The 72,089-nt window shown below is 39.3% G+C and overlaps 2 protein-coding genes across 5 annotated transcripts; both read right to left on the reverse strand.

Moving 5' to 3' along the window:
- Window positions 1-9,647: 9,647 nt before the first annotated feature.
- LOC110788366 (ATPase 8, plasma membrane-type) lies at window positions 9,648-16,982 on the reverse strand. Of its 4 annotated transcripts, none has more exons than XR_008930631.1 (4): window positions 15,698-16,775; window positions 14,856-15,016; window positions 14,581-14,754; window positions 9,648-9,873 (listed from the first exon to the last, which is right to left on the reverse strand). XR_008930631.1 is itself a non-coding variant. In XM_056840485.1 (4 exons), the coding sequence occupies exons 1-4, from the start codon at window positions 16,938-16,940 to the stop codon at window positions 9,730-9,732; spliced, it is 591 nt and encodes a 196-aa protein (XP_056696463.1). In that variant the 5' UTR covers window positions 16,941-16,982; the 3' UTR covers window positions 9,648-9,729. The 4 variants fall into 4 exon arrangements, 2 of the variants coding, with proteins under 2 accessions (XP_056696463.1, XP_056696464.1); XR_008930632.1 differs by having other exon boundaries at window positions 16,628-16,717; XM_056840485.1 differs by lacking the exon at window positions 15,698-16,775 and adding an exon at window positions 16,829-16,982.
- An 18,803-nt stretch (window positions 16,983-35,785) lies between these two features.
- Window positions 35,786-38,341, reverse strand: LOC110788361 (G2/mitotic-specific cyclin-2). Its single transcript, XM_021992991.2, has 9 exons — window positions 38,016-38,341; window positions 37,811-37,922; window positions 37,649-37,705; window positions 37,366-37,540; window positions 37,158-37,283; window positions 36,985-37,074; window positions 36,666-36,887; window positions 36,295-36,572; window positions 35,786-36,178 (listed from the first exon to the last, which is right to left on the reverse strand). The coding sequence occupies exons 1-9, from the start codon at window positions 38,053-38,055 to the stop codon at window positions 36,040-36,042; spliced, it is 1,239 nt and encodes a 412-aa protein (XP_021848683.1). The 5' UTR covers window positions 38,056-38,341; the 3' UTR covers window positions 35,786-36,039.
- Between the last annotated feature and the right edge of the window lie 33,748 nt (window positions 38,342-72,089).

Here is a 72,089-nt window from a genome sequence, read left to right on the forward strand (position 1 = left end):
TCGTAGATCCAACACATGCCCCGGTCGAGGTAGTGCATTCAACAGACGAATTTCGTCCCAAGAGGCCAATCACGATGTAAGCCAAGGGGGCATGCACCAATTAGAGGGACCTTAGTGGGCGAGCGATTGGGTTTGGGACGGGTGTACTACTAGCGAAAAGTGTCGAGTGGACAACATTCGAAGCGTATGCACCCCCCGGTTGGCGATGGGTATCCTTAGTCCCAACTCCCGAGATGAAACATGCCAAGGGAGCCGAGATTCGTTATGCAGTTCTGTCCGTTCACATTAATATGCTGATTTTCAGGTCGTCCCAACTTGATAAGGAAATAAACGCGGAGTAGGATCGTTTCACCCTTCGGCTATTTTGATTACCTACGAGCACGAGTATTTCATTAACGTTCCCCAGTGGATTCGCCACTGTGAGGGGGTCGAAAAAGCACGAGGCTAATGCATGACCTCGTCCCTCGTGGGCGTGACGTCGTCATATCAAGTGTAGTTAGATTTCCTGTGAGTTTACACCCAATCGACTAGTAATATAGGAGTCGCCATTCAGTTTTTAACGACAATGAGAAAAACTGACAAAACCCGGTTATCGTGACATAAAGGGAGTGCAATTATGTTCGACCACGACGACCATAGGTTCCCTTATGATCCCTGGTGTGGGGATCGCTCAACGTACATCCGCAGGGCAGAGATTGAGAGTTCGGGGGACTGTAACAACCGAGAGGAGTGCTCATCGATAACTCCAGAGGCATGTTATCCTTACTAGCTCAGCATAAATTATTGAAGGGACATGCGTTTAAACTATTAAACTACTCTGAATTGATTTTAGCAATATGCAACACATAATACTGAATCGATCGTGATTATCTTATTTAGGTTGATTTAAGGTACCTAGCATGATAATTCAATTGTCCAAGGTATTATCTTATTAGGCGTGAGAGATCAATCAAGTTAATAGTTTGACAATTTTATAAAAGGGTGATGAAAGCGATTAAATCATATGAGGGACACATTACAACACACCCTTGAGAGGTGCGTCACGGTTCTCAGAAAACTAACCACTTGGCTTTGCTATTTCTCCTTTTATTTAACAAATCTCGGGTTTCTAAGCAGTGTTCCAGTATTTAGGCTTAATTCATCAGCTACAAGGGACAGGATGCGTTCTGTTCGACTTTTGGGTCGATTGCGACAGAACGCCGGATCAATTTCGCAGCGTGAGGCTAGGCTTAAGGCTAGAGTCAATACTCAGGTTATGGAATTGTGTGTTCCGTTCACGTCGGTTTTTAGGCTGTATTTATAGGGAAAGAGTTTGTGGAAAGATAGATCTTTAGAAAACGAATCCAAAACGAATTCGGAGACGGCACGGCCCCAGGTATTTTCAGCGCCCAGGGCTGGGCGCCGAAGATTTCGGCGCCAAGGGCTGGGCGCCGAAGATTTCGGCGCCCAGACCCAGGCGTTGAAAATAGGATCTGGCCGAGCCTTTTGTCAGATTTGGACTCTTAAACACGGAGCTTTTGAGACTTATCCGAGTTTCTTAGTGCGTATTAACTTATGACGGAATGCGTCTGGGCCCGTTACGAACTCTAGGTTCGTTAGGAATTTAATTAAAACGTAACTCTTATTTACGAATTATAACAGGAATAGAATTCCTTTTGCCAATTCTATCTCTTTTAGGACTTATGTTGGAGTGCAACACCTAATTCTGACAGATTTCTATCTTTTATGACTTTGCCACTTTTAACAACTACTTCTCACGGCAGTTACTATTCTTAGCAGGTTTCTATAAATAGCAGTTTTGGTTGAAATGAAAGGTGATTGAGATTCGTTATTTTACAGGAGATGCGTTGCCAAGTGGAGATTTATGTTCTCATCATTAAACCTTCCCTTTTGGGAATGGGGACAAAAGCAGGTGTCTACAGTTAGCCCCCACTTTGACTGAGTCTTGGAGTAAGACGATGGTCAAAGTATTTGTCGAAGCCAAGGATTTACTCAAGGCTAAAGGGAGACCCTTCAAGAAAGGTGGAAAGTGCAAAGGCAATGCTGAGTCAGTTCTCAAAAGGAAGACAAAGCAGGACAAGTCCACATCAAGCTGTCTTTATTGTGATGGAATTGGCCATTACAAGAGAGAATGTCCAAAGCTTAAGGAAGATCAGAAGAACGGAAGAGTCGTTCCATCTTCAGGTATTTTCGTTATAGACTGTATACTTGCTAATTCAACTTCTTGGGAATTAGATACAGGTTGTGGCTCACACTTATGTTCCAATTCGTAGGGACTAAGAAGAAGTAGAAGGTTAAGCAAGGGTGAAGTCGACCTACGAGTGGGAAATGGAGCACGGATTGCTGCATTAGCTGTAGGAACTTATTATTTGTCGTTGCCCTCTGGGCTAGTTTTGGAACTGGAAGAATGTTTCTATGTTCCAAGTCTTACTAAAAACATCATTTCTGTTTCTTGCTTAGATGCTAAGGGATTTTCCTTTTTAATAAAAGACAATAGTTGCTCGTTTTATTTTAAAGAGATGTTTTATGGATCTTCTAGATTAGTCAATGGACTTTATTTATTAGATCACGACAAACAAGTTTATAACATAAATACCAAAAAAGGAAAAAAAGAATGATTCAGATCTCACCTATCCGTGGCATTGTCGATTAGGCCATATAAACATAAAGCGCATAGAAAGACTTCAAAAGGAATGAATTCTAGAACCATTTGGCTTAGAGGATTATGGTAAGTGCGAATCATGTTTACTTGGAAAAATGACAAAGCAACCTTTTTCTAAAGTTGGAGAAAGAGCAACTGGACTATTGGGTTTAATCCATACAGATGTATGTGGACCAATGAGTACAAATGCTAGAGGTGGTTTAAGCTACTTTATCACTTTCACTGATGACTTCAGTAGATATGGTTATGTCTACCTAATGAAGCATAAGTCTGAATCCTTGGACAAATTCAAGGAATTTCAGAGTGAAGTAGAGAATCAATTAGGCAAGAAGATTAAAGCAATGTGGTCTGATAGAGGCGGTGAATATCTGAGCTATGAATTTCATGACCAACTGAAAGAATGTGGAATTCTATCAGAATTGACTCCTCCAGGAACACCTCAATGGAACGGTGTGTCAGAACAAAGGAATAGAACCTTGCTAGACATGGTTAGATCAATGATGGGTCAGGCCGGACTTCCAATAGAATTTTGGGGACATGCACTTAACACAGCTGCACTCACTATAAATAGAGCTCCGTCTAAAGCTGTTGAAAACACTCCATATGAGTTATGGTTTGGAAAGCCTCCAAATATGTCTTTTCTTAAGATTTGGGGTTGTGGAGTATACGTTAAACGATTAATTTCAGACAAACTTCAACCAAAATCTGACAAATGTATCCTTGTGGGCTATCCAAAGGGAAACAAAGGGGTATTAATTCTACAATACATCTGAGAACAAGGTGTTTGTTGCTCGAGATGGTATCTTTTTGGAAAGAGATCACATTTCCAAAATGACAAGTGGGAGAAAAGTAGACCTCGAAGAAATTCGAGTCGAACAACAAACTCTAGAGAATGTTCAAGATGACTTTCAGGATGAAACTCAGAGATCTTTAGAAGTATCTGGTGAGAATCAAGGACCATCTAGTAATGTAGCCCCGCGTAGATCGTAGAGATATAGATCTCAACCGGAAAGGTACTTAGGTATTTTGACGAACGAGAGCTATGAAGTTCTATTACTTGAAAGTGATGAACCTGCGACTTACAAACAAGCTATGACGAGCCCTAGCTCCAAGCAATGGCAAGAAGCTATGCAATCTGAATTAGACTCCATGTCTGAAAACCAAGTTTGGGATTTGGTCGATTTGCCAGATGGCTTCCAAGCCATAGGAAGAAAATGGGGTTTCAAACTGAAAAAGGACAAGGATGGGAAACTAGGAGTTTTCAAAGCTAGATTGGTTGCAAAAGGTTACAGGCAAGTCCACGGTGTGGATTACGATGAAACCTTTTCACCAGTTGCAATGCTTAAGTCTATTCGGATAATGTTAGCAATCGCTGCATATTACGATTACGAAATATGGCAGATGGATGTCAAAACCGCTATCTTAAACGGCGTTTTAACAAAAACTTTGTTTATGATACAACTTGAGGGTTTTGAGGATCCAAAGAATGCTAAAAAGGTATGAAAGCTTAAGAAATCAATCTACGGATTGAAGCAAGCATCAAGGAGCTGGAATATACGTTTTGATGAAGCAGTCAGTGACTTTGGTTTCATCAAGAATGCAGACGAATCTTGTGTATACAAGAAGGTCAGTGGGAGAAAAATTGCTTTTCTAGTATTATATGTCGACGACATATTACTTATCGGAAATGACATTCCTATGTTGAACTCTGTCAAGATTTGGCTTGGGAAATGTTTTTCGATGAAGGATCTAGGAGAAGCACAATACATACTAGGCATCAAGATTTACACAGATAGATCTAAAAAGGTGATTGGACTTAGTCAAAGCACTTATATCAATAAGGTGCTTGAAAGGTTCAATGTGGCAGACTCCAAGAGAGGCTACCTACCCATGTCTCATGGAATGACTCTAAGCAAGACTCGGTGCCTAAAAACACTAGATGAGCGTAGACGAATGAGTGGGATTCCATATGCATCATTGATTGGCTCAATAATGTATGATATGATATGTACACGCCCGGATGTTGCGTACGCACTCAGTGCTACGAGCAGATACCAGTCAGACACAGGAGAGACACATTGGACTGCTGCCAAGAATATTCTGAAGTACCTGAAAAGGCACAAATATGATTTCCTGGTCTATGGTGGAGATGATGAATTAATTGTTAAAGGCTATACGGACGCAAGTTTCCAACCGACAAAGATGATTTCAGATCAAAGTCTGGGTTTGTCTTCTGCCTCAACGGAGGTGCAGTAAGCTGGAAAAGTGCTAAGCAAAGCACCATTGCGGATTCTACAACTGAAGCGGAGTACATTGCTGCACATGAATCAGCAAAGGAAGCTATTTGGCTAAGGAAGTTCATAGGTGAACTTGGTGTAGTTCCCTCCCTTCAAGGACCAATAGCTCTATATTGTGATAATAACAGAGCTATTGCACAGGAAAAGGAGCCTAGACACCACCAGAGAGTCAAGCATGTACTTCGTAGATTTCACCTTCTACGAGAGTTCGTTGAAAGAAAAGAAGTCGAGATAAGCTAGATTGGAACTGACGACAACATCTCAGATCCATTAACTAAACCTCTACCGCAGGCGAAGCACAACTCGCACACTATAGCTATGGGAATCAAGCATGTTGGAGAATGGCTTTGATGTCCTTATTTAATGTTTTAAAGTTTTAGAGTTTAATACTTTGTAAAACGTTATTGGTTAAGCATTCATATAAATGAATAGAATTTATTTTTCCATTTAATTTGTGGTTTATTAAATGATGAGTCCCTTCAATTTGACGATATATTCAAGATTGACTGTCAGGACCAGTCCTGTGACTAAGAAATGTCTATCAAGTGAACTTGAATGTCAAAAGTTTAAAATGGTCCCTGGTCGGAGTTTTCTATCAAGATGGACACATAGAAAACACTAGACGACTAGAATGCAAGATGACTAGTACTTCTGTTTCTTGAACTATGTGGACATGGCAATGTCACAATCATTTTCATAGATACTTACTTTGGGAAGACTAGTATCGGACAGACCTATGAAACTTTACTGTAAGAGATGAAAATCTGTCATAAGTAAATTTCATTAAAATTATTAGACACTAATCCTCAATACCTGAGTGATTTGAGATTACTTGTTTGAGAACTGGTTACTTTGACGTTGTCAACCGTCGCACCGTAAAAGGAGGCTATAACGGCAACGCTCGGGTAATCACCTATCAAACGAAGTCTAATCTCAAGATCGCAAGATTGGGATTGTCCTCCCATAAATCGGGATGAGATGTTGAAAGTTGTACATGGCCACTCGGAGAGCTAGAAACTATAAAATGCATGGCCGTGCTCAGATGAATCATAGGCTATGATTATCTGTTTATTTGATCAGTTGAACTCTGAAACCGAGAAACACCTCTGGACATAATAAGGATGACAACTCTTACCTTTTGTTCATGAGCAAGCATCAAGCGACAAAGGAATTAGGAAATGCCCGCTTGTCCCTAAGGACAAGTGGGAGACTGAAGGAAATAATGCCCTTGGTCCAAGTATGCATTCAATGCTAAGTCTAATAAATGCGGTTCAGTATTAATTAATTATACAAGTTAATAATTCAGTGAGATCAAGTGAACTGTATGCCTAGCTAGAGGTCGCTTCAGTTCAAGTGGAATTACTAAATATTAATCCACACCTTACTCTTGACTGAACCCGTAGAGTCACACAAATAGTACGGATCAAGTATTTAAGTGAATCAAATACTCCATTTATGGATATTCGGAATCGACGGATCTCGGTTCCAGTGGGAGCTGAAATCGTCAAAAGGCAAATTATGAATACTCCGGAAACAATGATATTGGCGGAAACGGAAATATGGATCGTATCGGAAATATAAATATTATCCAAGTCGTAGATGTTGCTAGAAACGGAAACATGGTACGTATCGGAAAATATTATCGGATATGGAAACATTGCCGGAATCGGAAATATTGTCGGAAACGGAAATATTGTCGGAATCGGAAATATTATTGGAATCGGAAAATATTTCCGGAATCGGAAAATCTTTCCGGAATATTTGTTCGAAACGGAAATTAATTCCGGAATCGAAAATATTAAATATTGTTCGAATCGGAAATGAATTCCGGAATCGGAATATTAATCGGAAGTGCGTCGTACGAAATAAACATCGAACGAGCTTGCTAGACGCAAGCCCCAACACGAAGCCCGCCTAGCAAGCCCATGCGCGCAAGGGCAGCAAGCAGCCCGCCAGCAATCGCAAGGCCCGGCCAAGCAAAGCGCAAGCTCAGGCCCAAGCGAAGCCTAGTAGATTTCTAATTCCATTATTCCAACCCTAGGTGATGGCATTCACAATTTCTAATCACCCAATTCAAGTATTCATATAGTTTTAAGATTAAAACTAAGATAATAATTTGCCACAATTATATTCGAATAACTTAAAACCTTAGGTTGAATTCTAGTTAATTAAATCTAAGGCGGATCTGAACGTGCTGTGGACTATCTACGGAGGGACTACACTTGGAGTCCTAAACTTGTTCTTGTTCGGTTCGGGAGCAGCTAGGGAGGGCACACTAAAAATGTATGCATCTTAAATTATGCTAATTGTTATGTGGCAATGAATTTGGATTCCTGGCTTTATAGTTTTTCCGCATGAAGTATATATGCTTTATATGTATCATAACCTAACATTTTCAATTTGAAAAAGGACACGGTATGTAAGATTAATAAATCCATTTACGGATTAAAGCAATCATCAAGGAGCTGGAATATACGTTTTGATGAAGCAGTCAGTGACTTTGGCTTCGTCAAGAACGCAGACGAATCTTGTGTATACAAGAAGGTCAGTGGGAGCAAAATTTATTTTCTAGTATTATATGTCGACGACATATTACTTATCGGAAATGACATTCCTATGTTGAACTCTGTCAAGATTTGGCTTGGGAAATGTTTTTCGATGAAGGATCTAGGAGAAGCACAGTACATACTGGGCATCAAGATTTACAGAGATAGATCTAAAAGGATGATCGGACTTAGTCAAAGCACTTATATCAATAAGGTGCTTGAAAGGTTTAATATGGCAGACTCCAAGAGAGGCTACCTACCCATGTCTCATGGAATGACTCTAAGCAAGACTCAGTGCCCAAAAACACTGGATGAGCGTAGACGAATGAGTCAGATTCCATATGCATCATTGATTGGTTCAATAATGTATGATATGATATGTACACGCCCGGATGGTGCGTATGCACTCTGTGCTACGAGCAGATACCAGTCAGACCCAGGAGAGGCACATTGGACTGCTGCCAAGAATATTCTGAAGTACCTGAAAAGGCATAAAGATGATTTCCTGGTCTATGGTGGAGATGATGAATTAATTGTTAAAGGCTATACGGACGCAAGTTTCCAAACCGACAAGGATGATTTCAGAAAACATTCTGGGTTTGTCTTCTGCCTCAACGGAGGTGTAGTAAGCTGGAAAAGTGCTAAGCAAAGCGCCATTGCGGATTCTACAACTGAAGCGGAGTACATTGCTGCACATGAAGCAGCAAAGGAAGCTATTTGGCTAAGGAAGTTCATAGGTGAACTTGGTGTAGTCCCCTCCATTAAAGGACCAATAGGTCTATATTGTGATAATAACGGAGTTATTGCACAGGCAAAGGAGCCTAGTCACCACCAGAGAGTCAAGCATGTACTTCGTAGATTTCACCTTCTACGAGAGTTCGTTGAAAAAAAAGAAGTCGAGATAAGCAAGATTGGAACTAATGACAACATCTCAGATTCATTATCTAAACTTCAGCCGCAAGCGAAGCACAACTCGCACACTGTAGCTATGGGAATCAAGCATGTTGGAGAATGGCTTTGATGTACTTATTTAATGTTTTAAAGTTTTAGAGCTTAATACTTTGTAAAACTTTATTGGTTAACCATTCATATAAATGAATAGAATTCATTTTTCCATTTAATTTGTGGTTTATTAAATGATGAGTCCATTCAATTTGACGATATATTCAAGATAGACTGTCTGGACCAGTCCTGTGACTAAGAAATGTCTATCAAGTGAACTTGAATGTCAAAAGTTGAAAATGGTCCCTGGTCGGAGTTTTCTATAAAGATGGACGCATAGAAAACGCTAGACAACTAGAATGCAAGATGACTAGTAGTTATGTTTCTTGTACTATGTGGGCATGGCAATGTCGCAATCATTTGCATAGATACTTACTTTGAGAAGACTAGTATCGGACAGACCTATGAAACTTTACTGTAAGAGATGAAAATCTTTCATAAGTAAATTCCATTAAAATTATTAGACACTAATCCTCAATACCTGAGTGATTTGAGATTACTTGTTTGAGAACTGGTTACTTTGACGTTGTCAACCGTCGCACCGTAAAAGGAGGCTATAACGGCAACGCTCGGGTAATCACCTATCAAACGAAGTCTAATATCAAGACACTAGAAGAAAAAACCTCAAGTGCGGGCTCATTTTAAGGGGTTTAGTGCGGGCTTTTACATGTGCAGCACATGGCCTGCCCGCACTTGATGTTTCTCAAGTGCTGCCAAAATATTGGAAGCACTTGATGTTTCAAGTGCTGCCAATTTGGAAAATGAGCCCGCACTTGAGATATTTTGTGCTGCTAATTTTAGAATATGAGCCCGCACTTGATATATTTGGTGCTGCCAATTTTGAAAATGAGCCCGCACTTGACATATTTGGTGCTGCCAATATTAAAAATGAGCCCGCACTTGACATATTTGGTGCTGCCAAATTTGAAAATGAGCCCGCACTTGACATAGAAATGGGCAGCACAAGCATAAAAATGAGCCACACTTGATATATAAATGAGCCGCACTTGGCCTATAAATGAGCCGCACTTGGCCTATAAATGAGCCGCACTTGATCTAGATTTGTTGTATAACCGATTTCCCTGCTACATATTACAAATTTACAATTGGACCACGCCAATGATTCACCTCCATACGTCATATAAGAAGTATTGAATTATATAGATAATTAAATTAAATAGTATTAGTTGTAAATATAAAAGTCGATTACATTACAATCATATTAAAAAATAGCTAGCATCCGTAATTTAAGATTCAGTACAAGAAAATATCCAAGACAATCACTGGTAATGAGGTTTGCCAACTTTTCTCGAACTTCATCTATCTCCTCAAAGGTGAAAGGCCACTCCATCGGATTATTGAATACCTTAAAAAGATCGACCATCAAAAAATATATATACACTTTAGTTATATTATAAATATTGAATCGTACAATAAATTAAGACTTAATTTGTTCATAACAAAGAAAATATGAACCGTACAATAATAAAATTGGTTAATTTCGGTCCCAACCTTCATCTAATGAACTTAAATAAATATTTTAAAGTCCTTCCATGTTTAATAAACTTAGTTTGATGTTTCAAACACTCATTCTCACCCATTTTGGTGATGTTATGCACATTTAAGCCTCGTTAGATCATTATCGGTCACATTTTGACTACAATGGCTAATTTCGGTCCCAACTTTCAACTAATGAACTTATATGAGTATTTTAAAGTCTTTCCATGTTTAATACACTTAGGTTTATGTTTCAAAGACTCATTCTCACCCATTTTGGTGAATTTATGCACATTTAAGCCTCGTTAGTTCATTATCGGTCACATTTAACTTAAATGAGTATTTTAAAGTCTTTACATGTTTGATCCACTTAGTTTTATATTTCAAATATTAATTCTCACCTATTTTGGTGAAGTTATGCACATTTAAGATCTCGGTTGATTATTATCGGCCACATTTTGACTAAAATGGCTAATTTCGGTCCCAACTTTCAACTAATGAACTTATATCAGTATTTTAAAGTATTCCATGTTTGATACACTTAGTTTTATGTTTCAAAGACTCATTCTCACCCATTTTGGTGAAGTTATGCATATTTAAGCCTCGTTAGTTCATTATCGGTCACATTTTGACTAAAATGGCTAATTTCGGTCCCAACTTTCATCTAATGAAATTAAATGAGTATTTTAAAGTCTTTCCATGTTTAATACACTTAGTTTTATGTTTCAAATACTCATTTTCACCCATTTGGTGAAGTTATGCACATTTAAGCCTCGTTTGTTCATTATCGGTCACATTTTGACTACAATGGCTAATTTCGGTCCCAACTTTAACCTAATGAACTTATATGAGTATTTTAAAGTCTTTCCATGTTTAATACACTTAGTCTTATATTTCAAATACTCATTCTCACCCATTTGGTGAAGTTATGCACATTTAAGCCTCGTTAGTTCATTATCGGTCACATTTTAACTAAAATGGCTAATTTCGGTCCCAACTTTCAACTAATGAACTTAAATTAGTATTTTAAAGTCTTTCCATTTTTAATACACTTAGTTTGATGTTTCAAATACTCATTCTCACCCATTTTGGAGAAGTTATGCACATTTAAGCCGCGTTAGTTCATTATCGGTCACATTTTGACTAAAATGGCTAATTTCGGTCCCAACTTTCAACTAATGAACTTAAATAAGTATTCTGAAGTCTTTCCATGTTTAATACACTTAGGTTTATGTTTCAAAGACTCATTCTTACCCATTTTGGTGAATTTATGCCCATTTAAGCCTCGTTAGTTCATTATCGGTCACATTTAACTTAAATGAGTATTTTAAAGTCTTTACATGTTTGATACACTTAGTTTTATATTTCAAATATTAATTCTCACCTATTTTGGTGAAGTTATGCACATTTAAGATCTCGGTTGATTATTATCGGCCACATTTTGACTAAAATGGCTAATTTCGGTCCCAACTTTCAACTAATGAACTTATATCAGTATTTTAAAGTATTCCATGTTTGATACACTTAGTTTTATGTTTCAAAGACTCATTCTCACCCATTTTGGTGAAGTTATGCACATTTAAGCCTCGTTAGTTCATTATCGGTCACATTTTGACTAAAATGGCTAATTTCGGTCCCAACTTTCATCTAAAGAAATTAAATGAGTATTTTAAAGTCTTTCCATGTTTAATAAACTTAGTTTTATGTTTCAAATACTCATTTTCACCCATTTGGTGAAGTTATGCACATTTAAGCCTCGTTAGTTCATTATCGGTCACATTTTGACTACAATGGCTAATTTCGGTCCCAACTTTAACCTAATGAACTTATATGAGTATTTTAAAGTCTTTCCATGTTTAATACACTTAGTTTTATATTTCAAATACTCATTCTCACCCATTTGGTGAAGTTATGCACATTTAAGCCTCGTTAGTTCATTATCGGTCACATTTTGACTAAAATGGCTAATTTCGGTCCCAACTTTCAACTAATGAACTTAAATGAGTACTTTAAAGTCTTTCCATGTTTAAGACACTTAGTTTTATGTTTCAAAGACTCATTCTCACCCATTTTGGTGAATTTATGCACATTTAAGCCTCGTAGTTCATTATCGGTCACATTTTTACTAAAATGGCTAATTTCGGTCCCAACTTTCAACTAATGAACTTAAATAAGTATTCTAAAGTCTTTCCATGTTTAAGACACTTATTTTTATGTTTTAAAGACTCATTCTTACCCATTTTGGTGAAGTTATGCACATTTAAGACTCGTCTGATCATTATCGGTCACATTTTGACTAAAATGACTTATTTCGGTCCCAACTTTCATCTAATGAACTTAAATGAGCATTTTAAAGTCCTTCCATGGTTAATACACTTGGTTTAATGTTTCAAAGACTCATTCGCACCCATTTTGGTGAATTTATGCACATTTAAGCCTCGTTAGTACATTATCGGTCACATTTTTTACTAAAATGGCTAATTTCGGTCTCAACTTTCAACTAATAAACTTAAAAGAGTATTTTAAAGTCTTTCCATGTTTGATACACTTATTTTTATGTTTCAAAGACTCATTCTCACCCATTTTGGTGATGTTATGCACTTAAGCTTCGTTAGTTCATTATCGGTCACATTTTGACTAAAATGGCTAATTTTGGCCCCAACTTTCAACTAATGAATTTAAATGAGTATTTTGAAGTCTTTCCATTTTTAATACACTTAGCTTTATGTGAAGTTATTCACATTTAAGGCTCGTTTGATCATTATAGGTCACATTTTGACTAAAATGGTTTATTTCGGTCCTAACTTTCAGCTAATGAACTTAAATAAGTATTTTAAATCTTTTACATGTCAAATGTACTTAGTTTTACGGCTCCAAATACTTATTATCACCTACTTTGGTCAATTTATGCACATTTAAGGCTCGTTTGATCATTATAGGCCACATTTTTTTACTAAGAAATGGCTTATTTCGGTCTCAACTCTATATTAATGAACCTTAAAAAGTAATAAAAACCCATTACATGTTTATTAGACTTATTTTAATGTTTCTAAGATTAAATATCACCTGCTTTGGGCAACTTATGCACATTTAAGGCTAGTTCGTTTACTATAGGTCATATTTTGACTAAAATAGCTTATTTCGCTCTCAATCTTCAACTAATAAATCTAAATTAGTGTTTTAAACCCTTTACTTGTTTATAAGACTTATTTTTAATGTTTCTAACATTCATTCTCACCTAATTTGGTCAACTTTTGCACATTTAAGGCTCGTATGATCATTATAGGTCATATTTTGACTAAAATGGCCTATTTCGGTCCCAACGTTATACTAATGAACCTTAAAAGGTAATAAAAACGTATTAAATGTTTATTAGACTTATTTCAATGTTTCTAAGACTAAATCTCACCTACTTTGGGTAACTTATGCACATTTAAGGCTAGTTCGTTTATTATAGGTCATATTTTGCCTAAAATAGCTTATTTTTCTCTCAATTTTCAACTAATGAATCTAAATAAGTGTTTTAAACCCTTTACTTGTTTATAAGACTTATTTTAATGTTTCTAAGATTCATTCTCACCTACTTTTATCAACTTATACACATTTAAGGCTCGTTTGATCATTATAGGTCACATTTTGACTAAAATGGCTTATTTCAATCATAACTTTCAACTAATGAATAAGTAATTTAAATCTTTAACATGTCAAATATACTTAGGTTAAAGTTACAAATACTCATTCTCACCTAATTTGGTCAAGTTATGCACATTTAAGGCTCGTTTGATCATTATAGGTCATATTTTGACTAAAATGCCTTATTTCGGTCCCAACTTTCAACTAATGAACCTAAATAAGTATTTGAAACACCTACATGTTTAATATAATGGGTTTTATGTTTCAATGACTCATTCTAACCTACTTTGGTTAAGTTATACACAGTTATAGTATAATATTGATTATGACCTTTATTTCAATTATAAGATTCCAAGCATCTTCGCTTAGGGCGTAATGAACTACGAACTTGATAATATCAAGAGGGAAATAGAAAACCAGACTATATAATCATATAATTAACTCCAGCCCATCCCCATCTAATCCCATTGATTGAAGCAAAATTAATGACTGTTATAAAGGAGGCGACGTACAAACGTGAGGAGCAAAATCAATTTATCTAGTCAGTTTATGAAAATTGTGATTTTGCAACAGCCTGCAGTAAAAAAGTAGAACTTCTATCAAGGAAGTAACCTACAGGCTACAACCATGAGGAGAGAATGTTCGAGTCTCTTGTTGTAAGAGCTCTAAGCAGCAACATTTTAACTATCAGCAATAGCTTTAGTTGATGCCATGAGAGTAATGTCATTATTTATAGCAGTTTTAAAGGAAATTTTAATCAAATGATAGATATCACTCTGGAACATGTCACACATACAGAAAACAGACATGTCTAACACCTAGTACTCTGTAATGAGTTTAAGGAGGAACTAGAACACACCTGAAACTAATTAAGATTAAGAAATACGTTCAAGGAAAAGAAAAACTGAAACTCGTAAAAGAGAATATTTGAAGTTTTTCTTACCAATTGCGCCACCACAAATGCAGACATGAGAAGAGCTCCAGGTCTCTCCAGAAATGACCAGCTCAGAGTGCGAGTAATAAAGATGAGGGTCCGGCTAATGTTGGTAACTTGCATATATATTGCAGATGAAGTTTTCTCTGTGTTTCCAGATAGAGAGCTCACACCCAAATTATCCTGTTACAGTTGATTTACATATATTAATATATGCATGAGGAAAAGAAAGTGTCCATATATAATATCTAATAATTGCAGTACTTTATAATCCTTTTTATTACCTCGAAGAAATCTGTGTCATTTACGACCCAGTAAAATAACACAGTGACTAAGGCGAGATATGCCCCGATGACACAACCAGTAACAAAAATCTCATTCAGTTTCCAACAGTCAGGACTTGGAGATGGCCTGACACGATCTTTAGAGATTGCTATGATTATTCCTGCATTTTAGTTAAACATACAAGAATTAGAGCTTTACTGAAGGCATTTCCCCCATAGGAAAGGACCGAAAAGTCCAGTTTTTCCTCTTCAATTTTATCAGAAAACAATAGTGCTAACAGTGAAACAAAATAGTTCCCAAGGCTTGTAATGTGAGAGGGAGTCTACAAGTGATAAGTTCAACAGACAAGTACATCAATAATGCAGTATGATTCCAGAAGGTATTACCATTATTTAATATAGCTATAATCAGAAGTTCTGAAACATAAATGTGGCAAGTCATACTCCTAGATTAAGGCTTCATTCCAGAAGGTTAAGCCATCTTGGGGGGATGGAGATCCAACATATATCTGAAACTGCATATATTTTAAAAGCTTAACGTTCGATGCTCTTAATCAGAATCTAAGAGTGCCACCACTCCTAGATTAAAGCTTAACTTTCTGGAATGGTGGCACTCTTATAATCAGAAGTTCAGAACCATAAATGGTGGCACTCTTAGATTCAGATTGAAATTTAAGCTATTAAAAGGTGTAAAACATGTTGGGGGATGGAGATCCAACATATCACAATACGGAAGGTTATGGAAACTGCATACATATGAAAATGTCAAATTCAAATTAACGGTGAGACATAATCCATAAATACTTGATAAAACATAAGAAGTCTTTGAAACAATACTTAACTGTGTAGTTTTACATGCTCTAGAATATGGCCCTGCTAGTCAGGACAACACTGATAATCACACTTAAGCGGGGTTCTGTTAGTATAATATCAGCTGCACTCCTTGCAGCATCAGTAGCATCTTCCACTGCTATTCCAATATCTGCTTTCTTTAAAGCTGGTGCATCATTTATACCATCTCCAGTCATTCCCAAAACATGCTTCTTTTCTTGCAGATTTTGCTCTTCACCAACGAATTCCAAAAAAAAAAAAAAATTCCAACATTGTTCAAGGATTATATATAATGGAGAAACCAACTCCATCTTGCTGACTTTCATCACCACGTTACATAATACATATGACTTATGCGTCATCAACAAGACTAACCTGGGAAAACACCGGCAAAGCCATCTGCTTTTTCAACTACTCCCCCGTAATTCACCCACAAAAATAAATAACAGCTCAAACAGTATTCAGTAGCCACCAAACTTATTTGAAATTTCCATGACTTATTCATTCATATTAGTACAAAAATTAATAATAGAATTGTGGAGATTGTACTGATAACTAATTCCTCAAACTACAGATCCGTTACTGATAAATCCCAATCCAATGAATGCGCATTTCCAAGGGCAAAAAAAGTGTAGAAATTGTGCAAACAAGCTAGAATTAACATATTTCTGAAATGCAAACAGAATAAAAAAAATAAAAAAGTAGATTTCTGGCCATTTGCATGAATAAACCATCAATTGTAGAACAATAACCACCAAAATTATGAACTCAAACGACAGTAACTTTGAAAAGCTTGTATAAGCCAGTAGTATGCTTGCTTGTGTGGGCAGAACATCAACACACAGATATATGAATGAAAACTCTAGTTAATAATAGAGGTTCCAGTTCACAAAAATATAGCAATAATACGCAGTTTAGCAAATGAGAGAATGAAAACACACCATCAACACATACTACCCTATCATAACAAGACCTGATGCTTTATAGAATGTATTCAGAAACCAATTAAAAGAATTAACAAATAATGAAATGTATTCATAAACCAATTAAACAAAGTAACGAAGAAATAGCAACAATATTATTCAAACAAAACATTTAAAATAATAAAATTAACAAATTTAGGGAAATGCTTCAATTCAAACCTGAAATGAGCAGCGGAAGTGGCGGCCAATTTAGTAAATGACCCGCACTTGAAGGGAAGCACATGACGATTTTTCTACTATCTAGATCACAAGATTGGGATTGTCCTCCCATAAATCAGGACGAGATGCTGAAAGTTGTACAAGGCCACTCTGAGAGCTAGAAACTGTAAAATGCATGGCCGTGCTCAGATGAATCATAGGTTATGATTATCTGTTTATTTGATCAGTTGAACTCTGAAATCGAGAAATACCTCTGGACATAATAAGGATGAAAACTCTTACCTTATGTTCATGAGCAAGCATCAAGCGACAAAAGAATTAGGCAATGCACACTTGTCCCTAAGGACAAGTGGGAGACTGATGGAAATAATGCCCTTGGTCTAAGTATGCATTCAATGCTAAGTCTAATAAATGCGGTTCAATATTAATTAATTATGCAAGTTAATAATTCAGTGAGATTAAGTGAACTGTATGCCTAGCTAGAGGCCGTTTTAGTTCAAGTGAAATTAATAATATTAATCCACAACTTACTCTTGACTGAACCCGTAGGGTCACAAAAATAGTACGGGAACGGATCAAGTATTTAAGTGAATTAAATACTCTAATTATGGATATTCGAAATCGACGGATCTCGGTTCCAGTGGGAGCTGAAATCGTCAAAAGGCAAATTATGAATACTCCGAAAACGATGATATTGCCAGAAACGGAAATATGGATAGTATCGGAAATGTAAATATTATCCAAGTCGTAGATGTTGCCGGAAACGGAAACATGGTACGTATCGGAAAATATTATCGGAAATGGAAATATTGCCGGAATCGGAAATATTGCCGGAAACGGAAATATTGCCGAAATCGGAAATATTGCCGGAATCGGAAATATTATCGGAATCGGAAATATTAAATACGGTTTTTTCATGAAATGCCCCCGAGGTTTGCAAAAACGCACCAAATACCCTCGCGTCTTTTGAATCACATACTATACCCCTATTTTTCCGTACTGTTCATGAAATGCACCTTCAGTTAACAGACGTTAGTCTGCCGTTAGTAACATTTTACTATTTTGCCCTTAATACATGTTTTTCGACATAAATTCCAAAAAAAAAAAAATTCTCAACTTTTTTCTCTTTCTCTCTCCTCTCAGATGTTCTTCCTCCTGCTCTCTGGTCGCCGGCGGTGTCCGATCTCCGCTGCCCTCTTGTCGCCGGCGGCGTCCGATCTCCGCTGCTCTCTGGTCGCCGGCGAGTAAGGTTTAGAAACCTCACGCAAACCCCTATCAACTCTTCAAATCTTTGCTCTTAAATTAACGTCGATCGCCGCCGCCCACCTCCAACCGTTGTCGCCTTGTCGGAGACCCACCACCGGTCGTCGGCTCGTGAATTGTGGCCCTCACTTCTCCGCCACCGGCCTACCGCGCTACTGGTTGTATCTCGCCCTGACACCGTTGCTCCGTGCTAGTCGTTGTTGTGTTGGTTTTGCTATTTGGCTTGGATTTTGTTGTGTTTTTTCTTTGTTGATCGATTGGTGTTGGCTCCAATGATTTCTAGAGAAAAAAAGAAATGAGGTGGGAGAGAAAAATAGGGGTATTCTACTATTCTGTGATTCAAAAATAGGATTTATATTGGGGGGGGGGGGGGGGGTAGGAGAAGAGAGCCTCCTTTTCCTTTTTTCGGGGTTGTGATGGTGGGAGGCTGAAGGGGTTATGTGATTAGCCAGGTGGTGCAGTATCAGAGAAGCATCAAATACATTCAATTTGGGAATTTAGCTTTGAATTCTGCACTTGCTATTCGTCGCTAATGGCCAGGTATAAGCATCAAATACAGTTAGGCATTTAGCTTTGTATTTGGGAATTCTTGACAAATTCATGGGCTGATTTTAGTTTTAGCTTTTTATTTATTTTTGATAGTTAATCTTCTCATTTATTACTTGGGAATGAGATTACAATTGCACTTCCCCTAGCTAAACCAAAACCATCCAGTTATTGGCAGCATAGGAGGTTGAGGATGGGAAATCAATTACAACCAGGCTATAAACTCTGAATTACGATGGATGCCTTGTTTTGCTAAAGAGTCCCCCACTGTATTTGACGATCTTCCTTTGTGTATGATTAATTGTTAGTTTTAGTTTGTTATGCTTAGCGCTAAAATACATTTACTACTAAGATAGTATGAAGCTCTTAGTTAAGGAATTCCCTGTAAGTGTTGTTGCAAGTGTTGTTGATCTGAATATCTTTGATAAAGTGGCTCAATTTTTGCAGTCTTTGTGCTTTAAGTAGCTCAATCTCGTGTGTTCTTCTCTGAGTCCGCCCTTCTTGTTTCTCCAATCTTAGTCCAATTTGTGGGCGATTATTGTGAATGGAAGTAATTGATTTTTCGAATTTGATTGTTTGCACCGGAGAAGATGGATCAGGAAAAGAGAAGGAAGGGGTGGAGAGAAAAGAAAAAAAAAAGGCAGTTTGGATATTGTGCAACTTAATTTACAAATAGGTGTATATTGTGCAATAAGTTTTAAAATAGGGGCATTCTGTGAATTATAAACATGACTTAACGGAGGACTAACGGAAGGTCGGATTAGGGGTATTTGGTGCAAACTTAGGAAAAAATAGGGGTATATTATGTGATTCGAAAGACGCGAGGGTATTTGGTGCGTTTTTGCAAACCTCGGGGGCATTTCATGAAAAAACCGTATTAAATATTTGTTCAAAACGGAAATTAATTCCGGAATCAGAAATATTAAATATTGTTCGAATCGGAACTGAATTCCGGAACCGGAAAATAAATCGGAAGCGCGACGTAGGTAATAAACATCGGACGAGCTTGCTAGACGCAAGGCCCAGCACGAAGCTAGGCCCGCGCCTAGCGAAGCCCGCGCGAAGGCAACACAGCATCAGCAGCTCGCCTAGCAAGGCAGGCCTAGCCAAGCGCAAGGCAAGGCCAGGCCCAGCCGAGCAAACCAAGGCCAGCAACAGCAGCGCCCACGTGTGAGGGGGTCGAAAAAGCACGAGGCTAATGCGTGACCTTGTCCCTCGTGGGTGTGGCGTTTCTTTTTGTCAAATCAAGTGTAATTGGATTTCCTGTGAGTTTACACCCAATTGACTAGTAATATAGGAGTCGCCATTCAGTTTTTAACGACAATGAGAAAAACTGACAAAACCCGGTTATCGTGAGATAAAGGGAGTGCAATTATGTTTGACCACGACGGTCGTAGGTTCCCTTGTGATCCCTGGTGTGGGGATCTCTCAACATACACCCGCAAGGTAGAGATTGAGGGTTCGGGGGACTGTAACTACCGAGAGGAGTACTCGCTCTTCGATAACTCCAGAGGCAGGATATCCTTACTAGCTCAGCATAAATAATTGAAGGGACATGTGTTAACTATTAAACTAATCTGAGTTGATTTTAACAATATGCAACATATAGTACTAGATCGAGCGCGATTATCTGATTTAGATTGTTTTAAGGGACCTAGCATGATAATCCAATTTCCCAAAAATATCATATTTATTAGGCGTGATCGAACAATCAGATTTAGTTAGTTTAACAGTTCATAAAAGGGCAAGGAAAGCAATTAAATCATAGAAAAGGGACACATTACGACGCACCCTTGAGAGGTGCGTCACGGTTCTCAGAAAACTAACCACTTTGACTTTGCTATTTCTCCTTTTATTTAACGAATCTCAAATTATGGGACAGGATACGTTCTGTTCGATTTATGGATCGATTGCGACAGAACGCGTGATCAGTTTTGCAGCGTGAGGCTTAGGCTTAAGGGTTTAGAGTCAATACTCAGAATAATAATTGTGTGTGTGTGTCACGTCGACCTTAGGGCCCTATTTATAGAAAAGAGTTCGTGGAAAGATAGAATTGTAGAACTCTAATCCACGAGGAATTAGGAAAGAACACGTCCCAGGTATTTTCAGCGCCCAGAGCCAGGCGTTGAAAATAGGATCTGAGCTGTTTTCTTAGTCAGATTCGGATTCCTAGAATCCGGAGTGTTTGAGACTTAATCGAGTCTTTTAGTGCGTATTAACCTTGTGACGGAATGCGTCTGGGCCCGTTACGAACTCTAGGCTCGTTAGGATTTTAATTAATACGTGACTCTTATTTTCGAATCATATTAGGAACAGGATTCTCTCGTAATCTCTATCTCATTTAGGATTTATGTTGGAGTGCAACACCTAATTCTGACAGGTTTCTATCTTTTATGACTTGCCACTTTTAACAACTACACATTACGACAGTTACTATTTTTAGCAGGTTTCCATAAATAGCAGGTTTCTATAAATAGCAGGTTTCGGGTGAAATGAAAAGGGGAATTGAGATTCGTTATTTTATAGGAGATGCGTTGTCAAGTGGAGATTTATGTTTTCATCATCGAACCTTCCTTTTCGGAAATGGGGACAAAAGTAGGTGTCTACAGTTAGCCCCCACTTTGACTGAGTCTTGGAGTAAGACGATGGTCAAAGTATTAGACGGAGTGCGTTACACAAGCCATGGTGACCTGTTTTTTTGCGAGGGTCTCACGAGCCCCCGAGTGATAACATTTGACTTAAGGGTCATCACTTGAAGTGTCGACATATCCCTCACGTGTCATTGGGATTTGTCAACGGATAGTATAGAAACTCCCTCACTTTGTCATTGGAAGTATCTAAAGAGGCGTAGAAAACTCACTCACTTTGTCATTGGGAGTAGCTACTTGATGTTTTCGAAATCAAAGCTATAAAGTGTAATTGGGCCTGGCCAAGCCCAATCACGAGGTAAAAATGTTTTTAAAGATTCTCATTTTCAGGGTTAGCTAAACGAGAAAACCCCCTTGTTTTTATAGGACGTAAAACGAAGAAAAATCCAACACATCGTTCTTTTTTGGAAAAAACGGAAAACCATTCTTTTAAATTTTGGAAAAAGGGAAAGCTACTCACATCGTTCTTTTTTGGAAAAAATGGAAAACCAATCTTTGGAAAAAGGGAAAGCTACTCACATCGTTCTTTTTTGGAAAAACGGAAAACCAATTTTTGGAAAAAAGGGAAAGCTACTCACATCGTTCTTTTTTGGAAAAACGGAAAACCAAAAGCTACTCACATCGTTCTTTTTTGGAAAAAATAGAAAACCAAAAAAATTTATCGCTGCAGCGACTAAGGACCTGCACGGTTAGTGACGCAGACCCCGCCGGCTAAAGATGGCGAGCCTGTCCTCTAAGGGTGGACACCCCGTCCGATAGAAGTGGACGAATCTATTTTAAAATTTGTTTGTGTTTTTTCTTGAAAATAAGGACCTATGTGGTTTGCGCCGTAGACCCCGCCGGCTGAAGATGGCGAGCCTGTTTCATTTTGAAGATTCTATTTTTCGAAAACCGAGGACCTGCGCGTCTAGTGACGCAGACCCCGCCCGCTGAAGGTGGGCGAGCCTGTTTTTGTTTTTTTTGAAGAATTTATTTTCTTTCGAGGGATGCTCGGATTTAGTTGCAACCTGAATGTGGGTTGACAACGTGCTTAGACGGACCATTGTCTCGTGGTCATCATCTTTCATGGTTTTGAGCTAGTCTTTACGGCTCAATTTTGCCACTACTTGGGTCCTTGATTAGGGGACTATGTATAAGTATCAACAGCGACCTTTGTCTTGAGGTCGTAATCTGGTTTTATCTTTTGAGGATATCCAAACACGGGACTTCGTACAACGTAGTCTGGGAATATTGTTTTAACTTTGCATACTCTCTTTTGAAATATATATTTTCTTTCGAGCCCCCAAGCATTCGTGCTTGACGGTCATTTCTTGTTGAAGAGGTTCCTTAGGGACACGCATTTTGTAATGTCCTTGACCGTGTTTGGGATTGTGCTCGTAAGTGCGAGTGATCTTTGTAGTGGTGTGCTACTCTTGACAAAGTCGGGAGGTGCAACTTTCAGTAAGGAAATCGGCAATTTTCGAGTCGAATGGATGCGGCAGGGCCCAATAGAAGTTAGGGCCTTTTTTTGAGCCTGGGTTCATTTTCGGCGCCCAGGCCTGGGCGTTGAAATAATTCACGCCCAGGTGGGGCGTTCAAAATGTTGTTTGGGCTGGTCTTTTGATGACACAGTTGGCCTCTTGTTCATTCGTTTATTTCACTTGGAAGTTTTATGTATTCTCTTCTCTTTTGTTTTTTCTTTATTTTTAGAACGTGATGATTTTCTTGAGAAGCCGTAGCCTATTGGTTGACTACGGTGCTTGTCGCTTTGGGGCGATTATTTTAAGGAACTGTTGCTCTTAAGGCGTACAGTTATTGCAATAGTTGGGCGAGTCTATTTGGCCCGAGGAACATACCTTGAGGCCTAAGATTTTGATCGCTCTTGTATATATATTTTTTTTCTTTTGAATGCGTTCGTGAATGTTCGATAAATAGAATGATGATATGTATGTGCGAACAAGCGTTCATAGAATGGCCGTCGTGTGCGGTCCATTAATCAGTTTGCTTGAATCATTTTTTTTGAACAATGACTGATTTTGAATAGTTTGCTTAGAAGCTTGATAGGGTTCAGGCCCATTCACGAGGTGGGTTCAAACATCGCGCCCTTTCGATTGTTCAAACATTTGCTTCGAGATTTTTTTTATTTTGCTATGGTTGTTTCGTAGCTTGGAGCCCCCAAGTATGCATGTTGGGATGACTCCTTTTGGCGTACGTTTTTTGTAGGTTCTTTCGAGAAAGATGCCTTGGGGTTCCGCTCGTGTAGGTGCGAGCTATCCCTTCCGTGGTAGGTAATGTTTTGCTACCTTTAATCCTTAATGTAGAAGTAGTGTGGCTTGCATTTTGAATTTGGGCGATAAGTAATCTTTGCCTCTTTTACACATGCTCTTGGTCGTGCCCGCATTAGTGCAATATGCCTTACTCTTTTTTTTGGTGACTTGTACCGTGGGACGGTTGAACTTATGGTGCGACGTAGGCTTGTGTGGCCTAACGGTGTGTCTTAGAACATTCCTCCAGGTGTTGGAATATCATTATTATTTTTTGCATTGGAGTACTTCATCATGCCTCGTTCAGGTGTTCGAACAAGTGTAGCACCTTCTGCGTGGGTTCGTTCGATGCGAGGATTCATAGATGTTTCTTTCTTTTTATTTTTTTATATATCCTTAATTTTTCTTTCGCTTTTGCTTTGGAACGATTTAGACTGTGTAACGGGCGTTTGTAGGGCGAGCGTTATGTGCAGTTGTTTGATCGGAGTTTTGGTGACTCGCGATTTTCAGTTACCCTTGTTAGTGGGGTGACTTTATGTACTCTAAATAGTGCTTAGAATTTGAGAGGGGTTGTAGCCATTCTAAGGTTCGTTTTACACGATTAAAGTTTAGGATTGTGCCCCTATGACGTGTGTATAGCATTAGCGTCGAGAATTTGCGATAAAATCATCATTTCGAGCATTTTTAGAGTGTTTTTCTCAGGCCTCCAACTGTAGCTACGGGATTGGCTTTGTGCTATAATGCCTTGCATACGTTTTTATGCATTCATGGTGACATGGATCCTGAATAGTCTAAACCAGACTCGTTTAGTGCGAGGTACGTTCGAGTAGTGATTTGCTACTTCTCTTGTAAATGTCGTATTGTGCAACATTGCCATGGTCAAGGTAGTCACATGTTGAAGTGTGCCTTGACCAAAAGCTAGGTGCCTTTCTTTACCCATAATCATATTTAGAAATCTTTTTGACTCACTTGCAACATCGAGATAAACACATACTTAGATTAAACCAACGACACTTTATTATGTTCGAAGAAGTCTTTGAAAATTATTTGAAATCCGAGTCCTACTGTGTACAATCCGAGGTGTCCTAAGTAGGTTGACTTATAGGAGGGTTCGTACAGGATTGCATGAGTGAATCAAAATACTATTACGATCTTTGGAATGCTGTCTAAGGATTTGCTGGGAGCCAGGGTGCAGGCGTCAAGATATACTTGTGCCCGTTTGGCATATGCTTTAGGCTTTTAGGGCCATCTTTTCCAGAATTGCGGGAATATAAACCGTTATCAAATTGACTTAGATTTACTTGGTGTATGTCCGTACAAAAGGTCAAGGTATACTTAGTTCTTTCCCTAATTCTTTCATTTCAATCTTTTAGCCCCCAGTTGCTATTATGTCCTCCCATTAATGATGCTTTCAGATTTTCGATTTTAGATGCCCGTGTCATATGTCCGAGTAGGGTGAGCATTGGTTAAGTGCCAAGTCCTATTGACAATGTCTGATTTTTTTTCAAAGGGGATTAGCAAGCATTTGAATTACCATGAACGGGTGCCCTGAGTTCGAAGGAATGATGGGGCGATGCCGTAGAACAATCCTCTTTATTTCAAGCTTACTGCCTTTACTACTTGTTGGCGATCATGACTGTGTCTAGTGGTGAAAGAAGGTCTTTAAGCGAACGGCCATGTCTAGTGGTGAAAGAAGGTCTTTAAGTGAGTTAGTTCGCTTTAGGGAGGGTCAAGTCGAGTACTTTAGAGGTCATGGACGCTTGCGCTAGCCCCCATTCAATTGAGGTAAAGCGATCTTTTGAGTCTTGGCTAAGTGCCTAGGAGTGTGAGTGCTCCTTCTGGCAAGGGTACGTGCCTTTATTATTTTTCGATGTGTGCTCATTAGTTTTGGCATCTTGATGACTTGGATTCTTCCTTTGACTTAAATTTTTCTTTCGACTTGGGTTGCAAGTAATTAAATTTCAATAAAGGACTCTATTTCTTATTCTTGTTATTCTATAGGCTCTTAACATTTTTGCAAATTGGTTGGACCGAATCATGGATTGCCTACGTATCTGCCTTAAATAGATTTAATTTAGAATCAGGTCTTGCGTAGTTCTTAGCCTAGAAAATGGTTTCTTAGAATGCTGATTTTAAACAAGTACGTTCGAGTGGAATCGTAATGTTTGAAATAGGGTGAAATGGTGTATATATATAGATTTGGTTATTGCCACCTATTTTATATTTTAAAAGAATTTGGAAAAAAAAATAATGTTGTTGAAGGGGGCTTTTAATGTACGCCTCGACAACATATGAATTTATGGCGCCAATGTACAGGTATTGGCGCAAAAATACAGGTCTGTTGAGGGGGGCATTTAAGAAGTGAGCCTCAACAGAGGTGTCTGTTGAGGCGGGCTTTTGTAAAGCCCCCCACAACAGGTCCTTATTTTTCGCTTTGGTTTTGGCCTGTTGAGGCGGGCTTTTGAAAGCCCCCCACAACAGACTACCTGTTGAGGCGAACAAAGCCCGCCTCAACAGCTATGTGAGCTGTTGAAGCCACGTCTGTCGAAGCGGGCCTTGTTCGCCTCAATAAGCCCAAAATGCCCCCCTCAACAGGTATTTTTTCCACTAGTGAAGTGAAGTTTATTATTATTTTAATCTTCCGCTTTGCCGTAAGCCAAAAATTTGTTTTATATTTTTTTCGAGTACATGTATTTTTTGGTGGTACGTATATCTGAATACGTGTTGTACCCCTCCAAGTGTTCGTTATTTTTTTCCGTGCATGTGCGGATAAAATGACGAGCACTTCTGGACAAAATTTTGCGAGCAGAGAGATTCGGCGCCCAGGCTGGGGCGTTTAAAGATTTCGGCGCCCAGCTGTGGGCGCTGAAAATTATTTCTGGGCGGATCTTTTTTGGTGCGCTAAATGCTTCTTTTTCTTTTTAGACTAACTTTAGAGGCGCTTTGCAAAGTTTCTTTTTTATTATTCACATTTTTTATTTTTATTTTTATTTTTACGTTGAGCGTAGAATGTACTTTTCATTTGTCTCCTTTTTTTACTCGTGACTCAAGACGGTTTGAAAGATGGGTTGAATGAGATAGGATAATTTGTATAGGTATTGGTCAAGCATGAGGATTATATATGCTAGGACTCACAATTCGCAGCCTCAAGCTAGTGTCACGAGTTTACATCAATCAAGGCCAATGAGTAGCATGGGGACGAACAAGTTATATGGTCATTATGCTAATGGTGATGTAAGAGCAGGTTTTGGAAATAATGGGTATGACGCACGTGTCAATGTCCGTAGGTGGTTTGCAGTTGATAACAAGTTCAAGAACAAGGGTCGAGGTAATGGTTTCTTGGGTTATGGCAATGAGAACATGGATGGGTTAGGTGGGCTGAACAGGGGCCCCAGAGCGAAAGCGTCTAAGAGCATAAGGATTGGAAAGGGTAGACATCGCAGAATTTTATGATTTGGATTGGTTGACTCAATTCTTTTCCTTCGTTTACTTGGGTAAATGTTGCACTTTGGGAGGTACGGGATAAGTATTCCATGGCTCGCTTTTTTCACTCTCCCTTTTCTCTTTCTCTTTTTTCTTTCTTTGCACTTTGGGAGGTACGGGCTAAGTATTTCCTGGCTCGCTTTTTTCGCTCTCCCTTTTCTTTCTCTCTTTTTTCTTTTTCGCTCGGGATTTTCCCCCCTTTTTTTTATTTAGGCTAAAAGGTAGATGGTTGTGGTCTTTGAGTCACGAGGCGAGACTGAATGAGCCTCGTTTGGTAGGCCTATAGTGGACCTTTAATTTTAGTAGGTCTAGGGTGGACCTTTTAATTTTTGTTGGCCTAGGGTGGACCTTTAAATTGTCTTACTTTGCAAGCGTATTTAGTCGTTTCTTAAAATGTGCAAATAACGTAGATTCAAAATGTTGTGTTTACTTTATTGAAATTTAACGAAAGAATTACATCGAAAATAATTTTTTTTGCTTCTTTTCAGATTCCAGTTTCTGGGATTTAATTGGAAGTTGTGATTTAGACTCAAACTTTCATTAATTTTTCTGATTATAACCCGTGTATGAATACAAGGAGGTGGCCTAGACTCAAAATAATGATGTGGCGTAAGCCTATAACACTTGACCAAGCGACTCTCAGACTTAGGGTAATTGGACCATAACTTTCGTTGGTTGTCACTTTAGATTTTAACCCTTGGGTGTTCATTTGTCACGCGCCATTTCGCTCAATGTTGGCAAGGTAGTTAGTTGGGGAGATCGAATTTTTATTTTTGCAAGACTAGAATCATTAGTGCGGCTTCCGTCTTAGTGTGTATTGCTTTACCCCGATGGTAGCCTTATGGCATGCCGATTTGGGTATTTTCATGGTTGGTCATGTTGCATTCATGGAAAATCTTTTAGTCCGTACTTAATAGTATTTCAAGGAGCGAGTGGCTCGAGAGGACTTATGATAGTCGTGACCCAATGTGATCATAAGCCTTGAGGCCATTAATTTTTTGCTAATGGTATTGACACCTTAGGTTCACTTTGGGGGTTGTGCGACTATGGAGGAATGATTTCCAGAATGTGACTGTTTCCATTTTGCAAATACTATAATATATTCTTTTTATTGGTGAGAGAGAGTATTGAGGCCGTGGAATCTTAGCAAGGGATGACAATTACATATGGGTGCTCATTGATTTAAATGTTAGGAAGGGAGACTCAATATGGTTTAACCTTTTATCTTGCAGAACGACACCAAGTATTAGGACCGATTCTATGGATAAGACAACTAAGACTTAGGATTTAGATTGTACTTCGGCATAACCTAGTCTAGACTCGGATTTAATTTTTTTATTCGAACATTATTTTTCCTTGAAGACTCCATTTGAACATTATTTTTTGAATACTTTGCCCATGTGACATTCAAGGTTATTTCAATTAGCGTGCTCGGTTTCGGAGCCGAACATTGTCGTCATAGGAGGCCTAACAACGACACAAAGAGTTATTTATCATTATTTTTTTTAGTCGCTTTTAGAATCGAGTGCCCTTTCATACGCCCTCGCAGCACTTTTTTCATATTGCTACGTATATTTTATGCGCGGGCACCGAGGCTGCTGTGCCTGACCAAAAGGCCAGGCAGCAACTTCAGCGCCCAGCAGTGGGCGTGAGAAATTTTGGCGCCCAGCCAGGGGCGTTGAAAATGCGTCCCTGGCTGGTTCTCGTTTTCTGTTTGCGTCTACTTTTTGTTTATGCGACTTCGATTTTGCGTGCTTGCCTAATAACGTCCTTTACGCGTTGTGCAGCGTTTGTGGGATTCGTTACAGGCCATCCCGAGCGTCGCTTATTTTTGTGGCGATCGTTCGGGTTTGTGGAACACGTATTTTGGTATAACTCTTTGGCCAAATGGTTTATGAATGTTCGGGCAATTTTTAAGGTCGTTGGTTTTCTAGGATTGATTTGTCGCACACAATCACACAATTCGCTACACATAACTAACAGTACATCATGAGGAAAAATAATAATATATCATGTAGTTTATGATAGGCTTCTATGGTAGTATTTGCGCCTGGCTTGGTACCACTTCTATCGCAGATCCAACACATGCCCCGGTCGAGGTAGTGCCTTCAACAGACGAATTTCGCCCAAGAGGCCAATCACGATGTAAGCCAAGGGGGCATGCACCAATGAGAGGGACCTAATGGGCGAGCGATTGGGTTTGGGACGGGTGTACTACTAGCGAAAGTGCCGAGTGGACAACATTCGAAGCGTATGCACCCCCCGGTTGGCGATGGGTATCCTTAGTCCCAACTCCCGAGATGAAACATCAAGGGAGTCAAGATTCGTTATGCGGTTCTGTCCGTTCACATTAATATGCTGATTTTCAGGTCGTCCCAACTTGATGGAGAAATAAATGCGGGGTAGGATCGTTTCACCCTTCGGCTATTTTGATTACCTACGAGCACGAGTATTTCCTTCACTATCCCCAGTGGAGTCGCCACTGTGAGGGGGTCGAAAAAGCACGAGGCTAATGCGTGACCTTGTCCCTCTTGGGTGTGGCGTTTCTTTTTGTCAAATCAAGTGTAATTGGATTTCCTGTGAGTTTACACCCAATTGACTATTAATATAGGAGTCGTCATTCAGTTTTTAACGACAATGAGAAAAACTGACAAAACCCGGTTATCGTGAGATAAAGGGAGTGCAATTATGTTTGACCACGACGGCCTAGGTTCCCTTGTGATCCCTGGTGTGGGGATCTCTCAACATACACCCGCAAGGTAGAGATTGAGGGTTCGGGGGACTGTAACTACCGAGAGGAGTACTCGCTCTTCGATAACTCCAGAGGCAGGATATCCTTACTAGCTCAGCATAAATAATTGAAGGGACATGTGTTAACTATTAAACTAATCTGGGTTGATTTTAACAATATGCAACATATAGTACTAGATCGAGCGCGATTATCTGATTTAGATTGTTTTAAGGGACCTAGCATGATAATCCAATTTACCAAAAATATCATATTTATTAGGCGCGATCGAACAATCAGATTTAGTTAGTTTAACAATTCATAAAAGGGCACGGTTCTCAGAAAACTAACCACTTTGACTTTGCTATTTCTCCTTTTATTTAACGAATCTCAAATTATGGGACAGGGTACGCTCTGTTCGATTTATGGATCGATTGCGACAGAACGCGTGATCAGTTTTGCAGCGTGAGGCTTAGGCTTAGGGGTTTAGAGTCAATACTCAGAATAATAATTGTGTGTGTGTGTCACGTCGACCTTAGGGCCCTATTTATAGAAAAGAGTTCGTGAAAAGATAGAATTGTAGAACTCTAATCCACGAGGAATTAGGAAAGAACACGTCCCAGGTATTTTAAGCGCCCAGGCCTGGGCGCCGAAGATTTCGGCGCCCAGAGCCAGGCGTTGAAAATAGGATCTAGGTTGTTTTCTTAGTCAGCTTCGGATTCCTATAATCCGGAGTGTTTGAGACTTAATCGAGTCTTTTAGTGTGTATTAACCTTGTGACGGAATGCGTCTGGGCCCGTTACGAACTCTAGGCTCGTTGGGATTTTAATTAATACGTGACTCTTATTTTCGAATCATATTAGGAACAGGATTCTCTCGTAATCTCTATCTCATTTAGGATTTATGTTGGAGTGCAACACCTAATTCTGACAGGTTTCTATCTTTTATGACTTGCCACTTTTAACAACTACCCATTACGGCAGTTTCCATAAATAGCAGGTTTCTATAAATAGCAGGTTTCGGGTGAAATGAAAAGGGGAATTGAGATTCGTTATTTTATAGGAGATGCGTTGTCAAGTGGAGATTTATGTTTTCATCATCGAACATTCCCTTTCGGGAATGGGGACAAAAGTAGGTGTCTACACCACGCTGTAGGCCGCATGGCTGCTTGCTGGGCCGAGCTCCGCGCGCGCACAGCAGCGCCCCTCGTGGGTTGCTCGTGTGTGGTTCGTGCAAGCCTCGAATCCTTGGTTGCTTAGGATTTGTCCGGTTAGATTATTTTCCTAGAACTACTAGACTTAGTTGTTAAGCTAAACACTAAAATTAAAAGATTTAATTTAAGTCTAATTCTAATTGAATTAGATAAATTGAATCCTAGTAGGCTTCTAGTTCCGATAATCCTACCCTATAAATAGGTGATGGAAATCACAATTTATATACATAATATTCTCAATTATTCATATAGTTTTAAGGTTAAACTAAGCTTAATAATTTGCCAAATAATTAAGTACGAATAACATAATACCTTAGGCTAAATTCTAGTTAATTGAATCTAAGGCGGATCCGAACGTGCTGTGGACTATCTACGGAGGGACTACACTTGGAGTCCTAAACTTGTTCTTGTTCGGTTCGGGAGCAGCTAGGGAAGGCACGCTTCGAATGTATGCATCCTAAATTATGCTAATTGACTATGTGGCAATTAATTTGGATTCCTTGCTTTATGGTTTTTCCGCATGAAATATATTTTTTATATTTGTCATAACCTAACACAACCATGCAGGTACCTAACCCATGTCCACTCCTAATTTTGAAGATTTGGGCGGTAGATTGGATTACTGGTGCTTTTGCCGATTATCATCGATTTATCATGAGGTTGAAGGTTTAACAAGTCAAAATTTCACAAAAACCCAAAAGTTATACAATATATGAAACCAATTACCACTGATTTCCAAGAGGTTAAAATTTTAACAAGTCCAGAATATGGTAGGTTTGGATATGAGCCAAAGCAAACTCTAAAATGTCACGGCTTGGTATGGTTTAAATTAACGAGTTTATGCTCAATCTCAATCTCAATCTCCATGATCGATTAATGACAAATGCCAATAGATTTATTCGTAAGCTTACTGATGATCCGAGGTGCCTAGTGTGTGGAGAGGTTGAAGAGAATGTGGAGCACATTCTTCGAAAATGCCCAATTGCTACAATGGTGTGGCGCAAGTTTCCTGGAATCAATGATCATGAAATCTTTGGTAAGCCATTAACGGAATGGATAGCTCAAAACACGGGGCCATACCAGACTCGTGATGAACATTGGCCTACTGTCTTTTGTACCACTTTGTGGTGGTTATGGAAGTGGCGTAACAACCGAGTGTTTGATCGAGAAGCTGAGGTGCCAGTTGATCAGTTGGGTTATATAATGATAAAGGTGAAACAAATCATCACAGCGATGGAAAGAAATGAGAGAGTGGAGGGACGGGCTGTGGTTCGCAGGACATCTACATTCAGTGGAGGTACCCAAGTGAGGGTTGGGTAAAGCTGAACACGGATGGTGCCTCAAAGGGAAATCCGGGACAAGCGGGAGCAGGTGGAATAATACGAGATGCAGGAGGAGAAGTGCTTGGGATGTTTGCAGCCAACTGTGGCATTGCATCAAGCACCAAGGCGGAGTTATTGGCAGTCATGAAGGGGCTAGCATTAGCCTGGAATAAGGGACATAAGCGGGTGATATTGGAAGTGGACTCGATGGTGGTCACCCGATCTCTGCTAGGGGAGATTAATCCTAGCTCTCCTTACTACCATGTGATACGAAGATGTAGAGAATTGCTGGAAAAACAGGAATGGGAAGTAGTGGTGCAACACTGTTATCGCGAGGCTAATCGCTCGGCGGATTGGTTGGCGAATTACGGTGTAGGGCTCTCCCCCAAGCTTGTGATAATGGAGGCGGCTCCGACGAGCCTTCGTGCGGTTTTATTGGAGGATATCAGTGCGGTTGCCCTGCTCCGACGGGTTCCTGCTGTTGCTGCTTGAAGGATTCGGGGCTGGACTGTTATGTTTTTGCTTTCTTTGTTTTCCTGCGCTTAGTAGTTTAGCTTTTCCTTGTTTTGTGTGGTTTGTTCTTTCGTTTTGGTGTGTGGTTTGTTCTTTCGTTTTGGTGTGTGGTTTTCTTCTTTGTTTGAGGTTAAAAGCCTGTCGTTATTTACCAAAAAAATCAAGCTTTCCTTTATAAAAAAAAATCCTTATCAAGGTAGGTTTAATAGAAATTTTCCGAGCTCGAGCTTTTAGCACAATAAGGTAGTACTACGTGTGTAATGATTTTCTTAATCAATGCTATATTCATATTATGCTTGGACAAATTATATAAAACTTACCCTATGTTATACGTCCTTGTAATTAAAAAATGTTTACACGATAATACTTAATAGTTTAACTATTTCTTTCCCTTTTTACTGATACTTTTTGTAGTTTTGATAAATATCTTTAAATTGATTTTCCATTATGTTGCGATTCTGTTTAATTTTATTCTTAATATTTTAATTTAAGTAAAGGAAAAAATAGACTTTCAGGCGTTCCCTTATACTTCAACTAGTATTTTAAAAGGTGTGTGGTTTTTAGGATGCATGTAAGCTTACATTTTTTTTAAAAAAAAATCAATAATTCTTATCGTAAAATAACTACATTTTTTTTTTGTTTCGATCATACCACCCTAACCAACAGTGAAATACCCCTTTCAAGATTTATAAATTAGTTAGCTAATCACGATTTTTTTTTTTTATTATCAATTACATTTTTTTATAAAGTCAATATACTTCTATGAGTAATTTTGTTTATCGGTTAACAAATAACTTCACATAAATTATTAAATAGTTATTCAATATCAGTTTATGGTTAGAAAAATTTTAAAAAAATGTTTTTTAATTTAAAAAATTAAATCAAGGGAAGGTAATAATGGGTAGTTCACATTTTTGATGCCGCATCAGGCGTTCATTTATACTTTGTATAATAGAGATAAATTAGTGAGTTGTCCGAGCGATACGTCGGATTGTTACTTTGAATAATATATGTATGTACGACTCAGGCCCGGCCCTGAACATGTCCAAGGTGGGACACAGAACAGGGCCTCACATTAAAAGGGGCCCAAATTCGTGATAAAACTTGCTGAAAGCCATAAAAAAAAATGCGAATTAGCCCATGACTTTATGGGGCCCTTCACTACTTTCTTCTGTTTGCGTTTGTCTTTCCCAATTCCTTGGCACTGTTGGTAGTCAGTCAGTTTTTTTTAGTCAGAGACTCAGAAAAACTTGCAGAGTAGTGCTCCTTTTTGTATTTATTTTCTTTATTACTGTCTACTTTTACTGTTTTTTTTAAATTTACCACAATTTTCAGAAACAATTGTGCTTTAAATTTTCTAACAGTTGATGTTGGAAAAAAAGAATTAAGGGCCTATTTTTACACTAGCACAGGGCCTCCATTTAGTTTGGGCCGGGGCTGGTACGACTTTAACAAAAAAAAAGCGTGTAAAAGAAAATTGTTTTTTATGTGTCGCAAATGGAAAAATATCCAAACCACAAAATTAAAGTTGCTAGTTATTCCTTTAACAAAATTTGAAGTATGTTTTATAATTATTGCATCGTGATAACAGGAGTAGAATTAATCACTCGTCTTTAAAGTTATGCATATTTATATAGAGTAATAAAACACAACAAATACTTGACTAAATTGGCAAGACTTATTATTTATATACTTGTTGGTCACATGTTCGAATTTTTGTGTTAACATATTTTTGTTGTAATGATAATTGCTAAATATGTGACGTGACACAGTTCTAGTGCTAAAACAAGGTGACACGTGGCACATATACTTTGTTGTAAGCATCTTTTAATATATTAGTATAGATATTATTTTTCTCAAATTAACGAGCTTACAAGCTTTTGAACCGGACATCATTGAGTTTGAGTTTGGTTCGTCAGTATATAATGATAAAGTTTGGTCCATTAGAGCATCTCTAATGGTAAGCTAATTTCTAAATTAGCTTATCATGCCACATAATATTTCAAGCTATTTTCCTTTCTAGCTAGTTAGTACCCTAGTGGTTAGCTACTAGCTTGATATTTAATGTAGTCATATTTGTCAATTAATATTTAAATTTAATTTGATTTAAAATTATTTTATTGGACAAGTTTTTTCAAGCAAATTAGCTTAAATAAGCTAATTTGATTGGCCAAGCTAATTTATTATTCCAACTCCAATGGTCAAGCTAGTAGCTTAAAATTTCTAAAAATTGCAAGCAAGTCCCTAGCTACAACCATTGGAGATGCTCTTAACAAACGACTCGAGTTCATGTTGATCTTTAATTAAGCAGATTCTTTATTGTTTGGTCCGTGTACAACCCATAAAAAAAATGTATGTAAAGAGTAATATTCAATTCAAATGATTCTTATTGAAATCAATTTTAACTTTATTTTAAAACTTTACCAATTGATCCCATTAATTTTTCATTTGCACTGTAAATAATTTTATGTGTGGCACTGGCAAACAATCTGTAAAAAGAAAACCGGTACTGTGCCTTTTGATCGATTTATTAAATGACATAAACTACCTGTCAAACTGCTTTTCAGCTTAAAGCATTCTTGATCAATTATATTTAATGGGACATTCTTCGCCAAATTCTTCAAGTTACATTGTTAGAAAATATATAAACTTGTCAGAATATGAATTTGGAGTTTAACGAGTTTGCATTTTGGGTTCAAGCCATTTTGAATTTTGAATGCAAACAAATCCAAAACAACAAAAATTTGTTTATGAACATCGGAGGTCAATAGCGTACATTTTGGGAGTATTTGTGTCGTATTTCATAGTTGATGAGTATTTGTGTCGTATTTCATAGTTGATGGTATAACTTTGAACAATATTATGTCATTCATATCTGAGCCCAGAGAGTACTCCGTACTACGTTTCTTATTGAGAAAGCGAAACAATAAAAAAAAATGACAAGTATAATTTATATAAATAATGAAGTTTAAAGTAGAGATGAGACAAGAGAGAGATATATTAGCAATTGAGATGTATTTATTCAAGAAATTGAATATGGAATACATGTGGGGATGTTTTCATGAAACTCTAATCAAGATTATGGGTGGTAAATATGTCAATCTTCCTAAAAGCCAATCAAGATTATTAGCCATTACCACACCTGACACCCCTCCCTTCAAATATAGAAGAAATTAAAAATGAGTAAATTTCTCTTGTATAGTAAGTTAACTATACAGTAATCCTCTCTCAATTAATTAAATTAGACTCAAATCAATTAGTGAGGAGAAAGGTTGCTGGGTTAAATTTAGCTGCATAACCAAACTTGGATGTTGAGTATTTCCTATGTACCCCACTTAGCTTCCCTGTTCCTGCCTTTTGATGGAAGGTTACCATAAGCCTTGAGCATTCCCTGCAAATCCCATTGTTTAAACAAAAAAAATCAATGAGAAAAGTGTTGAAATCAATGAGAAAAGTGTTGAATCAGAGTTGGGGCAATGAAATTTTGAGAAAAAGAAAGGGACTCACAAGAGTTGATCTTCAGAGTAGTTGGTGTAAAATTCACAAGTCTTATTCCATTGTTTAAACCCATAAAGACTGCAAAGTGCTGTGTATACTGCAGCAGCTGCCAACAATGAGGGTGAGAATTTGATCATCTCATATTCCACCAAAGATAGCTCAATCAGGTATGAGCACAACAACTCAAGCTTCTTGTCAGATTCTGCAGCCTTCATGTATCTTCTTAGAAATACATATGGAGTTGGCAATGAAATGTTGAATTGCAATGTGTTGAGCATTATTTTCTCCTGCAAAGTGCAAACAACAGAAAATTAATCAACCAAATTAGCATTATTTTTCTAATCACTCAAACAATTCATACTTTAAATTGATTTACCAACCATATCAAGAAGATCTTCTCTGGTGTAAGCTTTGTCAGAGATGAAAATCAAGTCTTCCACAACTGGGACTGAAACTTCTTCATATTTGCAAGCCAAAAGCATTGCAATTAAACCAACCAATTGAAGCTTCTTTCTCACCATAGTATATTTAGCTAGGAATCTGTCTATTAGATGTACTGTGAGAAACAGGGTCTCTTCTCTCAGTTCAAATTTGTAATGTACCTGTGTTGTTATTGATTCAAGATCCTGATCAGTTATTTGTCAAAGAAATTGCAAATTTTCATGGATAATTTCCTAAGAAATGAATCTTAGTTTTCACCTCAACAAGCCAGTCAATCAGTATAGCCCTCATCTTCTCATTAATGTCAAATTGTTGTGACATGTAATCGGGTGACACACAGCTGCATGCCTACAAGGGGTTATCAACAACATTGATTAGCTATTTATTTATTTCTATTTTATATGTGTTCTATTTTATATGAAATAGCTTACCTCCATCCTTTTATAATAAAGGTAGAGATCATCAATGTAGTCAGTGACAGCAAGAGGGTTTTTTGCATCACGGCCATCAATGTCTAAGATTGGGTCTTCAAAGATGTCTTCCATCTCAACCTCTTCCTGTAATGTGTAATTAATTAATCTTCAATGTGATAAACTTAAGCACAATTATCACCAAATTAATACAGTAATTAAAACTTACCATCTCATTGGTCTGCTTTGGTGCTGATTCAGGCTTTTCCAATGACATTGGCACAGCCACATCTGTAATTGCCTTACACTCCACATCTATGATATTAACATCATCATCTTCGTCTTCAACTTCAATTGGATTCTCAACTCTTAATTCTGCTTTTTTGCTTTCAGCAGCAAACTTTCTGTAATTTATTCAAATAAACACACAATTAATTAATTATCCACCATAATCACTAATCAGACAACTCAAGATTTTGCCAAGTTTTCTTATCAAAAAATTAAATATAAACCTTGTGTTTGGCTTTTGTACAGGATTAGGGATGTTATCGTCAAAAATCACACATTTTCTGCAAACAAAACAAGATTAACACACATCAACACAAGATTTCAACTAATAATTCAAAATTTTAAATTTTTGCAGTTTGAATGAGGAGAGAGAAAAATAGAATTACTGGGAATTATGTCTTTTGTTGACAATACAAGGATGAGATCCGACCAAGTTCTGGTTAATCACACCCAATGCTCTTCTTGTTCTTTTTGCCTCATGCCCGAATTTTCTGACCCCTTCAAAATTCATCACAAATTTCAAAAACCCACCTCAAAAAACAACTAATCTGTGCTATTAATCAAGAAAAAGAAAGAATTTAACAAATTTACCTTGTATATTGGGAATACTTTGATTTTCATCGTTAATCATCTTTGCTAATTTTATTAACAAGATCTAATTAATTTCAATCAAATAATAAAGAATAAATCAAATCCCAAAAAATCCCCAGAAAAAATTTATTTGTTATGAACAACCTGAAATATAATCAGTTCATTTATATTATACTCTCTCTCCTCTCTACTCTATCATTCAAAACTGAAGGGGGAAGAAGAGAAGTATTAAGGAAGAAGAAGCAGAAAAAAGGAAAGAAATAAAATTGTTGCCTTAAAACGGAAACAACGGGAGCACTGTCTGGAAAATACACGAACCCGCAGCCCCTTAAATTTTCAAATACAACGGCTAGTGAAATATATGGCCGTTGGGTGGACTAAACCACGCCGAGCTAGCCAACGGTCACATTATTGGCTGGCAATCTGGCATGTGATTCACACCGCATGTGACCCGACCCGGTAAATGGTTAAACTTCAATTAGAAACAAAATAATTGAGATTTTTTTTAATGATTTTGTATTTTGTTTTTAATATTATTCCTTTTTGGTAACATACGCTCTCCTCCTAAGTGCAAGTCAATTGGTGGCACTTGCAAAGTTGTAGGCTCCTATGCACTTTTTTTTGTGCCCTTGGAGAATCCTAAAGATTTTGGAAATTAAAGTAAGAAAGTTAATATATCCATATCAATGATATTATTGGATTTATTTTATTTTTATTTTTATTTTAGAGTTTTCGTTTTGAATCATTTATTTTGTCTAATGCATGTGAGGTTTAGTTTTATTAATGTTGTGTGTCGTTGTTTTTATGAAAATAGATTAGTTGGTAATTTATTAAATTATCTTTTACTTCGTACTATGGAAAACAATAAAGTTGACAACCACATTCATGCTATGGAAATGGAATAAAGATGGTAACGACATTCATACCATGGAGAACAATAAAAATGGCACCGACTGAATGTTTTGATAATGAACTTTTATAAGGACTCATTTATTAAATGTTTTTACATTGATTCAGTCATTCTAAATATATTATTAATTATTAATAGTTCATTCATGTGTTATATTTTTTTTTCCCACAAAGTATGCTTTAAAGTTTGTTCTTTAAATGTCATGTGAAATGGGATGGCAAGTGAAAGCGAGGATAATTATTGTACTAAATATATGACTGATTACAAATGCGGATTTTTTTTAAATTATTAAACATAATATTAAATTTCTATGTCGATAATCTATTTATCTATTATCTATTATCTATTACTTCTATTACTATATATTAAAAGAGACACCAGGAATGACACATGTCAATTCCTGTGTGATTTTTTCCGCCAAAAATTACTTTCCCAAAAAGTGTATCTAATTTATTTTATTTTTATTCTCTACTTTTTTTATAAACTATTTATGTATGGAAATAAAATTTAGTTAATAAACTATGGCAATAATAGATACGACATAATAATAATTATTCTATGTTGGTAATATTTTAGTCAAATCTTTATATTAATAGCGGAATATATATCAATCAATATTTATGTCTAATTACCATATTAGCAATTTAAATATGAATATTAGATGAATAAATTTAAATGAATATGTTGAAAATGTTATAACTATGCAGTAATTTGGAGGATATCCATTTAAATATTTTGTGAAAAAATGAACAAAATCCGTGCGTGCACGGGATCTAATCTAGTAATACACTAAAAGAGAGGAAATCAATGTGGTGATGACAAGTGTCATTCATTGATTCGTCACTCTTATAGATATAGAAAACATTAAAAGTTAAAATACTTGATTGATTATTTTGTTAACTTTAACCTCATAAAGTATTTGATTATATTTTCCTAAAAAAAAAAGATGTCATTCTATACATGGATGATATTTTGTAAATTATCTTTTCTATAGTCTGGTAACAAATATAACCAATATATGATTATCTTTTAATAAAAAAATTAATACATTATATGAAGTACATAGTAGGAATTTTATAAAAAAAGTTAATGTAATCGACCGATTTGTACTTCAATAATTAGAATACAAATAAATTAGAAAATAAATCAAGTATGAATAAGAGTGTAAAAAAAAAGTTAATATAGTAATCTATAATATTTTAACAACTAAATTCGATAATTGTAGCAGACAATGATTGTACTATTTGTTATTTTTTACATATTTTAGCAGCTAAATTCGATAATTATCACCGCCATTGATAGTAATATTTTTCTACTTTAAAAAAAGGTATGAACTTCCATAAACATGAGCGAAAATTGCGTAATCTAATCTATCTACTACTCTACTACGTAATTCCTCGATTTTTTAGATGCAACTCTTTGATTTTTACGCTAGCTATTATATTCACACATCACCCTACTTTTTCTGTTTCTTTGGTGGTTATTAATATTGTATGAACACAGTCATGCATTCTGTAGCATTTTGTTGGATTTGTCTAAATACTTTTATAATATTACCATTTTTTTCTATTAACTAAATAATATACTAAAAGAGAGGAAATCAATGTGGTGATGACAAAATATCACTCCATGATTGATTCGCCTTTCTTCTAAATTTAAAAAGTAATTAAAATTATTAATCTGAATTTAAGCCGTCTTATTCAAAGGAATACAATATGCATTAGAGAATATATTATTGTTTTTCAATGTAAATCTTAAAAATTCTGTTGATAATAAACATCCTAAAAATACTATATAAATAGAAAATGTAAAAAATATGCATAAGTATGTAAATATTCTATTCCCATTATGTGAATGTTATGTAAATATGATGCACTAACTAAATTACCATTTATAATGAGTATTCTGCAAAATATATATCACATATATAGGAGTTCTACTTAAGTTGTCAGACACTACCTGTAAAGTTGACACGTGTCATGTCAAATCACTTTGTTTTTGGGTAATCTGAATATTCATATCATTAACTTTGGAAATATTCTACAGAGTACAAGACGTACACTATGATGTATCTATCTATCTATATACGAAGTACTGTACTAATAGAAATGGTACTTCAATGTGGTGCTAACACGTGTCATTTTTAATTTTACTTTTCATTTTTATTGCCAAAATTTAAATCATTTGCATTAGTATATAATTATACAATCTATATTATTGAATATACGGTATAAATATAATATCTATTTACTAAATTAAAGAAACTATTTAATTTAAAGATATTATTGACTTTTGTTGTCTATCACAAAGTTCGATATGATAGATAATATTACAGATAGTAACAAAATAATATATTCATTATTTGACATCTTTTATGTGGTAACTAACAAGATATTTAACAAAAACTTATAATCAAATTAATTTATGAAATATATATACTCCGTACTAGAATATATGTTTATTAGGTTGCTCAAAACTATACTTTTCTTAATTTTTCTTAACATAAAGTTATGACCAAAACGTATATTTTTTTCTTTAACATTCTTACCATATAAATGTACTAAAATGTATGTTTGTTCCAAATGGATATATATGCATGCATTCTATATATATTGTGTATTATAATATTGGTGAAATTATAATATGATTATTATTCAATTATACGTACTCCGACTCCGTAGTACTTATAATATGACTATCACAAATTTATACCAGACTACGTCGTACTTATAATATAAGAATCTCAACTACTTTTTTTTTAAAAATGTATAAAATAGTATTTTCTCTGTTTTTTTTATTTGCAACACTTCCCTAGCTAAAACAGAAAAATTGCAACACTTCCCTAAAACAGAAAATTGCAACACAAAAACTATTTTGCACTCATTAATAACTATAAACTCTCAAACACCAAATAAAATAATAGAACCCCTTTTCACTTTTACCCTTATACGGAGTATTAAAGAAGTTTGATTCTTTAGTCTTAAAGTGTGAAAAGGTGTGTGTTCAAACTATATAGAAACAGAGGGAGTTATCTCAAAAAGATCACTTCTCTACTCTTTCATAAATCATTTTTTATAAATCATTTTTTCTATAATCTTTCGGTCCCTTTATTTTGTTATGTTGTTGTTGTTGTTGTTGTTGTTGTTGTTGTTGTTGTTGTTGTTTAGTTTGTGTATCAGACTTCCAACGACTATTTCAGCCTCCTTATCGAACAATGCCATTGGGATACATGCAGTTCCGTCGTCTATTTCAACCGTTAATAGATACCTGGAAATTACCTGGTTATAAATTATGTAGCTTTACATTGTCCAGTATGTGCTATAGAGTGAGAATGTTATTTACCTTATTTTTGGGTATTTGACCACAACATCGCAATTGGTACAGTAGAATGTTTCATCTATCTTTTTCTTACTGCCACTTTTTATCAAGGTAAATGCTCATGATTGTGGCACTACAGGCGAACATCTCATGTAGAGTATTCATAGATGTTAGTATGCTGAGTTATTTTTGTGTTAGATGTATGGGTGAAGTTACGATCTTACCTTTTTTTGTGGATCCATTTCTAGAATGTCTTGAATCTTTTTTCTATTCTTGAACATGGCTTGTTCTAATCGCTCGTGTAGTTTAGCCTCTAGTTATTTAATAGGTGTTCTTGATTCAGGGATGTTGGTAGAATGTGTTAGTTTGTGATTATGTTTTAGTTATAAATTTGGGTTAAGAATATGACTTGATATGAATTTGTTACCCTTGTTTGAAACCTTCTATTTCTGGAATCGGCAAGTTGATGTATATCTGTGTAGCATTTGTTGAGTTCAACTGATAGTTTCCTGCAAGTTGCAATGTTTGGAATAATGTTAGCACCTCATAGAGTAAAGTGACACACCGGCATCTTAATTATATAGGGCACAATAACGTGGCCCAACGTTTGTTTATTTTCATGAAGTTATTTGTTTGGTGTTGGTCTTACCTTGATACATATTGAATTTTGTAGAGGTGATGAGGAGTACTTTGAAGTTGTCTTCATCCTGTGTTATCTGAGTGTCTATCAAGTCAGGTTTTGCTCCCCCCAAAGTAACTACAGCCTTGAAGTTGCTGCACAAAAAATATTCGTAAAAAGAATTGCTACGAGGGCGTAAGAAAAGCACTCGATTTCAAAAGCGACTCGTAAAAAATTAATAACTCTTTGCGTCGTTGTTAGGCCTCCTACGACGACAATGCTCGGCACTAAAAACCGAACATGCTAACAATTATGAATGTCACACGGGCAAGTGTTTCGAAAATCCAAAGAATGACCAAAAGAAAAAAACTAAAAAGTGTACCAACAAAGAAAGAGTGAAAAACCAATAGAGAGAGTCGATGTCTAGACTAAGTAATGCTTGAAACTTTGGGAACCTAAACTTTAGCTTATCTTATGCCTAGGACTGGTCCTGCCACTTGGTGCCGATCAGGAAATCAACGATTAGTGCGCCTCGAAGATACATCGCCAACACCAGGTTTGGTGACTCCAAGCTCCGTCCGTCATCCCTCATTTCAAGGATATCCGCTTCCCCAACCTCGATTCGCACCCTCAAACATGTCCATCGAAGAATTACAAGAGCAGATGGCTCAAATGACCCGACTCATGGGCCAACTGAAAATGGAAAACGAAGCCTTAGCGGCTGCACAAGCCAAACATGACCTCGATAACGAGAAGAAGATTGAAAAAATGGTCCTACAGCAAACCATGGGGAGCAAGTACTTCTCCCTCGATCCTGAACCTTTTCCTGGCAAACTACCAGAAAAGTTTAGTTCATCTGACTTACCAAAGTTTAAGGCCACGGACAATCCCCGTGATCATCTATTGAGCTTTGTGAATGCCATGAACTTGAAAGGCGTGGACAAGTCCATATATTTGCCTGCCTTTCCTTTGTCCTTGGAACCTGTGCCGCTCAAATGGTACTATCACCAGGACCCTAAGCTCTTCCCCACTTGGGAAGACTTTGTCAATGTCCTCATCAAGCAATACTCGTCGAACATGGATTTTCAAGTCACCATGCGCGAGCTGGAAGTCCTCTTCCAAAAGAAAAATGAGGGTTTCACAACCTACTTTGCTAGATGGAGGGATCAGGCGGCCCAGCTAATCAATAGGCCTCCTGAAACAGAATTGGTCCAAAAATTCATTGACAACCTGGACCCGGCCTACAGCCAACACCTTAGGTACCTGGGACTTGACACTTTCAAAAGAGTTTATGACGTGGGAATAAAAATCGAGGATGACCTCGCAAAAACAATACAAAGTAAACCCGCATACAAAAGCAACACCTACAACAGGGGCAACACGTCCCAAGCCCAAGAAGTCCATGCCGTAGAGGAGACTCCCGCCCGAAGAAGCCCTGAAAGGTGGGTCCGAGACCGAAAGTTTGCCCCACTCGGGTCAACTTTGGTACAAGCCTTTGAAAGACTAACCACTCAAGGAAAGTTGAGACCTAAAGGCCCCACCCGTGACCCTCCTTTCAAGGGCAAATATTGGGTCGAAGGTACTTACTGCAAATTCCATCAAGGAAATGGGCATGACACTGAAAACTGCTGGAATCTAAAACATACGATCCAGGACATGATAGAGGATGAAGTGATACCTCTCCCTAACGTTGGCAAACCCAACAACAACAAGAGCCCACTCGGCTCTTGTCACATCTCTCTCGACCAACCAGAGAACTTCGACCCCACGGTGTACATCACGCCTCAAGGTGCACCACTCGCTGTGGTCCCTATGGATCGAATCGAGAGAGAAGTATGCGGTGTGTGGGATGATGATGCTGAAGATATTTACCTATCTCAAGTGTCGGGCCAGGACCTCTTCACCGAAACTTGGCCCGGGTATGCTCTCATTGACACCACCCCTCAGGAGCCCGAGGTCGACAACCTCACCCGATCCGGAAGAATATACCAACCGGATATTCACCCACCTCCTATGGACGACATCCCGGTTAGGCAAACTCCTGAGAATGGACGGCACGCCACCGTCGCAGAAGTCATTGAAAATCCTCTCTTGAAACAACTAAAAAGAACCAAGGCCGAGATTACCATCTGGGATCTCATGTGTACTTCAAAGGAACATCGCGAAAAGCTTATTCGCTCACTCGACCTCATCTCAGTACCTACAGATATCACACCCGACTCATTGGTTAGCCATGTCACGAGAGATGCCGGAGAAAAGGCCATAGTTTTCACTGACAAAGACTTGCCCAAAGAGGGGGGTGCCCACAATAAAGCCCTTTATCTAGTGGTTGGATGCAAAGGACAAAACATCCCCCTAGCACTCGTAGATAATGGTTTGGCGGTTAATGTCTGCCCATTGCGAACCCCCCATTGCTTAGGGCTAGGAAACGATGACTTCCAAACCTCCACGCAAGGGGTACGAGCTTATGATAACTCTTGAAGGCCTGTATTGGGAAAAATCAACCTTACCATACAAACCGGGCCTGTGGCACGCACCACGGAGTTTCAAATAATCGACATTAAGCCCACTTTCAACCTCCTCTTGGGGCGACCTTGGCTCCATGACTTAGGAGGTGTGGCTTCTACCTTGCACCAAATGGTTAAACTTAACCATAACAGGGTAATACTAGAAATCCGTGCCCCTCCTCTCGACGTCAGTTGTACTATAGTTGGAACGACCGAAACTGCGGACGACCTTTACGGTTTTCAAATGGAAGAAACAATCCAGTTCATCGAAGATTATGATCCAGCATTCCTAGACCCGCACGCATCCCGAGTCATCCCTAGAATGCTGTTAGCTCAAGGTTATTTCCCTGGAACCCCATTGGGCATAAGGAAGAAGGAATGCACATTCCTTCCTTTACCCAACAAATCTACTCCCTTTGGCTTAGGCTATGAACCAACGGAGGAAGATATTGCTGACCGCCTGTCTGGGCTACGCCTTAACAAAGCCAAAAAAACCACCCTCCTTCCCCCGTATCAAAGAACCCTTAACGGGATGTTCGTTCGGGAAGGAGAAGAACACCCATGCTGCGATTTCCCTGAACCCTTCGTTCAGGATGGCTTGCTAAAACTCGGATTTGAAATTTTCCATGACTGCCACACCTTGGATGAGGCACCCCACGTCACCAAGACTAAAACAGCTAAAATATTGGACAACCAGGCTCTATGGACATTGTTTAACGAATCGAGGCCTGTGGAGGACGAGACTGTGATGACTACCCTAGCTTTACAAGATGAAGGTTTCGATCCAACCCGGTTAATCTCTCCTGCATCAACACTAGAAGAGATCGAGAACAGATGGGTGAAGACATATCAGTGGGTCAATGCAAAAGGAATAGAATTCAAGATGAGTACCGGTGAAGGACCGAAGTTTTATGAGACTAAACCCCAGGCTTGAGCCACATAGAGCACCATTAGTAAAAATCTCCTAGTAGTTCTTTAGATTGGTAGAAAAAATATTAGAGACTTTAGATGGTCCTAAGGCCCCTTAGAATATAGGTCAGTTTCATTTCAGTGTGTTTTCCTTACTTTCCAAATCAATAAAGGCGTAATATTTCTCCTAAGAATTTTATTCTAACACTAAATAAGCACCAAATGTACTTGCAAAATACAAAAATACAGAGGCGGCCCACTCTAGGGCCAACAAACAAAGCCCACTCGGTTTTGAAATAGTGCCATGGGAGCCAATTCCCGAAACCCACAAAATAAACCGCACCATCCCATTCATATCCCCAAAACATAAAAGACAACCAGTGTAACCATAAAAATCAACCCATACAACCCAAAGAAGTCAAAGGAAATCAAAATCCAAAACGAAAGCAAATGTTGCTTAAAAGGGGAATTAATAAAATATAACCCCCACCAATCCTTCAACAACGACACGCACCTCAACCCACCTCAAAAGCCTACACAAAGATCTTCATAACTTCCGCACCCTAACTCCATTTTCAAAACTGTTTCGAGTCACGAATAGAAAAAATTAATCCAGACAAAAATACATTTCTCGCTAACAGTCAAAAAGCCTCCGAAATAGCCTCAAAATTGACTTTAAATACGAGCAAAAAATCAAGGCACAAAAAAAGAAATAAATGCAAGAACATGTGAAACAAAGCGTCAAAAATTGACCGCCCAAGTCATTTTCAGCGCCCAGGGCTGGGCGCCGAAATCTTTGACGCCCCAGCCTGGACGTTGAAACTCTCTGCCTGCCAAAAATTTTCTTTTCAGAAGTGCTCGTCATTTTATCCGCACACAACGGAAAAATAACGAACACTTGGGGGGTACAATATGTATCCAAATAGGCTTACCAAAAATATAGCCATACAAATTAGTCGAATTTCATTTTTACGTGACTTATGGCAAAAAACGGCAGATGAAAATAATGATAACACTTCACTCATTTGACCGATTAAGTAATATGCTTCCACCTCAGGGCATATCTACCGAAATCCGGCATACTAGAACTTATTCTAAAGCTAGAACTACGCGCGACCTGATTCTGACAAGATACGTAGGCAATCCTTACCAAGGATTCGGTCCAATATAAAAAAAACACATATTCTTTGTGCAAAAAAGTGTTAGACATATAAAAACTTAAAAAAGAGGAGAAACAAAAATAAATGAAAATGAAAAATAAAAATACGCCTTTATTGAAAAAATAATGAGAAGGAAAACAAAGTGCTAAGAATATGAACAAACACAACTGAAATAAATAAAGGGCACCTACACCCTGGCAAGAACTACACTACTCTAGTTCTTCCGGATCATCAAATAAAGTCTTGTAGAGGGCAATGTTCGCAGGATCCACCCCCACAGTCTTCTGCGCTGCCCCAATATCAATCTCCATAAGAACCGACTCCTGGACACTAACTTCCAAAGATGCCAAGGCTTCAGAAACATTCTCAGTTATAGCCCGCTCAGCCTCAAGGGCACAGACAATGGTGGGAGAAGGATTGTTATCATCAACTAGACTAGCCACTGTTTCTACAAGCGGCTGAGCTTTCCTAACCCATAGATTGTTCCGGCAACGATCTCCGCGAGAGCTTGCATTTCTTTTAACAACAGTAGGCCCCTTCATGTTAGGCATATTTTTAGGCCTGAAACTGGAACGGGGAGGAACTTCCTTTCGCTTTCGATCAGGACGAGCTTTCACAGTCTTAATACTATAGGTACGAGGTTTGGCAGAATCAGGACCCTCATACTTAACACGAGTACGAGGTATCAAAAGCTCAGCCGGCTCCCCATTACGAGCCTCGGTCCTCACATCTTTATCATCGGAGCTCATCCACAACTTGTAGTTTTCAGAAAGACCCACAAAGCCATTTGTAGCTACGGCCCAACGCGGGAGACCATCATAATACTTAGCCCACGCTAGAACCCGTGTTTGTGAAAAGGCCGCTACCTTAGGTGGTACCGTATCAGAAAAGGGGATAGTCTGCCTTAAACCATATTGACGCATGACTCGGTAAGGGAAAATATAAATGGGACGAGATAGCCCCAACAAGGAAACATAAACCGATACATCAGAACCCCCTGTCATAGTAGTCAAACCCCACCATGGTACCACCCACTTAATAGAACAAATGCCATAAGTAAAAAAGGAGGTCCATTCGGCCTTGTCCTGGCCTTGGTGCAAGTATTTTCGGTTACCCAAGGCTATAATAGAGTGCGCAAGGATAAATCGATTACCTGCAGTAATAGGGGGCTTCAATTAAAATGTTCAGATTTGGCATCCTTCTTCAGCTCATCCGCACTCAGCAAAGTCTCGGCAACAACCAACGGCATAATAGAATAGCAACTTTCCATCTGGCTAATCAAGGGGATCAACCTTATGTCACCGAACGCACCATTGTCATTCGACAGCAAATAGTGATTCAACAAGCAAAATACAAGGGCTCGAATATTCAATTTCTGTTAGGTCATATTCTTACTACGCCTAAAGTGATGTTTTACAAGTTTTGCCAAGTTAACCTCGTCACCTACAACAATTTCAGCAAACATGTTATCATCTAGTCCTAGGAAAGCCCCTATGGTTGTTTTACCCTCTTCAATAGTTCCAGGGGTAACAGGAGTAGCATTAGTAGGATAACCAAGGATCGCAGCAAATTCATCTGGCAAATGACATATTTGGTTGCCCCGGAAGGCAAAAACATGATGATCGGAGTCCCAAAAGCTTAGGGCAGCATGCAGAATGTTATAATCAATATTAATTTGTTGTAAGCCTAAAAGTGCCTCTAAGTGGTATTCTTTTAACAAAGCCTTTTCTGTGGGAGTAAGGGCCCGTAGCCAACGCCTAACAGTCCGTTGGAGTGAGAAAGTAGGGATCGACATGGCAAAAGCAATGAGTAATTAAAACACAGCAAAAAAGGGAGAAAGAAATTGAGAGTGGTGGAAAATAGGGACGTATCTAGCCCCTATATATAGCTGAACGCACCCAGTGACATCCTGATCCCATTCAGAAACGCGTTAAGAAATCCGAAAGTCAAATATCACCAGGAAAAGACTTCCAGCGCCCATGGCTGGGTGCCGAAATGTTTAATGCCTAGCCTTGGGCGTTGGAAATGCAGCCCAAGGCCCAGATTTCACAAACCGCGGAACAAGAAAGGACTTAAGACCGTGTTGCTAAACACGAGGCCCTATTGCAATAGGATCAAGCCCAAAGCACCTTTAGCTCCCAAATAAGCAAATATAAACATTAAAACTTGGTCGAAACTTAGACTTGTCTCAGAAAATGCTTATGTACACTTTTCAAATCAAAATAAATATCATGGTCATTCTTCGAAACACCAAAAATGTGTGTCGTTAAGTCGTTGGTCTCGCAAATAAAAAATGTTTGTCTGTCAAAGGATTAATCCGGGCCAAGCTAAAACCGGATGTCGCCTGAAAACTGAAGTCGCACTCCACGGCTTCGCTAAAGTAGCACACTACTATAAAAGGTCACTCGCACATACGAGCATGACCCCAAACATGATTACAAGATGCGAAAAACGACCGACGAGCCCCAGTGCTTGGGGGCTCGCGAAAAAATATACTCCAACAAGGAGCGCACGATCAAAATCACATTCCCGGACTACGCCATACACCATCTCATGTTTGGATATCTCAAAAAAAAAAACAGGTTCGACCTCAGAGAAAGGTCGTCATTGACACTTGTGCATGGTCCTCTGATCAAAGACCAAGTAGTGGCAAAAATCGAGCCGTAAAGACTAGCTCAAAACCACGAAAGCAGACGGTCGCAAGACAAAGGTCTATCTAAACCTGTTGTCAACCCACGTTCAGGTTACAACTAAATCCGAGCATCCCTCGAAAGAATTCGCTCTTGCAAGAATGGATAAAAGACATTCTCAAAAAGAAATCACGATGACAAAAGTAGGAAACTTGCCCATCTTAGTGGGCAGGATCGCGTCACGAACCACGCGAGTCCCAAATTGAAAAACGAATTCTGGGGCGTCCACCCTCAGTGGATAGGGCTCGCCCACCCGCAGCGGGCGGGGTCTGCGTCACTAGCCGCGCAGGTCCTCAGTTTTCGAAAAATAGAATCTTCAAAAACAAAGGCTCGCCATCTTCAGCCGGCGGGGTCTACGGCGCAAACAACGTATGTCCTTATTTTCATAAAATAAACACAAAAACAAATTTCAAAATAGATTCGTCCACTTCTATCGGACGGGGTGTCCACCCTTAGCGGACAGGTTTGCCATCTTTAGCCGGCGGGGTCTACGTCACAAGCCGCGTAGGTCCTTATTTTCAAATATTCAAAAACAAGATTCGTCCACTTTTTCGGACGGGGCGTCCACCCTTAGCGGACAGGCTCGCCATCTTTAGCCGGCGGGGTCTACGTCACAAGTCGCGTAGGTCCTTAGTCGCTGCAGCGATAACTTTTTCTGGTTTTCCCTTTTCCAAAAATTAAAAGGACTGGTTTTCCGTTTTTTCCAAAAAAGAGCGAGGTGCTGGATTTTCCTTCGTTTTACGTCCCATAAAAACAAGGGGGTTTTCTCGTTTAACTAGCCCTGAAAATGAGAATCTTTAAAAACATTTTTACCTCGTGATTGGGCTTGGCCAGGCCCAATTACACTTTATAGATTTAATTTCGAAAACATCTGTAGCTGCTTCCAATGACAAAGTGAGGGAGTTTCTACACTTCTTTAGATCCTTCCAATGACAAAGTGAGGAAGTTTCTATACTATCCGTTGACAAATCCCAATGACACGTGAGGGATATGTCGACACTTCAAAGTGATGACCCTTAAGTCAAATGTTATCACTCGGGGGCTCGTGAGACCCTCGCAAAAAATAGGTCACCATGGCTTGTGTGACGCACTCCGTCTAATACTTTGACCATCGTCTTACTCCAAGACTCAGTCAAAGTGGGGGCTAACTGTAGACACCTACATTTGTCCCCATTCCCGAAAGGGAAGGTTCGATGATGAAAACATAAATCTCCACTTGACAACGCATCTCCTATAAAATAACGAATCTCAATCACCCTTCCCGTTACACCCGAAACCTGCTATTTATGGAAACCTGCTAAAAATAGTAACTGCCGTAAAGGGTAGCTTCTAAAAGTGGCAAGTCATAAAAGATAGAAACCTGTCAGAATTAGGTGTTGCACTCCAACATAAATCCTAAATGAGATAGAAAACTGCGAGAATCCTATTCCTAATATGATTTAGAAATAAGAGTTACGTATTAATTAAAATCCTAACGAGCCTAGAGTTCGTAACGGGCCCAGACGCATTCCGTCATGAAATTGATACGCACTAAAAGACTCGATTAAGTCTCAAACACTACGGATTTCAGGAATCCGAATCTGACTAAGAAAACATCCCAGACCCTATTTTCAACGCCTGGCTCTGGGCGCTAAAATACCTGGGTACGTGTATTTTCCTAATTCTTTGTGGATTAGAACTCTGCAACTCTATCTTTCCACAAACTCTTCCCTATAAATACAGCCCCAAATTTGACGTGAAATAGACACAATTCATATTATGAGTATTGACTCCAACCCATAAGCCTAAGCCTCACGCTGCGAAATTGATCACGCGTTCTGTCGCAATCGATCCATAAATCGAACAGAACGTATCCTGTCCCATAGTTTGAGATTCGTTAAATAAAAAGGAGAAATTGCAAAGTCAAAGTGGTTAGTTTTCTGAGAACCGTGACGCACCTCTCAAGGGTGCGTCGTAATGTGTCCCTTTTCGATGATTTAATTGCTTTCCTCGCCCTTTTTATGAACTGTTAAACTAACTAAATCTGATTGTTCTATCACGCCTAACAAATATAATATTTTTGGGAAATTGGATTATCATGCTAAGTCACTTAATGCTTTTTAAATCAGATAATCGCGATCGATCTAGTATTATATGTTGCATATTGCTAAAATCGACTCAGATTAGTTTAATAGTTAACGCATGTCCCTTCAATTATTTATGCTGAGCTAGTAAGGATATCCTGCCTCTGGAGTTATCGAAGAGCGAGTACTCCTCTCGGTAGTTACAGTCCCCCGAACCCTCAATCTCTACCTTGCGGGTGTATGTTGAGAGATCCCCACACCAGGGATCACAAGGGAACCTACGGCCGTCGTGGTCAAACATAATTGCACTCCCTTTATGTCACGATAACCGGGTTTTGTCAGTTTTTCTCATTGCCGTTAAAAACTAAATGGCGACTCCTATATTACTAGTCAATTGGGTGTAAACTCACAGGAAATCCAATTACACTTGATTGAATAAAAAGAATCGTCACACCCACGAGGGACGAGGTCACGCATTAGCCTCGTGCTTTTTCAACCCCCTCACACCTTGTCCGCTAAGGGTGGACGCCCCGCCCGCTGGAGGTGAGCGAACCTGAATTCGTCTTTTCGATTTGGGACTCGCGTGGTTCGTGGCGCGACCTTGCCCGATTGAGGTGGGCAAGTCCCTATTTCATTTGTTTTTGTGATTTCTTTGAGAATTTCTTTTCTTATTCATTCTCGCAGGAGCGAATTCTTTCGAGGGATGCTCGGATTTAGTTGTAACCTGAATGTGGGTTGACAACTTGTTTAGACAGACCATTGTCTCGTGGTCATCATCTTTCATGGTTTTGAGCTAGTCTTTACGGCTCAATTTTTCCACTACCTGGGTCCTTGATTAGGGGACTATGTATAAGTATCAACGGCGACCTTTGTCTTGAGGTCGTAATCTGGATTTTTTTTTTCAAGATTATCCAAGCACGGGACTTCGTACAGCGTAGTCTGGGAATATTGTTTTAACTTTGCATACTCCCTTTTTGAAATATATATTTTCTTTCGAGCCCCCAAGCATTCGTGCTTGACGGTCATTCCTTGCCAAAGAGGTTCCTTGGGGATACACATTTTATAATGTCCTTGATCGTGTTTGGGATCGTGCTCGTAAGTGCGAGCGATCTTTGTAGTGGTGTGCTACTAAAGCCGTGAGGTGCGACTTTTAGTAAAGAAATCGGCAATTTTTGAGTCGAATGGATGCGGCAGGGCCCAATAGAAGTTAGGGCCTTTTTTGAGCCTGGGTTCATTTTCGGCGCCCAGGGCTGGGTGTTGAAATAATTCACGCCCAGGTGGGGCGTTGAAAGTGTTGTTTGGGCTGGTCTTTTGATGACACAGTTGGCCTCTTGTTCATTCGTTTATTTCACTTGGAAATTCTATGTATTCTCTTCTCTTTTGTTTTTTTTCCTTTATTTTTAGAACGTGATGATTTTCTTGAGAAGCCGTTGCCGATTGGTGGACTACGGTGCTTGTTGCTTTGGGGGCAATTATTTTAAGGAACTGTTGCTCTTTAAGGCGTACAGTTATTGCAATAGTTGGGCGAGTCTATATGGCCCGAGGAACATACCTTGAGGCGTAAGACTTTGATCGCTCTTGTTGTTATTTTGAACGCATATATTTTTTCCTTTTGAATGTGTTCGTGAATGTTCGATTCTTAGAATGATGATATGTATGTGCGAACGAGCGTTTATAGAATGGCCGTTGTGTGCGGTCCATTAATCAGTTTGTTTGAATCATTTTTTTTTTTTTGAGCAATGACTGATTTTGAATAGTTTGCTTAGAAGCTTGATAGGATTCAGGCCCATTCACGAGGTGGGCTCAAACATCGTGCCCTTTCGATTGTTCAAACATTTGCTTCGAGATTTTTTTATTTTGCTATGGTTGTTTCGTAGCTTGGAGCCCCCAAGTATGCATGTTGGGATGCTTCCTTTTGGCGTACGATTTTTGTAGGTTCTTTCGAGAAAGATGCCTTGGGGTTCCGCTCGTGTAGGTGCGAGCTATCCCTTTTAATCCTTAATGTAGAAGTCGTGTGGCTTGTATTTTGAATTTGGGCAATAAGTAGTCTTTGCCTCTTACTCTTGGTCATGCCCGCATTAGCGCAATATGCCTTACTCTTTTTTTTAGACTTGTACCGTGGGTTGGTTGAACTTATGGTGCGACATAGGCTTGTGTGGCCTAACCGCATGTATTAGAACATTTCTCCAGGTGTTGGGATATCATTATTATTTTTTGCATTGGAGTACTTCATCACGCCTCGTTCAGGTGCTCGAACAAGTGTAGCACCTTCTGCGTCGGTTTGCACGGCTTATTACTTCGTTCGATGTGAGGATTCATAGGTGTTTCTTTCTTATTTTTATATCTGGGCAAAACTTGGCTAGCAGAAAGATTCAGCGCCCAGGTTGGGGCGTTGAAGATATCGGCGCCCAACTCTGGGCGTGGAAAATGATTTCTAGGTATATTTTGACAGTTCTTATCCTTGATTTTGTCTTTCGCTTTTGCTTTGGAACGAGGTAGACTGTGTAACGGGCGCTTGTAGGGCGAGCGTTATGTGCAGTAGTTTGATCAGAGTTTTGGTGACTCGCGATTTTCAGTTACCCTTGTTAGTGGGGTGACTTCATATATTCTAAGTAGTGCTTTAGAATTTTGGAGGGGTTGTAGCCATTCTAAGGTTTGTTTTTCACAATTAATGCTTAGGATTGTGCCCCTATGATGTATGTATAGCATTAGCGTCGAGAATTTGCGATAAAATCGTCATTTCGAGCATTTTTAGAGTGTTTTTCTCAAGCCCCCAATTGTAGCTACGGGATTGGCTTGATGCTATAATGCTTGGCATACGTTTTTATGCATTCATGGTGACATGGATCATGAATAGTTTGAACCAGACTCGTTTAGTGCGAGGTACGTTCGCGTAGTGATTTGCTACTTCTTTTGTAAATGTCGTATTGTGTGACATTGCCATGGTCAAGGTAGTCACATGTTGAAGTGTGCCTTGACCAAGAGCTAGGTGCCTTTCTTTACCCATAATCATATTTAGAAAAAAAAATTGACTCACTTGCAACATCGAAGATAAACACATACTTAGCTTAAACCAACGACACTTTATTATGTTCGAAGAAGTCTTTGAAAATTATTTGAAATCCGAGTCCTACTGTGTACAATCCGAGGTGCCCTAAGTAGGTTGACTTATAGAAGGGTTCGTACAGGGTTACATGAGTGAATCAAAATACTATTACGATTTTTGGAACGCTGTCTAAGGATTTGCTGGAAGCCAGGGTGCAGGCGTCAAGATATACTTGTGCCTGTTTGGCGTATGCTTTAGGCTTTTAGGGCCATCTTTTCCAGAATTGCGGGAATATAAACCGTTTTCAAATTGACTTAGATTTACTTGGTGTATGTCCGTACAAAAGGTCAAGGTATATTTAGTTCTTTTCCCTAGCTCTTTCATTTCAATTTTTTAGCCCCCGGTTGCTATTATGTCTTCCCATTAATGATGCTTTTAGATTTCGATTTTAAATGCCCGTGTCATATGTCTGTAGGGTGAGCCTTGGTTAAGTGCCAAGTCCTATTGGAAATGTCTGATTTTTTTTCAAAGGGGATTCGCAAGCATTTGAATTACCGTGAACGGGTGCCCTGAGTTCGAAGGAACGATGGGGCGACGCCGTAGAACAATCCTCTTTATTGCAAGCTTACTGCCTTTACTACTTGTTGGCGATTATGACTGTGTCTAGTGGTGAAAGAAGGTCTTTAAGCGAACGACTATGTCTAGTGGTGAAAGAAAGTCTTTAAGTGAGTTAGTTCGCTTTAGGGAGGGTCAAGTCGAGTACTTTAGAGGTCATGGACGCTTGCGCTAGCCCCCATTCAATTGAGGCAAAGCGATCTTTTTGAGTCTTGGCTAAGTGCCTAGGAGTGTGAGTGCTCCTTCTAGCAAGGGTACGTGCCCTTATTATTTTTCGATGTGTGCTCGTTTTGGCATCTTGGTGACTTGGATTCTTCCTTTGACTTTTCTTTCGACTTGGGTTGCAAGTAATTAAATTTCAATAAGGGACTTCTAAGAACATAAGGATTGGAAAGGGTAGACATCGTAGAACTTTATAATTTGGATTGGTTGACTCAATTCTCTTCCTTCGTTTACTTGGGTAAATTTCGCACTTTGGGAGGTACGGGCTAAGTATTTCATGGCTTGCTCTTTTCGCTCTCCCTTTTCTCTTTCTATTTTTTTCTTTTTGCTCGGGATTTCTCCCCAACATAAATCCTTCAATCAATTTGGGCTAAAAGGTAGATGGTTGTGGTCTTTGAGTCACGAGGCCAGACTGAGTGAGCCTCATTTGGTAGGCCTATAGTGGACCTTTAATTTTAGTAGGCCTAGGGTGGACCTTTAAATTGTCTTACTTTGCAAGCGTATTTAGTCGTTTCTTAAAATGTGCAAATAGCGTAGATTCAAATGTTGTTTTTACCTTATTGAATTTTAACGAAAGAATTACATCGAAAATAATTTTTTGCTTCTTTTCAGATTCTAGTTTCTGGGATTTAATTGGAAGTTGTGATTTAGACTCAAACTTTCATTAATCTTTCTGATTATAACCCGTGTATGAATACAAGGAGGTGGCCTAGACTCAAAATAATGACATGGCGTAAGCCTATAATACTTGACCAAGCGACTCTCAGACTTAGGCTAATTGGACCATAACTTTCGTTGGTTGACACTTTACATTTTAACCCTTGGGTGTTCATTTGTCATGCGCCATTTTGCTTAATGTTGGCAAGGTAGTTAATTGGGGAGATCGAATTTTTATTTTTGCAAGACTAGAATCATTAGTGCGGCTTCTCTCTTAGTGTGTATTGCTTTACCCCAATGGTAGCCTTATGGTATGCCGATTTGGGTATTTTCATGGTTGGTCATGTTGCATTCATGGAAAATCTTTTAATCCGTACTTAGTAGTATTTCAAGGAGCGAGTGACTCGAGAGGACTATGATAGTCGTGACCCAATGCGATTATAAGCCTTGGGGCCATTAATTTTTTCTTTGCCCATGGTATTAACACCTTAGGTTCACTTTGGGGGTTATGTGACTATGGGGGAATGATTTCCAGAATGTGACCGTTTCCATTTTGCAAATACTATAATATATTCTTTTTATTGGTGAGAGAGAGTATTGAGGCCGTGGATTCCTAGCAAGGGATGACAATTACATATGGGTGCTCATTGATTTAAATGTTAGGAAGGGAGACTCAATATGGTTTAACCTTTTAGCTTGCAGAACGACACCAAGTATTAGGACCGATTCTATGGATAAGACAACTAAGACTTAGGATTTAGATTGTACTTCGACATAACCTAGTCTAGACTCGGATTTATTTTTTTTATTCGAACATTATTTTTCCTTGAAGACTCCATTCGAACATTATTTTTTGAATACTTTGCCCATGTGACATTCAAGGTCGTTTAATTAGCATGCTCGGTTTTGGTGCCGAGCATTGTCGTCGTAGGAGGCCTAACAACGACACAAAGAGTTATTTATTTTTATTTTTTTAGTCGCTTTTAGAATCGAGTGCCTTTTCATACGCCCTTGCAGCAATTTTTACGAAAAGTTTTTTTTTTGCTACGTATTTTCTTCATGCGTGGGCACCGAGGCTGCTGTGCCTGACCAAAAGGCCAGGCAGCAACTTCAGCGCCCAGCGAAGGGCGTAAGAAATATCGGCGCCCAGCCAGGGGCGTTGAAAATGCGTCCCTGGCTGGTTCTCGCTTTCTGCTTTCGTCTACTTTTGTTTTTACGACTTTAATTTTGCGTGCTTGCCTTATAACGTCCTTTACGCGTTGTGCAGCGTTTGTGGGATTCGTTACAGGCCATCCCGAGCGTCGCTTATTTTGTGGCGATCGTTCGGGTTTGCGGAACACGTATCTTGGTATAACTCTTTGGCCAGTTTGGTTTATGAATGTTTGGGCAATTTTTAAGGTCGTTGGTTTTTCTAGGACAGTTTGTCACACACAATCATATATTTCGCTACACATAACTATCATTCCATCATGAGGCAATAATAATATGTCATGTAGTTTATGATAGGCTTCTATGGGTAGTTATTTGCGCCTGGCTTGGTACCGCTTCTATCGCAGATCCACCACATGCCCCGGTCGGGGTAGTGCTTTCAACAGACGAATTTCGTCCCAGAACGCCAATCCGCAAGTGCAAGCCAAGGGGGCATGCAGGCGAGAGGGACCTAGTGGGCGAGCGATTGGGTTTGGGACGGGTGTGCTAGTAGCGAAAGTGCCGAGTGGACAACATTCGAAGCGTATGCACCCCCCGGTTGGCGATGGGTATCCTTAGTCCCAACTCCCGAGATTAAACATCAAGGGAGCCAAGATTCGTTATGCGGTTCTGCCCGTTCACATTAATATGCTGATGTTCAGGTCGTCCCAACTTGATGGGGAAATAAACGCGGGGTAGGATCGTTTCACCCTTCGGCTATTTTGATTACCTACAAGCACGAGTATTTCCTTCACTATCCCCAGTGGAGTCGCCACTATGAGGGGGTCGAAAAAGCACAAGGCTAATGCGTGACCTCGTCCCTCGTGGGTGTGACGCTTCTTTTTGTCAAATCAAGTGTAATTGGATTTCCTATGAATTTACACCCAATTGACTAGTAATATAGGAGTCGCCATTCAGTTTTAACGACAATGAGAAAAACTGACAAAACCCGGTTATCGTGACATAAAGGGAGTGCAATTAGGTTTGACCACGACGGCCGTAGGTTCCCTTGTGATCCCTGGTGGTGGGGATCGCTCAACGTACACCCGCAGGGTAGAGATTGAGGGTTCGGGGGACTGTAACTACCGAGAGGAGTACTCGCTTTTCGATAACTCCAGAGGCAGGATATCCTTACTAGCTCAGCATAAATAATTGAAGGGACATGCGTTAACTATTAAACTAATCTGAGTCGATTTTAACAATATGCAACATATAATACTAGATCGAGCGCGATTATCTGATTTAGATTGTATTAAGGGACCTAGCATGATAATCCAATTTCCCAAAAACATAATCTTTATTAGGCGTGATAGAACAATCAGATTTAATTAGTTTTACAGTTCATAAAAGGGCGAGGAAAGCAATTAAATCATAGAAAAGGGACACATTACGACACACCCTTGAGAGGTACGTCACAGTTCTGAGAAAACTAACCACTTTGACTTTGCTATTTCTCCTTTTATTTAACGAATCTCAAGTTATGGGACAGGATACGTTATGTTCGATTTATGGATCGATTGCGACAGAACGCGTGATCAATTTTGCAGCGTGAGGCTTAGGCTTAGGGGTTGGAGTCAATACTCATAATAAAGATTGTGTGTTGTGTTTTTGTGTGTCCTTTTCACGTCGAACTTAGGGCCCTATTTATAGAAAAGAGTTCGTGGAAAGATAGAATTGTAGAACTCTAATCCACGAGGAATTATGAAAAAACACGTTCCAGGTATTTTCAGCGCCCAAGGCTGGGCGTCAGAGATTTCGGCGCCCAGCTCTGGGCGTTGAAAATAGGATCCATGCAATTTCAGCGCCCAGGGCTGGGCGTTGAAATTGATGTTTGGGCCGTTTCTTTGTCAGATTCGGACTCTTAGTATCCGGAGTGTATGAGATTTAATCGAGTCTTTTAGTGCGTATCAATTTTATGACGGGATGCGTCTGGGCCCGTTACGAACTCTAGGCTCGTTAGGATTTTAATTAATACGTGATTCTTATTTTTGAATCATATTAGGAATAGGATTCTCTCGTAATCTCTATCTCATTTAGGATTTATGTTGGAGTGCAACACCTAATTCTGACAGGTTTCTATCTTTTATGACTTGCCACTTTTAACAACTACCCATTACGGTAGTTACTATTTTTAGTAGGTTTCCATAAATAGCAGGTTTCATGTGAAATGAAAAGGGGAATTGAGATTCGTTATTTTATAGGAGATGCGTTGTCAAGTGGAGATTTATGCTCATCATCGAACCTTCCCTTTCGGGAATGGGGACAAAAGTAGGTGTCTACAGACCCGAGACCGAAAGTTTGCCCCACTCGGGTCGACTCTAGTACAAGCCTTCCAAAGACTAACCAAACAAGGAAAACTAAGTCCCATAGGCCCCACACCCGACCCTTCATTCAAAAATAAATACTGGGTCGAGGGCGCCCGCTGTGAGTTCCATCAAGGAAATGGGCATGATACTGAAAACTGCTGGAATCTAAAAAAAACGATCCAGGATATGATAGAGGATGAAATAATACCTCTCCCTAACATTGGCAAACCCAACAACAACAAGAGCCCACTCGGCTCTTGTCACATCTCTCTCGATCAACCAGAAAATATGAACTTTGACCCTACGGTGTATATTACGCCCCAAGGTGCACCACTCGCCATGGTCCCTATGGATCAAATCGAGAGAGAAGTGTGCGGTGTGTGGGATGATGATGCTGAAGATATCTACCTATCCCAAGTATCGGGCCAGGACATTTTTACTGAAACTTGGCCCAGGCATGCTCCCATTGACACCATTCCTCAAGAGCCCGAAGTTGACAATCTCACTTGGTCCGGAAGGGTATACCAACAGGATATTCGCCCACCTCCCGTGGACGACATCCCAGTCAGACAGACTCCTGAGAACATGCGGCACACCACCGTCGCAGAAGTCATCGAAAATCCTCTCTTGAAGCAACTAAAACGAACTAAAGTCGAGATTACCATCTGGGATCTCATGTGCACTTCAAAGGAACATCGTGAAAAACTTATTCGCTCACTTGACCTCATCTCAGTCCCTACGGACATCACACCTGACTCGTTGGTTAACTACGTCACGAGAGATGTTGAGGAAAAAGCAATAGTTTTTACTGACAAAGACTTACCTAAAGAAGGAGGCGCCCACAATAAGGCTCTCTATCTAGTGGTTGGATGCAAAGGACAAAACATCCCCCTAGCACTCGTAGATAACGGTTCAGCGGTAAAATGTTTGCCCATTGCGAATCGCCCATTGCTTGGGGCTAGGAAGTGATGACTTCCAAACCTCCACGCAAGGGGTGCGAGCCTATCATAACTCTCGAAGGCATGTGTTGGGAAAAATCAACCTCACAATACAAACCGGGCCTATAGCACGCACCACGGAGTTTCAGATAATTGACATCAAGCCCACTTTCAACCTCCTCTTAGGGCGCCCTTGGCTCCATGACTTAGGAGGTGTGGCTTCTACCTTGCACCGGATGGTTAAACTTAACCATAACGAGGTAATTCTGGAAATACGCGCCCCTCCTCTCGACGTCAGTTGTACTATGGTCGGAACGACCGATGCTGCAGAAGACCTTTACGGTTTTCAAGTGGATGAAGTCATCCAAGTCATTGAGGACTACAATTTAGCATTTCTAGATCCGCGAGCGTCCCGGGTCATCCCTAAAATATTGCTAGCTCAAGGCTATTTCCCGGGAACTCCATTGAGCATAAGGAAGAAGAACAACATGTTCCATCCCCCACCCAACAAAACTACTCCCTTTGGTCTAGGCTATACACCAACGGAGGAAGATATTGCTGACTACTTTTCTAGGCTACGCCTTAAGCCAGCCAAGACAAAACAAACCACCCTTCTTCCCCCATACCAAAGAACCCTTAATGGTATGTTTGTCCGAGAAGGAGAAGAGCACCCATGTTGCGACTTCCCAGAACCCTTTGTTCAGAACGGCCTGCTAAAACCCGGATTTGAGATTTTTCCATGACTGTCATACTATGGATGAGGCACCCCACCTCACCAAGACTGAAACAGCTGAAATATTAGACAACCAAGCTCTATGGACATTGTTTAACGAATCGAGACCTATGGAGGACGAGACTGTAATAACCACCCTAGCCCTGCAAGATGAAGGTTTCAAACCAACCCGGTTAATCACTCCTACATCAACACCAGAAGAGACCGAGAACGGATGGGTGAAGACATATCAGTGGGTCAATGCAAAGGGAATAGAGTTCAAGATGAGTACAGGCGAAGGACCAAAGTTCTACGAGACTAAACCCAAGGCTTGAGCCATAGAGAGCACTTTAGCAAAACGCCTAGTAGTTCTTTAGATGATAGGAAAAAATAAAGCTCTAGATATGGTCCTAAGAAACCCCTAGAATGTAGATTAATTTATTTTCGGTGTGTTTTCCTTACTTTCCAAATTAATAAAGGCGTACAATTTCTCCTAAAAAATTGCTCTAACACTAAACAAGCACTAATCATATTTGCAAAAATAAAATCAAAAAATATAAGGAAGCGACCCACAAAATAAACCGTACCATCCCCTTCATATCTCCAAGACATAAAGGTCAACCCGTGCAATCATAAAATTCAACCCGTGCAACCCAAAGAAACCAAAGGAAATCAAATCCAAAACAAGTGCAAATGTTGCTTAAAAAGAAAATTAATAAAACGTAACCCCACCATACCCTTCATTAACAACACGCACCTCAACCCACCCAAAAGCCCTACACAAAGATCTTCACATTTTTCGCACCCTAACTCCATTTTCAAAGCCGTTTTGAGTCACGAATAGATAAAATTAATCCGGACGAAAATGCATCTCACGCTAACAGTCCAAAAAGCTTCCGAAATAGTGTCAAAATTGATTTCTGACGAATAAAAAGTAAAACAAAACAAAGAAAAAGAAATAAAAGCAAGAAACATGTGAAAGAAAAGAAGCAACACGCCCAAAAATCACCCCAGAAATCATTTTCAGCGCCCAGGGCTGGGCGCCGAAATCATTAACGCCCCAGTCTGGGCGTTGAAACTCTCTGCTTGCTGAAGTTTACCCAGAAGTGCTCGTCATTTTATCCGCACATACACGGAAAAATAACAAACACTTGGGGGGGTACATCACGTATTCAGATATACATACCACAAAAAAAAAACACATGAAAAAACGATGCGCAAGATACATGTACTCAAAAAAAAATCGTAAAGCAAATTTCGACTTACGGCAAAGCAGCAGATTAAAATAAACTTCGCCTATTCTACCGTTTCAAATAATATGTTTCCATCTCAGAACATACTTATCAAATTCGGCATCCTAGAATTCATTCTAGATAGAACTACGCGCGACCTGATTCTAAGTTAAAGTTATTTAACAAGGATACGTAGGCAATCCTAGTTATGGATTCGGTTTAATCAAAAATATATAATGTGCATAAGTGTTGGAAATGAGCGAATAAAAAAGAGAAGCAAAGCGAGAACAAGAAAGCAAAAAACCAGAAAAATAAAATTACGCCTTTATTAATATTTAAAAATAATAAGAAGGAAAACAAAAGTGCTAAGGAATGAAAAACAAACACAACTGAAATAAATAAAGGGCACCTACACCCTAGCAAGAACTACACCACTCGAGTTCTTCCGGATCATCAAATAAAGTTTTGTAGAGGGCAATGTTCGCAGGGTCCACCCCCAAAGGCTTCTGCGCTACCCCTATGTCGATCTCCATAAGAACAGGCTCCTTGACACTAACTTCCAAGGATGCCAAGGCCTCAGAAACATCTTCAGTCTGAACAGCTATAGCCCGCTCAGCCTCAAGGGCACAAACAATAGTAGGGGAAGAATTATCGACATTAATTCGATCAGCCACTGGTTCTACTAGGGGATGAACTTTCCTAACCCATACATTATTCCGACGACGATCTCCGCGAGAGCTTGCATTTATTTTGGGAACAGTAGGCCCCTTCATGTTAGGTACCTTTTTAGGCCTAGAACTAGAACGGGGAGGAATTTCCTTTCGCTTTCGATCAGGACGAGCTTTCACAATCTTAATGCCATTGTCGCAAGGGTTAGCAGGATTATGGTTTTCATACTTAGCCCTACCTCGAGGTATCAAAAGTTCAGCCGACTCTTCATTTCGAGCCTTAGTTCTCACAGCCTTATCATCGGAACTCATCCACAACTTATAATTCTCGGAAAGACCCACAAAGCCATCTGTAGTCACGGTCCAACGCGGGAGGCCACCATAATACTTAGCCCACGCTTGAACCCGTGCTCGTGAAAAGACCGCTACTTTAGGTGGTACCGTATCAGCAAATGGGATAGTCTGCCTTAAGCTGTATTGTCGCATGACTCGGTAAGGAAAGATGTAAACAGGCCGAGATAATCCCAACAAAGAAACATGAACTAACATCTCAGAACCCCCCGTCATATTAGTCAAACCCCACCATGGTACGACCCACTTAATAGAGCATATGCCATGAGTAAAATAGGAGGCCCATTCGGCCTCGTCCTGGCCTTGGTGCAAATACTTTCGGTTGCCTAAGGCTATAGGGCGATAATGTTTAGGATCGGCAGGAGCTTCTAGAAGCCTAAGTCGTTCAATGAGCCAAGTCTGCGAAAAAAAGCGGGTACGATCAGAAAAATAATAAGGCCTCGGATGCATTTTCAACACCCAGGACCAGGTGCCAGAAATTCCGACGCCCAGCCCTGGGTGCTGAAAATCAGCTCCAGGCAGAGGCAAACTAAAAAATAATTATATGCGCGCAAATAAACGATCAATTACCTGCAGGGGGCTCCCCTTAAAATTTTCAGACTTGACATCCTTCTTTAACTCATCCGCACCCAACAAGGTCTCAGCAACAATCAACGGCATAATGGAATAGCAACTCTCCATCTGACCGATCAGGGTAATCAACCTTATGTCACCAAACTCATCATTGTTATTCGACAGTAAATAGTGGTTCAACAAGCAGAATACAAGTGCCCGGATATTCAATTTCTGTTCAGTCATATTTTTACTAGGCCTAAGGTGATGTTTTGCAAGCTTCGCCAAATTAACCTTATCACCCACAATGATCTCAGCAAGCGTGTCATTGTCTAGTCCTAGGAAAGCCCCTATAGTTGTTTTACCCTCTTCAACAGTGCCAGGGGTAGCAGGAGTAGCATTGGTAGGATAACCCAGGATTGCGGCAAATTCATCTGGCAAAGGGCATACCTCATTGCCCCGAAAAACAAAAACATGGTGATCAGAATCCCAAAAGTTTAGGGCGGCATACAGAAAGTTATAATCAATGTTAATTTGTTGTAAGCCTAAAAGTGCCTCTAAGTGGTATCCTTTCAGCAAAACCTTTTCTGTGGAATTAAGGGCTCTAAGTCAGCGTCTAACAACTCGTTGGAGGGATAAAGGAGGAATCGACATGGCAAGAGTAGAAAAAATAAAGCTAGATAATTGTAGGAGAGAAGAAGTTGGCAGTGGTAAAAAAGAAAGACGTACTTAACCCCCTATATATACGCGAAATCATCCTGATCCCATTCGGAAACGCGTTGAGAAATCTGGAAAAATATAAAAAGGGCTGCTAAGGTAGCATTTTCAGCGCCCGAGGCTGGGCACCGAAATATCTAACGCCTGGCCTGGGGCGATGAAAATGCAGCCCAAGGCCTAAATCTTCCAAAACGCGAACCAGGAAAATGCCTAAAACCTTGTTAGTAGACACGGGGCCCTGTTGTAATCAAGATCAAGCCCAAAGCACTTTTAGAGCCCAAATAGTGAAAGCAAATGTCGAAACTTAGACTCGTCTCAAAAAATATGTGTACATTTTTCAAAGCAATATAAAAAAAGTATAATAATCAAGGTCATTCTTCGAAGCAAAAAAAAATCATTACGTCGTTGGTTTCTCAAATTAAAAGCGTTTATTTGTCAAAAAGATCAATCCGGGCCAAAGTAAGCTCGATGTATTAATAATTGAAAAATGAAGCAAACTTTGTCGCCCGGAAAATGAAGTCGCACTCCACAATTTCATCAAAGTAGCATACCACTACAAAGGTCGCTCGCACTTACGAGCACGATCCCAAACACGATCAAGGACGTTATAAAATACGCACTTTTCTTGGCAAAGAGCAACCACCAAGTACGAATGCTTGGGGGCTTGAAAGAAAGAAAATATACGATGCAAGTTGAAACAACACTTTTAGGCTGCGTCCCGTGCTTGCACAAATTCAAAAAAAACGGACTCGGCCTCAAAGCAAAGGTCTCCGTTAACATTCGCATATGGTCCCACCAGTCATTTCGCAAGGACCCAAGTAATGGCATAACTAGGCCAGTTCTAAACGGTGACATACATCCTATGGGCCGCAAAGACTTGTTCAAAACCATGAAAGGCAGACGACCACGAAATGATGGTCCGTTTAGACACGTTGCCAACCCACATTCAGGTTACAACTAAACCCGAGCATTTCTCGAGAAAACTCGCTCTTACAAGAATGAATAAAAAATTCTCAAAAGAAATCCCAAGGATAAATGAAATAGGTTATGGCCTACCTCGATCAGGCAGGATCGCGTCAGAACCACGCGAGTCCCAAATCAAAAAAACGAATTCAGGTTCGCCCACCTTCAGCGGGCGGGGTCTGTGTCACTCAAACACGCAGGTCCTCAGTTTTTGAAAACAAAAAAATAATAATAAAATATAATCTTCAAAAAAACAGGCTCGCCATCTTCAGCCGGCGGGGTCTACGTCACAAACCGCGTAGGTCCTTATTTTCAAAACATCAAAGCAGATTCGTCCACTTCTATCGGACGGGGCGTCCACCCTCAGCAGGGCAGGCTCGCCCACCTTCAGCGGGCGGGGTCTGCGTCACTAACCGCGCAGGTCCTTAGTCGCTGCAGCGATAACTTTTCATGGTTTATCTTTTTCCAAAAATCAAAGGATGGTTTATCTTTTTCCAAAAATCAAAAGATGGTTTCCCTTTTCCAAAAATCAAAGGATTGGGTTTCCGCTTTTCCAAAAAAGAGCGATGTGCTGGATTTTCCTTCGTTTTACGTCCTATAAAAACAAAGGGGGTTTTCTCGTTTAGCTAATCCTGAAAATGAGAATCTTTAAAAAAAAATTTACCTCGTGATTGGGCTTGGCCAAGCCTGGTTACATTTTATAGCTTTAATTTCTAAAACATCTGTAGATACTTCCAATGACAAAGTGAGGGAGTTTCTATACTTAACAAATTCCAATGACACGTGAGGAATGTGTTAACACTTCAAGTGATGATCCTTAAGTCAAATTTTATCACTCGGGGGCTCGTGAGACCCTCGCAAAACAGGTCACATACACCATGGCTTGTATGACGCACTCCGTCTGATACTTTGACCATCGTCTTACTCCAAGACTCAGTCAAAGTGGGGGCTAACTGTAGACACCTACTTTTGTCCCCATTCCCGAAAGGGAAGGTTCGATGATGAAAACATAAATCTCCACTTGGCAACGCATCTCCTGTAAAATAACGAATCTCAATCACCCTTTCATTTCAGCCAAAACTGCTATTTATAGAAACCTGCTAAAATAGTAACTGCCGTAAGAAGTAGTTGTTAAAAGTGGCAAAGTCATAAAAGATAGAAATCTGTCAGAATTAGGTATTGCACTCCAACATAAGTCCTAAAAGAGATAGGATTGGCAAAAGGAATTCTATTCCTGCTATAATTCGGAAATAAGAGTTACGTATTAATTAAATTTCTAACGAACTTAGAGTTCGTAACGGGCCCAGACGCATTCCGTCATAAGTTAATACGCACTAAGAAACTCGGATAAGTCTGAAAAGCTTCGTGTTTAAGAGTCCAAATCTGACAAAAAGGCTCGGCACAAATCCTATTTTCAACGCCTGGGTCTGGGCGCCGAAATCTTCGGCGCCCAGCACTAGGCGCTGAAAGTACCTGGGGTTGTGTCGTCTCCGAATTCTTTTTGGATTCGTATTCTAAAGATCTATCTTTCCACAAACTCTTTCCCTATAAATACAGCCTAAAAACCGACGTGAACACAACACACAATTCCATAACCTGAGTATTGACTCTAGCCTTAAGCCTAGCCTCACGCTGCAAAATTGATCCCGCGTTCTGTCGCAATCGACCCAAAAGTCGAACAGAACGCGTCCTGCCCTTTGTAGCTGATGATTTAAGCCTAAATACTGGAACACTGCTTAGAAACCCGATATTCGTTAAATAAAAGGAGAAATAGCAAAGCCAAGTGGTTAGTTTTCTGAGAACCGTGACGCACCTCTCAAGGGTGCGTTGTAATGTGTCCCTCATATGATTTAGTCGCTTTCATCACCCTTTTATAAAATTGCCAAACTATTAACTTGATTGATCTATCACGCCTAATAAGATAATACCCTGGACAATTGAATTATCATGCTAGGTACCTTAAATCAATCTAAATAAGATAATCACGATTGATTTAGTGTTATATGTTGCATATTGCTAAAATCAATTCAGAATAGTTTAATAGTTTAAACGCATGTCCCTTCAATTATTTATGCTGAGCTAGTAAGGATAACCTGCCTCTGGAGTTATCGATGAGCACTCCTCTCGGTAGTTACAGTCCCCCGAACTCTCAATCTCTGCCCTGCGGGTGTACGTTGAGCGATCCCCACACCAGGGATCACAAGGGAACCTATGGCCGTCGTGGTCGAACATAATTGCACTCCCTTTATGTCACGATAACCGGGTTTTGTCAGTTTTTCTCATTGTCGTTAAAAACTGAATGGCGACTCCTATATTACTAGTCGATTGGGTGTAAACTCACAGGAAATCTAACTACACTTGATCTGACGACGTCACGCCCACGAGGGACGAGGTCATGCATTAGCCTCGTGCTTTTTCGACCCCCTCACAGATAGTGATGAACCTATGACTTACAAGCAAGCTATGACAAGCCCAAGCTCCACTAAATGGTTAGAGGCCATGAAATATGAAATAGACTCCATGTCTGAAAATCAAGTCTGGGATTTGGTTGATTTGCCGGATGGGTTTACACCTATCGGATACAAATGGGTCTTCAAGTTGAAGAAAGACAAAGATGGAATTGTAGACATATACAAGGCTAGATTGGTAGAAAAAGGTTACAGGCAAGTTCACGGCGTTGACTACGATGAAACATTTTCTCCAGTCGCGATGCTTAAGTCTATTCGGATAATCCTTGCGATTGCCGCGTTTCATGACTATGAAATATGGCAAATGGATGTCAAAACTACCTTCTTGAATGGTGTTCTAGAAAAGAACTGTGTTTATGACGCAGTCGGAGGATTTTGTTGATCAAAAGAACCAAGAAAAGGTATGTAAGCTTAAGAAGTCCATCTACGGACTAAAGCAGGCATTAAGGAGTTGGAATAAATGATTTGATGAAGCAGTCAATAAGTTTGGCTTCATCAAGAATCAGGATGAATCTTGTGTATACAAGAAGGTCAGTGGGAGTAAATTGCATTCCTAGTCTTATATGTTGATGACATACTGCTTATTGGAAACGACATTCCTATGTTGGAGTCTGTAAAGACTTGGCTTGGAAAGTGTTTCTCAATGAAGGACTTAGGAGAGGCACAGTACATATTGGGAATCAAGATCTATAGGTATAGATCTAAGAGGATGATTGGACTAAGACAAAGCACTTACATTGACAAAGTTCTAGCTAGGTTCAATATGATGGAAGCCAAGAGAGGCCATCTAACCATGTCACATGGCACATATCTAAGCAAGAATCAGTGTCCCAAAACATCTGATGAGCGTAGAAAGATGAGTGGAATTCCATACACTTCGGCTTTTGGATCCATCATGTATGCTATAATTTGTACAAGGCCGGATGTTTCGTTCGCACTCAGTGCAACGAGCAGGTGTGTGGGGGTCGAAAAAGCACGAGGCTAATGCGTGACCTCGTCCCTCGTGGGCGTGACGTTTCTTTTTGTCAAATCAAGTGTAATTGGATTTCCTGTGAGTTTACACCCAATTGACTAGTAATATAGGAGTCGCCATTCAGTTTTTAACGACAATGAGAAAAACAGACAAAACCCGGTTATCGTGACATAAAGGGAGTGCAATTATGTTTGACCACGACGGCCATAGGTTCCCTTGTGATCCCTGGTGTGGGGATCTCTCAACATACACCCGCAAGGTAGAGATTGAGGGTTCGGGGGACTGTAACTACCGAGAGGAGTACCCGCTCTTCGATAACTCCAGAGGCAGGATATCCTTAATAGCTCAGCATAAATAATTGAAGGGACATGCGTTAACTATTAAACTAATCTGAGTTGATTTCAACAATATGCAACACATAATACTAGATCGATCGCGATTATCTGATTTAGATTGTTTTAAGGACCTAGCATGATAATCCAATTTCCCAAAATATTATCTTTATTAGGCGTGATAGAATAATCAGATTTAATTAGTTTAACAGTTTATAAAAGGGCGAGGAAAGCAATTAAACCATGGAAAAGGGACACATTACGACGCACCCTTGAGAGGTGCGTCGCGGTTCTCAGAAAACTAACCACTTTAACTTTGCTATTTCTCCTTTTAATTAACGAATCTCAAGTTACAGGATATGATACGTTCTGTTCGATTTTTGGATCGATTGCGACAGAACGCGTGATTAATTTCGCAGCGTGAGGCTTAGGCTTAGGGGTTTAGAGTCAATACCCAGAATATGAATTGTGTCTTGTGTCCTCTTCACGTCGAACTTTGGGGTTATATTTATAGAAAAGAGTTCGTGGAAAGATAGAATTGTAGAACACGTACCCAGGTAATTTCAGCGCCCAGGACTGGGCGCCGAATATTTCGGCGCCCAGAGCCAGGCGTTGAAAATAGGGTCTGGGCAGTTTCTTTGTCAGATTCGGACTATTAGAATCCGGAGTGTATGAGACTTAATCGAGTCTTTTAGTGCGTATTAATTTTATGATGGAATGCATCTGCGCCCGTTACGAACTCTAGCCTCGTTAGGATTTTAATTAATTCGTAACTCTTATTTTCGAATCGTATTTGGAACAGGATTCTCTTGCAATTTCTCATTTAGGATTTATGTTGGAGTGCAACACCTAATTTTGACAGGTTTCTATCTTTTATGACTTGCCACTTTTAACAACTACCCATTACGGTAGTTACTATTTTTAGCAGGTTTCCATAAATGGCAGGTTTCTATAAATAGCAGGTTTCGGGTGAAATGAAAAGGGGATTGAGATTCGTTATTTTATAGGAGATGCGTTGTCAAGTGGAGATTTATGTTCTCATCATCGAACCTTGCCTTTCGGGAATGGGGACAAAAGTAAGTGTCTACAGTTAGCCCCCACTTTGACTGAGTCTTGGAGTAAGACGATGGTCAAAGTATTAGACGGAGTGCGTCACACAAGTCATGGTGACCTGTTTTTTGCGAGGGTCTCAAGAGCCCCTGAGTGATAACATTTGACTTAAGGGTCATCACTTGAAGTGTCGACATATCCCTCACGTGTCATTGGGATTTGTCAACGAAAAGTATAGAAACTCCCTCACTTTGTCATTGGAAGTATCTAAAGAGGCGTAGAAACTCCCTCACTTTGTCATTTGGAGTAGCTACAGATGTTTTCGAAATCAAAGCTATAAAGTGTAATTGGGCCTGGCCAAGCCCAATCACGAGGTAAAAATGTTTTTAAAGATTCTCATTTTCAGGGTTAGCTAAACGAGAAAACCCCTTGTTTTTATGGGACGTAAAACGAAGGAAAATCCAGCATATCGTTCTTTTTTGGAAAAACGGAAAACCAATCCTTTAATTTTTGGAAAAAGGGAAAACCAATCACATCGTTCTTTTTTGGAAAAACGGAAAACTAATCCTTTAATTTTTGGAAAAAGGGAAAACCGATCACATCGTTCTTTTTTGGAAAAACGGAAAACTAATCCTTTAATTTTTGGAAAAAGGGAAAACCGATCCTTAGTTTTTGGAAAAAGGGAAAACTGATCCTTTAATTTTTGGAAAAAGGGAAAACCGATCCTTTAATTTTTGGAAAAAGGGAAAACCAGAAAAAGTTATCGCTTAAGGACCTGCGCGGTTAGTGGCGCAGACCCCGCCGACTAAAGATGGCGAGCCTGTCCGCTAAGGGTGGACACCCCGTCCGATAGAAGTGGACGAATCTGTTAAGAAGTTTGTTTGGGTTTTTTTTTTTTTTTTTAAAAT

Source organism: Spinacia oleracea, chromosome 3 (assembly GCF_020520425.1).
Source record: "Spinacia oleracea cultivar Varoflay chromosome 3, BTI_SOV_V1, whole genome shotgun sequence".
NCBI classification, from domain to species: domain Eukaryota; kingdom Viridiplantae; phylum Streptophyta; class Magnoliopsida; order Caryophyllales; family Amaranthaceae; genus Spinacia; species Spinacia oleracea.

Excerpts from the sequence above, each read along its gene's own strand:
- LOC110788361 (XM_021992991.2), bottom strand. The coding sequence starts at position 38,055 with ATGATTAACGATGAAAATCAAAGTATTCCCAATATACAAG. Across the intron at positions 37,075-37,157 it reads TTTATTATAAAAGGATGGAG|GCATGCAGCTGTGTGTCACC; the intron begins GTAAGCTATTTC and ends AACCCCTTGTAG. Across the intron at positions 36,573-36,665 it reads GAGAAGATCTTCTTGATATG|GAGAAAATAATGCTCAACAC; the intron begins GTTGGTAAATCA and ends TGCACTTTGCAG.
- LOC110788366 (XM_056840485.1), bottom strand. The coding sequence starts at position 16,940 with ATGGGAGGACAATCCCAATCTTGTGATCTAGATAGTAGAAAAATCGTC. Across the intron at positions 15,017-16,828 it reads ACTTCCGCTGCTCATTTCAG|GAATAATCATAGCAATCTCT; the intron begins GTTTGAATTGAA and ends ACTAAAATGCAG. Across the intron at positions 14,755-14,855 it reads ATGACACAGATTTCTTCGAG|GATAATTTGGGTGTGAGCTC; the intron begins GTAATAAAAAGG and ends CAACTGTAACAG.